This window comes from Corvus moneduloides, chromosome W, assembly GCF_009650955.1.
Source record: "Corvus moneduloides isolate bCorMon1 chromosome W, bCorMon1.pri, whole genome shotgun sequence".
Taxonomy (NCBI): domain Eukaryota; kingdom Metazoa; phylum Chordata; class Aves; order Passeriformes; family Corvidae; genus Corvus; species Corvus moneduloides.
This window is the reverse complement of record NC_045510.1, coordinates 8,165,825-8,237,913: the sequence shown is the minus strand read 5'-3', so window position 1 is coordinate 8,237,913 and position 72,089 is coordinate 8,165,825. Positions and strand designations below refer to the sequence as shown.

Sequence of the window (72,089 nt, the reverse complement as noted above, 5' to 3'; positions counted from 1 at the left end):
GTCTCCCTGTGGATAACAGCGACAGGAGGGCTACAGGGGTGGCTTCTGTGAAAAGCTGCTAGAAGCTTCCCCCATGACTGACAGGGTCAGTTCCAACCATCTCCAAGATGGACTCACAGCTAGCCAAAGCTGAGACAATCAGTGACATTGGTAGCACCTCTGTGGCAACCTATTTAAGAAGGAGGGGAAACTGATTTACATGATGATTTTTTGCATTTTCTTTTATACCCCTGTTATACCTTTTTACAACTTCTGCATTCCTTGTGCTTTTTGCCTACATTCTTGGACTTGTTTGTCAAGCTGAGAGACTAAACATTTTAGAAGCTTCGTAGTTAGGGATCAGTGTGCCCCAGACCCCAAGGTCCTCTCCAGAACACATTCTGTAAACTAAGATAGAACCATCCAGGGGAAGGCTCCTTGGGGAGAGGGGCTCATTCAAGCCTCTCATTGGGGAATTTTTAATAGATATGCTAATTAGTAAGGCCTATAATGTTATACCAGATCTTTTGGGGGTGCATTGCGGTGTGCATTTCAGTGCATTTGACCTGGATGTGTGCACCTAAAGATCCTTAAAATAAATACCAAGGTAAAATCCCTTTTCCCTTTCTAACTGTGTTTGACTCTTGATTTTAAGACCAAGAAAAGGAATCAAAACTGTCTGCGACATCAGCTGTGTGAGCTCTCTTCAGCTAATTCTGTATGAAACAGTGCCAAAATAAAAATTAGTATTTTATAGTTTCAAAATATTAACTGGTTAATTGGTTCATTATCCTATACTAAGAAATTAATCTTCCACTTCCTTTAGTCTACAGGAGCTTGAACAGGGAAGACATTTATTGGTAAAATAAATTTTGTATAGAAGAAAAGCTAGTGGTGCATGGAAGCAGATACCAGGGAGGGACAGGACCATTGGACTGACTTTGAATAGAGGATGGAATTTTGAGAGATTTGAGTTCTGATAAATACATACCTTAGGTGAAAGTGGAAAAATAAGAAAGGGAGAACAGGATCAAAATCCTCAGAAAAGGGGTAGGTGAAGGAGGGTATGAGAAATGTTAATTCTATGTACTATAGAGGGATTATTATCAAATATAGCAATTCTTTGTTTTTGACTAAAATGTTACTAAATAATTTTTAATGATGTTTCTTCCTTCAAAACTGTGGGTTTTTTAACCTTTTTCCTGCTTTTCCTTTCTTTTTCTGTTCTTCCTTTTTTGAAATTGTCATGATGTACAGTAGTGTATTTTGTATGGTTCTCTCTAGTGTTTCTCACTTTTAATTTGAAAGGAAAGTCCAGAAATGAGGGTGTTAATCTGGAGACCTATGCTAAATTCCCTGCTGTGTTACAGATTGTGTGTGGTCTGGTCTGAAGCAAATTATTCTAATATTTCTAGGTATCTAATATTTCTACCTCATCTCTAAGGGCAACCTGTTCCAGTGTTTCACCACCCTTACTGTAAAAACTTTTCCTCATATCTAGTCTAAATCTACCCTCTTGTAATTTAAAACCATTGCCCCTTTTCCTATAGCCACAGGCACTCCTAAAAAGTCTGTCCCCATGCCTCATATAAGCCCCCTTTAATTACTGTAAAAAAGAAGAAGAAATGTGTGAGTTGAATTAGCTAGAAATATGAGACTCATATGGGTATTTCCGACTGTTAGTTTCTAATCTATATCTGATAAATTATTAAACTCAAATACTAACAGAAATTGTCATAGTTATAGGTCTCTTAAATGTCACATAAATCTTTATCCAAATTTTATATTCTTAATCTGTTGTCCTCTAGCAGGTTCTCAAAAGTGCTTCTTGAACCAACTTTTCCCAGAGAATTAGACCACATTTCCCTTTTATTTATGCAACACTTGATTATGGAATTAAAATTTCTCTTAATAGCACTGGTGAAATGTTTAGTATCTTTATTGTTGCTTTGTGAGAAAAGCTATTTAAAAAAATATAAAATTTTCAGTTATGATGGCTATGCTATTATATTTCAATTCTGATATTAGGTTTCAGTAATTTAACCAAAGTAGTTTTCTTCCTTCTGTCCTTTGGTCCCAAATCCTTGATGCTTTTTACTCAAATATTTCATTTATTATCACCAACCAGATTGGAGATAGTCCTTTGATTACCTGTAATTTTTCTGAATTCTATTCTCAATAATACTTTACTACTCTCCTGTTCACCTGATTTTATTTACTTAAAATCAGAAGTGGAGATTACATGAATGTCTCCCAACCTTCTTGCCTCAGTTTAGAGCTCTTAAGAACATTGGACTAAATAGTGAAACACTGTTTTTCACATATTTGGTCCATAATTTAAAAAGAGTGATCACAGAACCAGTCCCGAAGCTATTATTTTACCATGCTTTTGTCCTTCCACTGCAAAAACAAGAAAGGTTCACTTCTGTATCCACCTGGTAGCCTAGAACAGGGGCCTCCAAATTTTTTTATTGTGCACCCCTATCAGTACAAGTTTTTTGAGCATGCACCCCCACTATATGTCTATGTATTTATCTATAAATCATATATACACATTACTGTGCTAATATATTATGCACATTATAAAACATGCACAAAAATAAAGAAAGATGAAAGGAACGCTATTTTAAACTATTTTTATTTCATTTAGTAATGCTACAAAAATAACTCTTGGTCTTGCTAAAAAAATACTAACTTTTAGTGAGAGCAATGTGATTAAATAGGCTTCATTTTAAAAAAAAATCTTGGTTTAACACTTTGGGATACAGTGATTTAAAGGCCTGGTTCTAAGTTCAGTTTATTTTGATACTTGGTTTGAATGGCAGTCATAGCTGCAACAAGACCTCACAAAGATACACAGATCCAAATGGATGGCTTGCACTTACTAAATCATGATAATAATTTTTCAATCCTGTCCAACAACTGCGCAAAATTCTTTGTTGAAATTCATTGCTGCAGTTTAACCCTGGAAGGCAGCTAAGCACTACACAGCTGCTCCGTCACTCCCACTCCAGTGAGATGGGGGAGAGAATCAGAAGGGTAAAAGTAAAAAATTGATGGGTTAAAGGAGGGTTTAATGGGTAAAACAAAACCTGCACATGCAAGCAAAGCAAAACAAAGAATTCATTCACTGCTTCTCATCAACAGTCAGGTGTTTAGCCATTTTCCAGGAAAGGAGAGCTCCATCGTGCATAATGGCTACTTGGGAAGACAAGTGCCATAACTCTGATGGTCCCCCCTTCCTCCCTGCAGCTTTTAGTGCTGAGCATGATGTCATATGGTATGGGATATCTCTTTGGTCAGTTTGTTGTCCCAAACACCAGCTCGTTACCCAGTGTGCAATACCAATTCACACACTGAGGCAAGATATTTCTGTTTCGTTATTCTAGTTTGTGCAAAGTAGGGAGCTGGGTGGTAACCCCTGAAAGGCTGGCTCCCCGATCATCAAAACGTTAAACTGTTGTAGCAGGTTCCGTTCGTAAACTGGGCAGAAACACCAATTAAGTGTAGTGGTTTGGTTCCAAATATCTGTTACTTATTTTCCTTCTGTGAGATAAGAATTAGGAGGAAAGCAAAGCAGGCACAAAACTTGAAAGAATATAAAGAAGTTTATTAACAGACCTAAAAGAAAGAAAAAAGTCAGACTAAACCTTCAGAACACTTTCCTTCCCCCATCTTTCTCCCTTCTCCCACTGACAACGTAAAAAGACAACCCTTGAGATTTTCAATCAGTTTGCCACCTCTATAATAATCTTTTTTCAGTTCACTTAGGGAGAGGAGTCTCTCTTGCTCATGCTATGGAGACATCTCCACAAGAAACAGTTCTCTCATGGCTTCAATGTCACAGCGAGACAGCCACCTGGGTTGGTTCTCTGCTCGCATGTGAGAGTCCCTTCCCTCAACTTACAGCTTTCCCCACAACTGTTTTCGAGGGTCCAATCTTGAGCTAATGGGGTACCCTTTTAAGGATGAGCTGTTCAGAAACAAAGGTTCTCTTCACCTATCTCTGAGAGCATCTTCAGCCCCAGGAACAGAGGTCTTCTTCTTCCCTGGGAGCAAGGGTCCTCATCACTTTCATTTCTCTCTGTTCAAGCTTCTCATCAAATTACAGCTGCTTCAACATTTGCTCATTTCAGCACAGATACTTTTGCTCACACTTACAGTCATTTGCTTATTTCAGCACAGATACTTTTGCTCACAATTGCAATTTGAACGCTCCCCCCCCCCCCCCCCCCCCCCACTTCATGAAATTACAACGGGTACTCTGATGTATCATAGTCCATCACCATAGCTTTACAACAGAATTTCAGCTTCTAAGCTTGAAGCATCTCCTCTTTCTCCTCTCTCAGGGTTTCAGCTCTTCCTTCTTCACTGACTTTGGTGTCTTTATGGCGTTTTCTTCACTTGCCTTCATCTTTCCCTTTCCTCTGACCTGGGATGTCTGCAGGCTTCATCTGTTCTGGAGAATCTTACAGCACTAAAAGGGTTAATCTCACCCGGGCCTTGCAGCCTCTTGCTGTTGGTCACATGATCTTTGCCGGGCAGGGCAGCGGCCTCAGATGAATTTAAGCCGCACTGGGTGAGGGCCGGCCTGTACGGAGCAGGGGAGGCTGCCTGCACAGAGCAGGGCCGCGGGAGGGCCCGGCCCGGCCCGGCCCCACTGGGCCGCCTGCAGGCCACCCCCCACTTACCTGTCCGAAAGTCAGAAGCAAGAGAGCGTTCCCGGGCTCTGTTTGTTCTTAAATGTGGATCACAGAGGCGTGTCAAGCTTCTTAAGTGGCTTAAAAAAGTTGCCAATATTCAAACTAGCCAGTTGATTGGGTCTATCGAGTCATAGAGGAAGCTGTAAGCACCTCTTTGCAAAAAATCACTTCCGTGGCTGGAGCCCTCTTTAACTATGCTAAACCATGACAACTGTTTGTACATTTTAATAAACAAAGGCATCAGCATTCATTTGAAGCTGAGTCAGGGGAGGTTTAGGTTGGATATCATGAAAAAGATTTTCACCCAGAGGGTGGTTGGGCATTGGAACAGGCTCCCCAGGGAAGTGGTCACAGGATGAACCCTGTCTGACTTCAAGAAGCATTTGGATAATACTCTCAGGCACATGGCGTGATTCTTGGGATGTCCTGTGTGGGGCCAGGCATTGGACTCAATGATCCTGATAGGTCCATTCAAACTCAGCATATTCTATAATTCTTTGATTCTATGATTGGTTACAGATTACAGAACTTTTTCATTAATTAGTACTCAAACCCTCACTTGCTAGTTATATCTCTCACTTCTAACGCCAATTATATATCTTGCTTCTTATGCTAGTTAGTTTGCATGTGCAGTTCTTCCCTCCATTTGAGCCGAGGATCCATTTTGAGTAGGCGGTCAATGGGTCAGTGGTTGTGATCTCCCTTGCTGAAATTACCTTTCCCCCAGTTACTGCTCAGTCCACCTGACTTCACTCCTGGTGGCTCTTGTCCAGACAAGCCATTTGTAGTGGGTTGACCCTGGCTGGGTGCCGGGTGCCAACTAAGTCGCTCCATCACTCCCTTTCCCACTGGGACAGGGGAGAGAATAAGATGGAGAACAACCAGCAAGGTGAGATAAGGCAATTTTATTACAGTAAAAGAAAAGAAATAAGCAGAGATCTGCACGCGCAAAAGCCAAAGAGAAAAAAATTATCTCCTGTCCTTTCACATCCCTCCAGGTGGTCTTCATTCCAGCAGGATGTGGGGTCAGGACAGGAGAAATAGTACACTTGATGGTTGATGGTTGGGCACCGTCACTGTCGCTGTTCATCATCGCTTTTTTCTTGCTCCTCGCCAAAATTCATTCTTCGTCAATTCATGTTCCTCCTACTTTACCTCCTGTAACATACAACTTACACTATAGGTTATTCTTACCCCAAGGTTAAATCTCCTTGAGGTACACACTAAATCTCCCCATCCTCCCACATCACCCACCAAGTACACCCAGGTCTTTGGGTAAAGACAATTCCACGAATGGGTTTGCCTTTTCCCATGGGGGAAGAAATCCAGAGTGACTTGCCCAGCTACTTCCCTATGTGTAATGCAGGAACCTTGTCTTCTTCCACAATGTCTAAGGGCTTAGTTTGAGGGGGACCAGGGCAGTTAGCAGATCCCCTAGTGGTGACTAGCCAAGTGGCTTCTGCCAAGTTCGCATCTCAGTGCTTCCATGTCCCATTACCTAATGCCCTTACCATAGTTTTTAGCAGCCCATTATATCTTTCAATCTTCCCAGAGGCCTGTGGATGATAGGGAATGTGATATATCCACTTAATGCCATGCCTCTTTGCCCAGGAGTTTATAAGATTATTTTGAAAATGAGTTCCATTGTCTGACTCAATTCTATCTGGGGTTCCATGTTGTTGGGGAAGATGAAATAGGAAAGCCTTATAAATATGATTGCCTGACAAAAGATTTTAGGAATATGAAAACTACAGGCAACATCGAAATGAAAGCCACTTTTGAAATACCAAGTCTTAGTTACTGAACAACTGGAAAACAATGGTATGGCCGACTGAAGGTAATCCCCTCTTGATTGAACAATACCCTCTGCTTGCAGGCAGGTCCAAGGGTCAGAGCAGACCCTACTAGCTCAGCAGAAGGGGTCCAAAGAGTAGTTTTTAGAAGTTAAGATGTAACACTCTATGGTAATATAAGAACTCTTATAGGCTGTATGTAAATGCTATAGGATTTGTATCTTGTATTAGATTGGTTAGTGACAATTAGAATATTCAGTACAGAAGATGATTTATTGTATTGTAACCAGGACTTCATCACTACTTCTTCTTCTTCATTCTCATTCCTTTCTCGCTCTCTCTCTCTCTCTTTACTTACCCGCTTACTCTCTTGCTCTCCTGGGCCTGCTCCGAGCTGAGTCTGGCAGCTCTAAGCAGTGCCCCTATACCCACGCCCTTTGCAATAAACCGCATATTCCAAGATCTGACTTCAGAGATCTCTCGTCTCCGTCCGTCTACGCCCGGTCCAGACTGAACCCCAAAGATCCCGCACATGTCACCACAAAATGTGTCTTTTGAGACCTGAAATCGTGTTCTGGGCAGTGGCATGGTTTACTGGGTACATTTCCAGCCAGCCAGTTGTGGCCTCTACCATGGTGAGGATATAACTCTTGCTTTGGCGTGTTCGTGGCAATGGCCCAATGTAATCAATTTGCCAGGCTTCAACATACTGGAAACCCAGCCACTGCCCTCCGCTCCAGAGAGGCTTCACTCATGTGGCTCGCTTGGTGGCAGTGCATGTTTCACACTGATGAATAGATAACCTGTGTGATGGCCTCCATGGTCAGGTCCACCCCTCAATCATGAGCCCATCTGTATGTTGCATCCCTTCCAAGATGCCCTGATGCTTTGTGGGCCCATCGGGCTATAAATAGCTCACTCTTCCTTTCCCAATCTAGGTCCACCTGAGCTATTCCAATTTTGGCAGCCTTATCTACCTGTTCATTGTTTTGATGCTCCTCAGTGGCACGACTTCTGGGCACATGGGCATCTACATGACTGTTGTGGTTTGACACTGGTTAGGCGTGGAGCACCAATGAAAACTATTCACTTGGCACCCAGCATGCGGCCCGGAGGAAAGTAAAAAACTATGATAATTACATTTTTGTTTTTAATTACTTTGGATTGGGGTAAAGTAGTCACCATGTTGGTTGAGTTCATAATGTCTCTCTGGTTTGAGGTACTAATATCTTTCTGGTCCCTAGGCCTGTTTGCTTATCCACAGATTGCTCCGGTTTTGTCCCTGGTGGTCTAGTGGTTAGGATTCGGCGCTCTCACCGCCGTGGCCCGGGTTCAATTCCTGGTCACAGAAATTTTTCCAAACTGCTAAGCTACCACAATGACATACTTTCAGAGTCATGTTTTCTATCTGTGCAGCAATGTCCTGCCATAATGCAGCAGCCCAGATGGGTTTACCCCTGCGCTGCCAATTGCTTTTCTTCCACTGCTGCAGCCATCCCCATAGGGCATTAGCCACCATCCAGGAGTCAGTACAGAGCTAAAGTATGGGCCACTTTTCTCTCTCAGCAATCTCTAGGGCTAGTTGAATGGCTTTAACCTCTGCAAATTGGCTTGATTTGCCTTCCCCTTCAGCAGCCTCAATGACTTGTCGTGTGGGACTCCACACAGCAGCTTTGCACCTCCGATGGTTTCCTATCACTCGGCAGGATCCATCAGTGAATAAAGCATAGATTCTTTCATTTTCTGGTAACTCGGTATATGGTGGTGCTTCTTGGGCACGAGTCACCTTCTCAGGCAATGCTCCAAAATCTCTGGCTTCTGGCCAATCCAAAATCTCTTCTAGGATTCCTGGGAAGTTGGGTTTTCCCATTTGGGCGTGTTGTATAATTAATGCCACTTACTCCATGTAGCACTGGTTGCATGATGTGTTGAGGGAAGGTTTCCTTTGAACATCCAGCGTAGGACGGGCAATCATGGCGCCGAGAGGAGACACGCTTCTGTCCCAACAACTTCTGAGGTGGCTCAAACCCCCTCATAAGCCGCTAGTATCTCTTTCTCAGTTGGAGTACAGTGGGCTTCTGATCCTTGATAACTCCGGCTCCAAAACCCTAATGGTCAACCTCGGGTATCTCCTGCAGTCCTCTGCCAGAGGCTTCAGGTGGGGCCCTGCTCCTCAGCTGCAATGTAGAGTATATTTTGCACAGCTGGTCCTGTCCGAACAGGCCCAAGAGCTACTGCATGAGTTATTTCCTGTTTGATCTGCTCAAAGGCCTGTTGTTGCTCAGGGCCCTACTCGAAGTGGTTCTTCTTATGGGTCACTCGATAGAGGGGCCCACAAGCTGACTATAACCTGGAATGTGCATTCTCCAGAACCCCACAAGGCCCAGGAAAGCTTGTGTTTCCTTCTTATTAGCTGGCGGAGACATAGTTGCAATTTTGTCAACCACCTCTGTAGGCGCATGATGGCGTCCATCCTACCATTTTATTCCCAAGAACTGGATCTCCTGGGCAGGTCCCTTTACCTTACCTTGTTTTATGGAGAGACCAGCTTTCAGAAGAATTTGGATTATTTTCTTTCCTTTCTCAAAAACTTCTTTATCACGGTATCCCACAGTGGTAGGGAGGAGAAGAGAGATCCAGCAGGCAGGAATTGTGCAGCAAGATTGATTTATTTAATTATTTTACAACTCTTTTATAGACTTTTTTCTTCATAGTCTAATTGGTCAAAGGATCAGCCACCCCTTGGGGTGATTGGCTAAAATCCTAAGACATCCATTGTCAAAATATTTTTCTACTGTACTATGAACAAAGGTTTGCAAGGCCGCAGGTGTTCATAGTTTATAGAACTCTACTAATATCTTCTGTGAGAGAGAAAAATATCTCACGGGACTGGAAAGAAGCAAGAAAATTTCTTGCTAGCCACATATTTGTATCCACACTTCTGCTATATTGCCCCACACAATGATATTCTCAATATATTGAAGGTGTTCTGGAGCTCCACCCTGTCCCAGGGCAGTCTGGATCAGGCCATGGCAGATGGTGGGGCTGTGTTTCCACCCTAGGTGCAGTCAGTTCCAGGTGTATTGGACACCCCTCCAGGTGAAAGCAAATTTTGGTCTGCACTTTGCCGCCAGAGGGACTGAGAAAAATGCATTAGTGATGTCAATTGTGGCATACCATTTGGCTGCTTTTGACTCCAGCTCATATTGAAGTTCCAACGTCTGGCACGACAGTGCTTAGAAGAGGTGGCTTGACTTCATTCAAGCCCCAATAGTCTACTGTCAGCCTCCATTCCCCATTTGACTTCCGCACTGGCCATATGGGGCTGTTGAAGGGTGAGCGGATTCTGCTGATTACTCCTTGACTCTCCAGTCGACTAATTAGTTCATGGATAGGAGTTACAGAGTCTCGGTTTGTGTGATACTGCCGCCAGTGCACTGTCCTGCTAGCAATTGGTATTTGTTGGTCTTCCACATGCAGCAATCCTACAATGAAGGGATCTTCTGACAGGCCAGGCAGGGTGGATAACTGTTTGGTCTTCTCTGTATTCACTGTAGCCACACCAAAAGCCCATTGATACCCTTTTGGATCCTTGAAGTACCCTCTCCTGAGGTAGTCGATGCCAAGGATACAATGGGCCTCTGGGCCAGTCACAATGGGGTGCTTTTGCCATCTGTCCCCTGTTAAGCTCACCTCAGCCTCTATTACAGGCAAGTCCTGGCATCCCCCTGTCACTCCAGAGATCCAGATAGGTTCTGCACTCTTGTGGCTTGATGGCATCAGTGTACACTGTGCACCGATATCTACTAAAGCTTTATACTTCTGTGGATCCGATGTGCCAGGCCAGTCCAGTATACCCGGTCATCCCTTTCCTCCTCCTGGACGAAGTCAGGGACCCCCTATTCCTGTTCTTGGTCAGAGTATTCACTATCTGACCTTTGCGATGCCAGATAAGAAGTTCCCTCATCAGGGCTGTAGGAAATGTTTTTAGTTCTCTTATATCTGGGAGGTCGCTGATTGTGTTCTGGTCTCTCTGTGGCAACTACACTGACAGTCTTCTTGGGCGCCCCCTTCTTAACAGGTCTCTTCCCTCTCAGTTCACGGACACGGGCTTTTGTCGCTGTTGTACCAAGAAATGGCCAGAATCACGACACAAGTCCAAGGAGAAAATGGAATTCTTTTTATTAAATACAAGCTAGGTTATATACCTTTGTATGTAAGAGAGCATGATATGATTGGTCGTTTGACCAGCCACCCCCTAAAAGGATTGGCTGAGGTTCTCTAACACCCATTCACAATATTTTTTCCCAGAGTTCCAAAACAAGGCTGGAAAACAAACCCAGGTGCAGAGATAGAGAATTAGTTTACAAAACCATCTTTCACTGTTTCTCAGCTAAAGCATGAGAAAGAAAAACTTCACAAAATGCTTCAGCAGCTGGAAAATTTCTCTGCTCCTGCTTTTTAGCATCCACAGGCTTTCAGCTTAGAGGTGGGTTCACCATCTGACTTCCTCATGTCGTCCCCTTGCTCACGCAGAAAGAACCAGAGTTCATTGCGTGGCCTGTTCTTGGGGCTTCCCTTCCCTCTGACCAGGGTTGGAGAGGAGTGATTTCTTGGGCTGCCCCTAAAAGTTGGGGTACTGGCTCATAGGGGTGAGGGAGTACCCAGAGTTTCTTCTACATTTTGGAGCCAGGAGGACGCCACCTCTACAGTTGGTGTATCCATTTGAGGATAATACAGTGCTACCAAGCTGCTGGAATATGATGCAGGGATGCCTTGAACCACCTTCCTCCACATGGCAAGTGTACAGGGGACATCCTCTGGATCTTTAGAGACACTGTCATTCTTTAGATCACTATGGATGACTTCCAGCACTGCTAATTCTCTCAAGTACTGGATACCTTCATCTGCATTGGTCCACTTCCCTGGGGATTTCACAAGATCTTCCTTAAATGGATATCTTGCCCTCACGCTTGAGAGAAGCAATTTCCAAAGGCTGCAAATTGCTCCTTCCTTTCCAAGTCCTCTTTCAATTTCCCGATCTTTAGCAAGGGATCCCAGCTGTTGGGCTTCATGACCTTCTAACTGCTGACTGTCGGCCCCATTATCCCAGCATCAAAGCAGCCATGCAGAAATCCGCTCACCTGGCTGGCAGCTGTAATCTTTTTGCAAGTCTCGAAGTTCTGATGAGGTCAAGCACCAAGTAACTTCGGTTTCCTGTTTGACTTGCCTGACTCCCTTCAATTTCTTTGTTGAAAGGCCTGCCTCTTGATCTAACCCCTCCTTTCCTACTATTACTTCCTCTTCTTCTTCTTCCTCTTCTTCTTCTTACTAATCAGTGGTATGGGCCTGAGACTTGCCTTGTCCATTTTTTTGTTTTCACTACTGGGGCAATTACTGTAGTTGTTGTGGTTTGTGTCCCTGCCTCAGCCATAGTGTCCTCAAACACAGTTTGTGTTCCTGCCTCAACTACAGTCCTCTGAGAGTATTGAACAGAGGCTCGGTAGGCCCAGGCCAGGCCCCAGTGCAGGGCAAGAAGCTGCTCGAATTCCTGGGAGTAAACAAGACACCCTTCTATCAATTGATGGGCCAGTTTGTTAGGGTTGTTTACCTCTTCAGGAGTAAAATCCCAGGCAATGGGAGGTGATAACTGCCCTAGGAATCTGACCAAATCCCTCCATACACCTTTCCACCCAGGAACTGGGTGCTTCAGGGCAGATTTTAACAGCTCCTCACCCAAAGGTTGTTTCCTCTTATACCAGGATGATGACAAATTCCATGAATTCCATAGTGTAGCAACGGTATTGGCTAATACTATTAATGATATCAGGCAGCTTATATAAGGATTGGCAATGACCATGGGAGCCTGCAGTAAAAAGTTATCCATATTCAAATTCACCCCAGGCAGAGAGAAGGAGTTATATTCATTCATAGTCATTGTTTGTTTCAACATGTTCCCAAACTTAGCAAAATAAAGATAAGCAGTGTGGCTGCCGAAGGCCATGTGCCACACAGGAGCTTACTACTTGAGAATTGCTATTGATAATTACTACAGCATGCAATACATATATATGTATATATATATATATGTATATATATATAAAACTGCCTTTATCTCTCCCCACGTTCAGGCACCAAAATGACTGTAGCGGGTTGACCCTGGCTGGGTGCCGGGTGCCCACTAAGTCGCTCCATCACTTCCTTTTCCCACTGGGACAGGGGAGAGAATAAGATGGAGAACAACCAGCAAGGTGAGATAAGGCAATTTTATTACAGTAAAAGAAAAGAAATAAGCAGAGATCTGCATGCGCAAGAGCCAAAGAGAAAAAAAAAGAGTCAGTCTCTACTTCCCATCAGCAGTGATGTTCAGACACTTCCTGGGAAGCAGGGCTTCAGCACACATAAGAGTTCCTCCGGAAGGCAAACACTGAAAACTCACAAATGCCCCACCTTCCTCCTCTCTCCCTTAGCTTATATATCTGAGCTGACATCATATGGTATGGAATATCCCTTTGGTTAATTTGGGTCAGCTGTCCTGGTTGTGTCCCCTCCCAGGAGTGTGCCCACTCCCATCCCCTTTGGTGGGGGAAGGAATGTTAGAGGGACAGCGCTGCTCGGCAGTAGCCAAAACACTGGTCTGTTATCAACACCCTTCCAGCTACCAATGCAAAGCACAGCACTGTGAAGGCTGTGAACTTTACCTTGGTCAGACCCAATACAGACAGTCTAGGATGTTCCTGGAGTGTGTGGAAGAGAACTTCCTGATGGAGCTGGTGAGTTAGTCTACCAGGGGTGGGCCCCACTAGAGCTTTTGTTTACAAACAGAGAAGGGCTGGTGGGAGATGTGATGGTTGGAGCTCATCTTGGGCACTGACCACAAAATTAAAGTTTTCAGTTCTTGGTGAAGTAAGGAAAGGGGTCAAAAAAACCTCTACCTTGGACTTCCATAGGGCAGACTTTGGCCTCTTCATGACACTGGTTCAGAGAGTCCCTTGCAAAACAGTCCTTAATTACAAAGGGGTACAGGAAGGCTGGACATACTCTAAGAAGGAAATCCTAAAGGCACAGGAGCAGCCTGTCCCCGTGTGCTGAAAGATGAGCCAGTGGGGAAGAAGACTGGCCTGGCTAAACAGGGAGGTTTTGCTGGAATTCAGGGGAAAAAAAGAGAGTTTATGACCTTTGGAAGAAGGGGCAGGAAACTCAGGAAGGATACAAGGATGTTGTTAGGTCATGTAGAGAGAAAATTAGAAAGCTCAGATAAAACTCAACCTGGACACTGCTGTGAAAGATAATAAAAAGTGTTTTCATGAATAAATTATTAACAAAAAGAGGGCCAAGGAGAATCTCCATCCTTTTTGTGATGCAGAAGAGAATATTTTAACCAAGAATGAGGAAAAGGCTGCGGTACTTAATGCCTTCTTTGCCTCTGTCTTTAACAGTAAGACCAGTTGTCCTGAAGGCAACCAACCCACCTGAGCTGGTAGACAGGGACGGGGAACAGAATAGACCCTCTGCAATCCAGGAGGAGGTAGTTACTGACCTGCTGACCCACTTAAGACACTCACAAGTCTATGGGGTCAGATGGGATTTACTCAAGGACACAGAGGGAACTGGCAGAAGAGCTTGCCAACCTGCTCTCCATCTTAGCCAGTAGTCCTGGCTAACTGGGGAGGTCCCAGATGACTGAAGGTTGGCCAATGTGATGCCCATCTACAAGAAGGGTTGGAAGGAGGATCTGGGGAACTGCAGGCCTGTCAGCCTGACCTTGGTGCCCAGGAAGGTTATGGAACAGATCATTCTGAGTGCCATCATGCAGTGCATACAGGACAACCAGGGGATCAGGCCCAGTCAGCATGGCTTTACAAGAGGCAGGTCCTGCATGATGAACCTGATCTCCTTTTATGACCAGGTGACCTGCCTAGTGGATGAGGGAAAGGCTGTGGATGTGTCTACCTGGACTTCAGTAAAGCCTTCAATACTATCTCCCACATCATTCTCCTGGAAAAGTTGGCAGCCCACAGCTTAGACAGGTGTATTCTTTGCTGGATAAAAAACTGGCTGGATGGCCGGGCCTAGAGAGTGGTGATGAATGGTGCTGCATCCAGTTGGCAGCCAGTCACTAGTGGTGTTCCCCAGGGCTCAGTATTGGGGCCAGTCCTGTTTAATATCTTTATCAATGATCTGGACAAGGGGATCAAATGCACCCTCAGTAAGTTTGAAGATAACACCAAATTGGGTGTGAGTGCTGATCTGCTGGAGGGTAGGAAGGCTCTGAAGAGGGATCTGGACAGGTTGGACTGTAGGGCTGAGGCCAATTGTATAAGGTTCAATAAGGCCAAGTGCCAAGTTCTGCACTTCTGTCACAACAACCCCATGCAGCACTACAGGCTTGGGAAAATCTGTTCAGATTTCCCCAAGAAATCCCAGAGATTTACAGTGCCTGGAAATCTTCCTGGTGGAAAAGGACCTGGGGGTGCTGGTCAACAGCTGGCTGAACATGAGCCAGCGTGTGCCCAGGTAGCCAAGAAGGCCAATGGCATCCTGGCTTGTATCTGAAACAGTGTGGCCAGCAGGACTAAGGAAATGTTTGTCCCTCTGTACTTGGCACTAGTGAGGCCAGTCACGAGTACTGTGTTCAGTTCTGAGCCCCTCAATTTAGGAAGGACATTAAGGTCCTGGAGTGAGTCCAGAGAAGGGCAACAAAACTGGTGAAGGGTCTAAAGAGTAAGTCATATGAGGAATGGCTGAGGGAGCTGGGATTGTTAAGTCTGGAGAAAAGGAGGCTCAGGAGACCTTATTGCTCTCTACAACTACCTGAAAGAAGGTTTTAGTAAGATGGGGGTCAGCCTCTACTCCCAGGCAAATACTGATAGGACAAGAGGACGTAGCCTCAAGCTGTGCCAGGGGAGGTTCAGGTTGGAATTTTTTCACTGAAAGGGTGGTTAAGCATTGAAACGGGCTGCCCAGGGAAATGGTGGAGTCACCATCCCTGGAAGTGTTCAAGAAACATATGGACATGGCACTTAGTGCTATGGTTTAGTTGGCATGGTGTTGATTGGTCAAAGGTTGGACTCAATAACTTCGGAGTTCTTTTCCAACCTGAATGATTCTATGTTTCTATAATTAGAATTTCTTTCCATATGATCAAATTGAATGATAAAACCATTCAATCGAGAGACCCTGTGCCTTTCTGTTCTGAAAAGTGAATGTATAAATATATCCTTCTTACTCATATGTTTCTTTAGGGTACCCAGAAATTTAAGCATTATTGTGTTTAAAGAAAAACTTCAGAATGGTATTATGATGGGTTGTCCTGGTTTCAGCTGGAATAGAATTCATTTCTTCTCAGTAGCTGGTACAGTGCTGTGTTTTGGATTCAGTATGGGAATAATGCTGATAACACACGGATGTTTTGGTTGTTGCTGAGCAGTGCTTGTCCTGAGTCAAGGGTTTTTCAGTGTCTCATGCTCTGCCGGGGAGGAGCTGCACAAGAAGCTGGGAGGGAGCAGAGCTGGGACAGATGACCCGAACTGGCCAAAGGGATATTCTGTACCACAGAACATCATGCTCAGTATATAAACTGGGGAGAGTTAGCCAGAAGAAGCCGATTGCTGCTCAGAGACAGGCTGGGCATCGGTCAGTGGCTGATGAGTATCACTTGTTTGTTCTCGCATTTTATTCTCCTCTCTCTCCTTTTCATTACTATTATTATTATTGTTGTTATTATTAGCGTCAGCATTATTACTATTTATATTTTACTTTGTTTCAATTATTAAACTGTTTTTAACCCATAAGTTTTTACTTTTTTCTGATTTTCCTCCTCATCCCACAGGGGGAGAAGGGAGTGAGCGAATGGCTGCATAGTACTTAGTTGACAGCTGGGGTTAAACTATGACAGAGGTATGCATGGTTCAAACCAACATAGTGAGGGAAAGGGATACCAACAGGATTGCAGTAGGTAAGCCAAGTGTTGGTATGGCATCACCTGAGAGTGGTAATCCTAGTGGGAACTTAAGGACAGGGCTGCTGTTCAGAGAGACCTAGACAGGCTGGGGGAATGGGGTCATGGGAACCTCATATAATTCAACAAGAGTTGTTGAACTGCAATGCTACAGGCTTGAGGAAGAGTAGCTGGAAAGCTGCTTGGTGGAAAAGGACCTGGGGGTGCTAGTCAACAGTCAGCTGAACATGAACCAGCATGTGCCCAGGTGGCCAAGAAAGCCAATGGCATCCAGGCCTGTATCAGAAATACTGTGGCCAGCAGGACTAGGGAAGTGATCATCCCCATGTACTTGGCACTGCTGAGGATGCACCTTGAATCCTGTGTTCAGTTTTGGGGCCCTCACTCCAAGAAAGACATTGAAGTGCTGGAGTGAGTCCAGAGAAGGGCAATGAAGCTGGTGAAGGGTCTGGAGCACAAGTGTTATGAGGAGTGACTGAGGGAACCAGGGTTGTTTAGTCTGGAGAAAAGGAGGCTCAGGGGAGATCTTATTGGTTTCTACAACTACCTGAAAGGGGCTTCTAGTGAAGTGGGTGTCAGTCTCTTCTCTTAGGTAACAAGTGACAGGACCTAGCTTTAAGTTCTGCCAGGGAAGGTTTAGATTGGATATTAGGAAAAATTTCTTCACTTAAAGGGTGGTCAGGCATTGGAACAGGCTGCCCTAGAATTGTTAAAAAACCTGCACTTAAGGACATGGTTTAGTGCTGAAAATGGCAGTGATAGGTTAACGGTTGGATTCAATGACCTTGGAGATCTTTTCCAACCTTAATGATTCTATGATTCTATGATTGTAAGAACAAGCACCTAGTCTTGCACCTGGAAAGGAAGAACCCCTTACAAAGATACAGGCTGATGCCTGCCCAGCTGGGGAGCAGCTGTGCTGAAAAGGACTTGGGAACTCTTGATAGACAGTAAGCTTAACATTAGCCAGCAGCGTGCCCTGGCAGCAAAGGTGGTCAGTAGCATCCTTGGCTATATTAGCAGTAGCGTAGCCATTAGATAAAGGAAAGTGATTATCCCCCTTCACTTAGCACTCATTACACCATATCTGGAATACTGTTTTGGGCACAGTACAATGCAGGAAAAACATTGATCAGCTGGAGCATGTCTAGTGGAGGGCCACTGAGATTATCAGGGGCCAGGAGCACATGCTGTATGAGGAGACACTGAGGGATCTGATCTTTTTCAGCCTGAAGAAGAAAAGGCCTAACAGTAGTCTTTCAGTACCTACAAGGAGGCTATCAAGACAGAGCTAGGCCCTTCACAGTGGTGCATGGTAGAAGAATGGGAGACAACGGGCATAAGTGGAAACAAGAGAGGCCCTGACTGGATAGGAGAAACTTTTTCAGTGTGAGGATGGTCAAGCATGGGATCAAGGTGTCCAGAGAAGTTGTGCAGTCCCCATCCTTGGAGGCTTTTAACACCAGACTGGATAAAGTCCTGAGCAACCTGGTCTAACCCCTAGATGACCTTGCTTTGAGCAGGAGATTGGACTAAAGACCTCTTGAGGTCCCTTCCAACTGGAATTTTACTATGATCCTATAATAATGAAAGTTAAGCCCTGTTGTGTTCTCTTCCTTTCTGGAATGTCTGTGAAATATTTAACTGAGTTTAATAGTAGAGAAATATAGTTCATTATCTGCAGCTTGCAGCTGAGACAGCTGCTGCCTTAGCACATGTAGGGAAAACACATAAGATATTTGTTATCACAAGGACTTAGTGGTCTTGGACAAAGGTCTAGCAACATGTTTAATGCTAGTTTGCTCTGTATAAGGAAGGGACATAAAAACAGCACATGATGGAGTAAAAGTGGGGAAGCACCTATCAGCTTGTGTCTCGATACAGACAGGCCTATGCAGCATGCTGTATACCAGAAGAGAGATCTATCTGATGCCATCACCTTGGGGGTCCTGCTATCAGGAGTGTAAGAAAGGATCTAATTCAATTACTATAATTGGTTCCATATAGATTCTGGGTTTGTGTCTATAAACAACCTCTTTTGCTCACATCCTGGATGCAGTTTGTTGTTTCCTTGAGTCCTTTGTCTGCCCAATAGCTAAACCGAACAGCAAATAACCTGAGGATAAAACACAAGTCTTCTAGACAGTAGTACTAGGGCCAAGAAAGGGGCTTCCATCAGCTGATCTATTGCTCATTTTTTACTAATACTTATCCCACTGTATACTACAACAGACAGACTTCACTAAATCAAACTTAGAGTCTACAAGAAAAAAAGGCTAGTGTTGTATAACAGCTAGTTTGCCTGTGTCAACAACTGTGTGGAGGCTCTATAAGAACTAGCTAGTTATACCAATTCATTTACTTGGGTTAGTGAAACTATTACTCTAAAATGCATTCCAAACCCTGTGTGTGGTCAGAGCAATGCAGCAGAGGGCCAAGTAAACAATAGAAGATCTGGCTAAATTAACATACGAATAAGAGGCTCCTGTAAAAACACGTGAAGCAAACATTTACATTGACATTTGAGGTACAGACTCTCCCTTGAAATAGCTCAGCTACAGAGTACATGTTTATGGACAGAGTTGCTACAGAAGCAGCAAGTTTGAAAAGTTTGGTAGAAATTTTGAATTGCAGAGGCTCTGACACCAGACTTGTTCTGGGAATAGCATTTGGAAGTAAGATTCTAAAATGGAAGGCTTTTAAAGATCTTCCTGTTTCTCAGTACTTGGTAATTTCAGAAAACATTCACTTAATAAAAGAACTTTAGTTTAGCAGTGTATGAAATTCCTGCCAAAACCTGACTTACAAGTGCTTGGCTCCTGACTGTAATCAAGCTTTTTGTTGAAAGTAGAGTCTCATCCTACCCACTGTACCTGAAGGTCCCCTTTTGTTCTCTTTATCAAATGTTTTTCACTCCATTACAGATCTAGCTTTAAAAAAAAGTTTAAGAATTTAGTGAATTTAGACTAAAAAAAAAAAAAGTTTCTCAGTGACCATACAACCCAAAGATCATATGTAAGCAATTGTTGGGGGAGAACACCAAACAATGTTTTTATGAAAGCAAAATGTAACATTTAAATCCTCTTAGAAAAAGTAGACAGCTAGCGTTTTCATTGATGCCATCCAGATCTGCAGTACTGATGTCATACAAATTAATTGCTATTAATGATAAAAGCAGATTTAAGAGCTATACCAGGAATATAGCAGAAGTATAATTGTGATTTCCAATATTCATAGAATAAGACATAGCCATATCTAATAACAATAGCAGTTTCTACTGGAAATCTATCACTTATTGTAAACATTGTATTTGAGCAATTTCTTTTTCATACTTTAATTCCCAAAATCATAAAAGGTGAATTTAGTAGCATAAAACTCATCCAGTTTCATGTTTGGCAATGAGAACCTTCTTCATAGACAACCAAAAACCTAGCAGCACATTTTCAAACATTATTACAAGCATTTCTGGATTACTCTCCCTCCAAATCCCCTCCATGCTCAAAGCACCAAAAATAAAGTGCAATACCCATAAAAATGTGTCAAGAAAATAGCCACATTTTTTTCTTTGTAATAAAAAATGAGTACTTTGCCTCAGTCTTAACAGTGCTATACTGTGTCCATCATTTTGGGTTCTTCATCTTTTTGTAGCATTGAATTTAAATTGCAGAAACTTCTGTTTATGCAACCTTGTAGATCATTTGCATTCTGCAACAAATGAAGAATTGAAAGCTTAATCTCAATACATGCATACACTTACAGAGAATTAAGTCAAGCTATTTTGTCTGTGTTAAGATGAGATAATTTTGTAATAAAATATAATATCTTAAATAAAACCCTAGACAGTATTATCATGTGAACATCAGAAGCTTCTTTAAATTTAGCTAGCATACTATGACCTTATTGTGCATTTTCTCAGGGTTCTGTTACCAGATCTTACCAAACAGGTACCTTGAGCAAATTTATTTCAAAGTACTTTAAATTGTGTCTCCTTCCCTAACATCCAGCTTTTAAAAGCTTTTAAAATTTTCTTTTCAGCCCAAGATGTGAACATCACTAACACTGAAACCAAACACCCCAGTATTCCAAGATAAAGATAAAAACAAGGGGGAAATATCATAACAGTGTAAATTTTCCTTAGATTTAATTACCTGCATATTTCCATTAATGGGATTAGTAATTTGCAGTTGAAAGCTCATTTCACCTCCTGTGATACAAAGTATATTTAATTCTAGTACCTGAAGAGGTTAATGATGCAGTTTTCTATTTAGCACAATTATTCAAGGGCACTGAACTAATGTATGCCTTTTGACACTATAAATTGTGAGAGCTTTCAGAAACAATCTCTCTCCCATACTGATAATAGTGCACACTAGAACTAACAGTGCTCCAGGTATAGAGACCTATTCCTAGATATCAAAAAGTACATCTTCTCAAGAGTGTAGCAAAAATTTATTCCTAATACAGTTTTTATATTCATTTTTGGAAATAAAAAGTCTACCTGTGACAAAGACTCCAGTCCTTCTACAATACCAGTATAGACACTGGAATTCTCTACTGACATAGCTTGAAAGCCTTGAGACTGTGAACAGATTCTCACTCTTGATTTGAATGCTTCAAGTTCAGTTTTAAAAGCTTCCAAGTAGCCTTCTTCCCCTGCCTGTAAAGAGAGGAGTGAAATATTTTTCATCTTAGCCAGATTTACTTCTAGTTGTAAGCATACATACTGCTAAAAAGAAGTCCTGCAGTAATGCATATTATACTCATTGAAGGATAATGGTTTGGACAAATCAATAACAATATTAGCACCAGTCAGCTTAAAAAGAAGATTCAGGTATGATGGTTTTTGTTTGTTTGCTTTGTTTTAAAGAGAGACTTTGGCATTTGATTAGTATAGGAACTGAGTTATTCATTCATCTGAGAACATGCAAGAACAAAACAAATATAATTTTAACCCTTCCTTTATTCTACCTCAGAAGCCAATACCCTTAAGAGAAAAGGTACTCATGGCAGCACTCACTTCAAAAGCAAAGCATGAATCAAAGTGAGTGTCAACTTAAGTCCTTAGGGCAGCATTAAGATCAGCATGACTTGATTCTTCAGTCTTGTATAATTTAATATAGAACCTGAATCAAACCACAGCTTCAGTCTTCTCACATCTCTCCCTCTCTCAGCATTTCAGAGCTAACTATCACTGACTGAAGAGAAACAGACTCCAAATTGGGCCATGCCATGAACTGCATAGAGGCACAATGACAAGCAAAATAGGACACTCAGTCCTTAGACACATTCACATTTACCAATGTAATTTAGGTGGCGCTTCATTATTCCACACTCCTGTAGTTCCCACGCTGTGTTCTGCTTTCCCTCTGGCCTAACAATAATCCATGGAACTTCCATTCTCAAGATCAGAATTACACAAAACATTCATCCTAGAATGAACTGCCGACAAAACAACACTTCCCTATTTGCTTGATTCAGTCAGTAACATTTAACCTCCAACCTCCTTCAGAACATGGATCCCTTGTAAGGGTATCAAGAGTTTTTCTCAGTGATATACAAATTCTGACTTACTTTGGCTTTTTGGAAGAATAGACGAAAACAGCCTCTTGGATCCACATTACAACTTCTGGCCATTTCTATAATAAACTGCATCACAAGTGCTTGGTGTGCTATTTGTTCCATCAGAGCTCTTTTCTGAAGAGAAAGTACATAATTACAGAAAATATCTTTAAAAGTATAACTCTATCTAAAATTCAGCAACATCTTTGCATTTGATTCCTAAAGAGGAAAGAACTGATACTGACAGAAGCAAAGAGACTTAATTAGCTGAGACTAGATCTAATGTAGCAATGTGTTTTTGAGGCTTCCTTCATTTTGGGAAGACATGGAAAAGGGTAATTAAATTGGCTCATCAATCTGGACAGCTTTTCTGTAGTGTAAGTGGGAAGCTGCATACTTTTAAGCAGTTTAAAGTTCTTCCTAGTACCTGTTCAGCTTCTAGATGAAAACACCATAAGATGAGATATTTAGCTGTCTCTTCACATACAAGATATGGGTGGTCAGACAAAAATCTTTGACTGTCATCCCATCTGCCCAGCATACCTAATTAAAAAAAACAAACATCAACATGAATTAATACATTCAATATTTCAACAATTTAATGCAGTGAGGACATTATTGAAATTTACATACTACTACAATCTCCTTCACTCTTCATTGTTACCTCAGAAGAACTGCATACTAATCAAACTGAACTCATTTTTTTTGGTTTTTAAAACACCACACAATGCTGAAAGAGCATTGCCAATCAGGTATGCTCAAACTGTAAAGATATAATAAGAATAAGACCTTAACAGTAGCAGCTAAGTATATTTTAGTATCTCTGGCAGTGTTAAAAACAAGTTAATTGTAAATGGTTTTCAGACATTGTAACAAAGTAGTATCTACACATATTTGTTAAGAATTTGATAGCATACCTAAGTTGATGGATTTACACTCAGTGATTTTGACAGAAAAGTTCTCAAAGTGCTTGCAAGTAAGACAAATAGAAATGAAAGCATAATCATAGTCTAAAATTAATATGCTTCTGACATGGTTTGCCATCTTTTAGGAAATACAAAGCTATTTTTATAACCAAGTTCAAGCATTAAGGTCAAAACAGGAGACCCAACTCAGTGGTTGAAAGTTAACTGGAAGACTGAATTGTAGTAAGTAGCATGAAACTACCTTAATGGAAAGAGCTGCAGGTTGAAAGTTAGAATTCAAAATTCAAGCATTGAGATCACCTTTTTTTGCCCCCCTATTGTCCCTCACATGAGTTAATTGCCCTAAAATATATATTAGTGATATTTCACTGCTTGCCAGTACTAGATACAAAGTTTTACCCTTCTATCACTCATATAAATATATCTTTAAAATTAAAAGTGGTTGCATCTCTACATAGTCTTAACAGCTGTTTTGCAGATATTTACCTTTTATCATTCATCCTCCTCATGGATTATGAGACAGTAAAACTCCAGCTACTTATAGGAGGCAGGTAGACAATCCCAGGTACTTTTACATGCAGGAATTGCATCTCCACTAATGCCCCTATCATTTCCCATGGAACAGCAGAAGAAGTTGCTAGAATTTTAATTTTCATGACTTGAAAATTTTTTTCAGTTCTATATTGACACAAGAAGTTTTCATTGATCATAGGAACCAAAAGACTTCTGTGATTTAGTTTCCTTTACTTTGAAATGGTTGTTATAATACTACATCTCCTGTCCTGAGAAACGAGAATCTAGATACTCTACTCGACAGATGCTTCATTTGTAAACACCCATTTTGAATAATAAAAATAATTAAAAAAAAAAATAGACCTACACAAATTCTACAGGAGGTTAAACTGTGAAATATTGGAAGCAACATACTTACCAAAGTATCTAATCTTTTGTTCATGCTTCTGTATAAATGATTTAGATATATCTTCATCTTCTACTTCTTTTCTTTTATATTGACTAATAAAACTCTAAAGATGAGAAAAAACTATCATAGAATCTCCACATATACCTTTTTGAACTACAGGATTATTTTAATTCATTACTATCTAAAGTGTAATGTTCTAGTTTTAAGCATAGCCCAGCAAACACATATGTAGCCAACACTTAATTGTACCTATGAAGGTTATTTACCAAAACATAGCTTGTATAATTAATAATAGGGTGAAAAACTACTTATCATATTCTTCTTCTAAGCAATAATCTATCTCAAAGTTCTACACACTAGTAGGAACCTACTGATCTATAAATGATGAAAAACATCTATACTGTCTAGCCCCGATGAAGCTCAGTGGAATTATGAAAAATGATGCATTAATGGTTCATATTCAAATTAAGTGCTGAAAACAAAACTGGAATTTACCATGAAGACAGTCTGTGCTAAAATAATCTTTATTAAGAAATTCGTGTTCTCAGAGGTCAATTGTGCATGTTTCAAATGTGAGAATTTGGCATAACAAAGAAGCAAATTTCATGTGAAGAACAATTGTTCATCCTTGGTTTTGGCAGAAGTTGCTATAAGGGACAAATAAAATTTCTGATTCCCAATTAAAGGAGAAGTGTCACACATATTTGTGATATCAGTGCAGCATGTCGCCTTTAAAAGCGCAAAAAAAGAAAAACATTCAACACATTACAGTAAGCACTACACTAGATATAGAAAACACTCAAGATGAGAAATAAATGAAATATAAAAGGCTTATAATTGTGTTCATACACATTTATATGTCATACCTTATTAAATACCTCCTTACTAAAAGAATCTGTATTCCATAGATTCTGTCTTTCTCTCTCTATTAGGGCTTCTTCTTTTCTCCTCCATTCTTCTTCACTTTGTCTCAGTTCTGAAGCTTCAGTCTGTGCTTTGGCATATTCCTGATCCATGGATTCTGAATTATGCAGTGCTAAACTACCAAGTTTCTGCTGGGCTTCTGCTAGATTCAATTTGGATTCTATGGAGCTCCTCACAAACTCTTCTTGTTTTTGACAGATTAATTCAATCCCTTGATCATAGGTCTGTGTGGAAAACAAAACATGCTATTTAAGGAAGGAAAACTGATAGGATTTATGAAGCATATAGAAACAGAAGGCTTTGACTCCCAAATAGAACACTGAGATGGAAAGCATCTTAAAAGAAATATTATATTCATAACTGACTAAACATAATGTTACCAGATAATAAATTGTCAACACCTGGTGAGCTAACACAATGCTTGTTCTACCAAAGCCACTGGCCTATGGAGCTGCACAATGCCTGTTGTGTAACAAGGAGAACTGGAAGTTCACCAGCCCCAGTGCCCTGCCAACTCAGCCAGGTCGACTGGAGCATTGGGGTCCCAAACCACCCGGGACCACCAGAGAGACCCCCCAGGACAGAAGAATGCATGCGTAAAGGGGAGGGGAAATATGTTAGTGATTTTGAGGAAATGATTATCCTATGTATGTTTAGTCTCATACAATCAATGAATATGTATGTGGAATACAGTATATAAACAGAAACTTCCCTGTACTCAGCATGCACAGCTTTGGGAGGAGCTATCCCATCATGCATGCGGCCGAGTAAAGAATGCCTGCTTCTTAATGCTACATTGGTGTTAAGGAGTTTTTTTATTTTACTGAATTTTTGGTAACAGTTTTGGAGACCCAGATGGCACACACTCCTGAATTTTAACTTATCCGAGGGACTGCAGGACCTCCAGCTGACACCGAGGGATTCTTGGGGAGAACCTTTGATCCCCGCTCCGAAGAAAATAGTAGCAAGACCCCTGGCAAGATAAAGGCATTCTTTACTTTACTTTAAAGGTGTTAACTGTTAACCTGCCTGTAAGGCACAGCAAAAGCTATGCAGGATTTGGTTTAAGGGTACCTAAGGTGGGAAACAGGAAGGGTTAGAGTCCCTTCTAAGGAGCTCCTAAAAGGTAATTGGTTATAATGGGAAACAAAACCTCGAAAGGGGTATCACAGGTGTCACCACTGGGATGTATCTTGAAACACTGGAAACAAATTGGGAGTGATCCCCTCACACGTGAAAAGCTTATAGAATTTTGTAATCAATGGTGGTCACTTTACATGCTGGAAGATCAAGAGAAGTGGCCTAAGGATGGAACCTTACAGTATAATACCATATTGCAATTAATGTTGTTTTGTAGGAAGATTTTGGTCCATTTGCAGGATGCACTAGAAGGCAGCAAAGAGATTTTTGGGGAGAGATTGAGGAAGTTCTGATGGGTCCCCTCTGGCAGGCGGTCAGGAATTATGGTCCAGTAATCCTGTTTTTAATAATGTATTTAATGTCTTGGAGAAAGGTGGCAGAAGTTTATCAGGAAGATTCGGATAGAATTGCTAAAGTATTTGAAACCATAATTAGGACTCAGCCCTCCCCCCCAAAACAATTGGTTGAATGTTATAATAATTGGTGGCTAAAGTATACTTTGGTAACTTGTATTAATTAGTGGCTGAAGTGTATATATAGCAATTTGTATTGTGATAATTTGTGGCTGAAGTGTATTTTGCAATTTCTGTTGTGATAGTCATTAGCTGAAGTGTATTTGGCAATTTGTAAAGAAAGGGGCCATTGGAAAAGGGAGTGTCCCCAAGCTAGGGGAAATCGAACAAAGAACCTAAACCAGGCTCTTCAAGTCAGCAAGCTTAAGACCTTAAGTGAAAATGAAAAACCCCCCTGAAGGAACCAGGGGAATCATCCCAGCTGAGCCCTGGTTACATTATTGCTGGGAATGAAAAGGTAAATTTTTTAAATTGATACAGGAACAACTTATTCAATACTGAATACATGCAGAGGAAAACTTAGCTCGAAACCTGTAAACTTTGTGGGTGCAACAAACAGGAAAGAGAACTGGCCTCTTTTTACAACTACTACTATTTAAATTAATAAAACAGTGGAGGAAACACCAATTTGTATATGCCTGAATGCCCAATCCCCTTGTTGGGGAGAGATTTATTGGGAAAATTGGATGTTCAAATAACTTTCTGGGATGGAGAAATACAAATTCAAATACCAGAATCAAAAGCTGTCAAGGCAAAGATTTTTATGTTACAGGAATCAGAAGAGTTGGAAGAAATCCCAGAGGAGGCAAAGAATGCTGTAACCCTGTTGGTATGGGCAACTGAGAAGCCTGGATGATCAAAGGTGGGCAGACCGGTGAGGATGACTCTCAAACCTGAAGCCAGACTGGAAAAGCAAAAACAATATCCTATTAAGTGTGAGGCAAGAAAAAAGTTAGAAAAAACTTATAAAAATTTTTTAGCATATGGGTTATTGAAAGAATGTGATTCAGAGTATAACACATCAATATTACCAGTTATAGATTAGTACAAGATTTAAGGGCCATTAATAAAAAGTACCTGATATTCATCCAGTAGTAGCTAATCTGTACACACTCTTTGTCGCAGCGGGGATTACTGCAACAAGTATATTTCAAACCAGGAGTCCCGTGGAAACGAAGTATATATGGACAGATTCGTGGTAGATGTTTCAGAGATGTTTATTTCTCCAGCCGCATGGCCGGGGCTCAGCTCAGGAACTCCGCAGTCACGGGACCCGAGGGTCCTTGGCGTTATCAGGGAACCCAAACCAACCAATGGGGAATGAATCTGAGCAGGGGCAGGGAAACCCCGTGTCTCCCCCCCCAGGGCCCCTCTCCCAGGGCTCCATGGCAGGGGGAGGGACCCCAACAACTCTTGACAGCATATAAAAGGGAATACAAATGGTTCATGGTGCTCGATCCTAAGGATACCTTTTTCTGTAATACCTCTTCACTTAGATAATTTAAAAATTGTTTGCTTTTCAGTGGGGGAATCCAAACACTGGGTGGAAGGTGCAGCTAACATGAATTGTGAAAATAAAAAAAAATTTAAAAAAAAATTGGAAAGTATTCTGCCAGCATTCAAGACTGAAAGTAAGTGCCTCAATACTACTGCGTCTGTTAAATTTCTTGGGACAATCTGGATACAGGGTGTCAAAGAATATGGCACAAATAGACAAAGAAGCAGTAATATATCTTGGTTTTGAGATCTTGCAGGAAAAAAGAAGCTTGGGAAGAAGCTGAAAAGAAGCTGTTTCCAGACTCCGGAGCCAAGGACTACAAGCTGCCTTAGGTATGCCTGGATGGTGTCGGTTATGGATTGCCAGTTATGGGGTACTGGCAAAACCCTTCCATGGTCCTCCACCGAAAATACTTGGTATGGACTCCTGAGAGTCAGAGGGCCTTTGAAGCCCTAAAAGAACCTTAATAACAGCCCCTGCATTGGGACTCTCACACTTAACCAAACCATTTGAGTTATCTGTGCAAGAAAGGATGCACCTGGCACTAGGAATACTGGACAGTGTTTGAGGTCATGGAAGCAGCCTGTCCAAACAATTGGACAATACAAGTGAAGAATGACCCAAATACCTGAGAGCAGTGGTAGCTGCAGAGAAGCACAAAAGCTGATATGTACCCCACATGGTAATAGATGGTTTTTGGAACAAAAAAAGAAAACATTGCACCAGGTTGTTTAATTGGAGCAGGACAATGTTGAGCTTAAGGTAACCACTACTTTAAACCCCAGCCATGTTTCTCCAAGGTTCAGAAGAAGCCCAGAGACCTTTGTACCATGACTGCCTGGTAACCATTGAACAAGTGTGTTCTGGCAGACCAGATCTCAAGAGCAATCCCATCCAGGACTCGGAACTGGACCTGGACACAGGTGGGAGCAGCACCTTACAGGTAGCTGGGTATGCAGTGGGAACCTCGACTCAGGTAATATAAGCCCAGGCTTTACCTTTTAACACATCAGTACAAAAAGCAGCATGAATGACCTTACACTGAGTGCTAGAAATCACCGAAGGAAAAAAGGTGCACACCAATGAAACCATATGGAAGGAAATGGGATTGTTATCAGCACAGAGGTCTCCTATGAAGTACAAAGAAGAAATTAGTCATCTGCTACAGAGTGTGCAAAAGCTGAAAAAAAGTGGCTGTGATGCCCTTGTAAAGCCCAAAAGTTTGGAGGCTCCCCAGTCAATACAGGGAATCAATTAGCTGACAAAACAGCTAAAGAGGTTGCTGAAAAAGGTATCCTTGCACTAATACCTAATAAAAAGTTGAATGTCCTAGAACAAAAACCAAATCAGGACAGGCAGTCAGCTCCATCATTGGAAGCTATGGAAAATCCCAACAGTTGACTGGTAAACTCATGTGGGCAGGTAATTGCACCTCCAAATTAATGTATAAGATAACAGAACTAAAACATCAGGAAACACATTAAGAAATACAGAATATGGTAATTAGTTTACAAAGGAATATAGCAAGCATGAAGATGACAGAAATTAATAGATCGGTTATTGTTGAAATAGTGTGCTCCATTCGTCGGATTAATTAATTAGGAGAGATGGTACTATGCGACTAATTGGATTTATTGCTTAAAATAACAAAATGCATCAGTCTCGAAGTGTAAGATTTGCAATACCTCCGAATAATGGCGGATAGTCACAAGATTTAGAGTTACATTGTAATTTATAACTTTCTAATCCAATAGGCACTTAAAACGACACTTTGTTTTGGATTTATGACCTATCACCTGTGCTACTTTTCACTGCAGTGCGGTTGTGTCTTAACCAATAGCTTGTCATGTCACATCCACACAGAGACTTCTATTATAACATCTGAATTCTTAACTTAAACTATATAAAATCACATTATTATATTTAAAACCCTTCACCAAAAACACCCATTTACCTATAACTATAGAAACACAGGCTTGTGATCCTTTTGCTTAAGATCTATAAATCTCTGTCAATTAAGCCAGACCTAGCCTCTTCCAGGGTTGTAAATCAAAACCTCCTTTAATTGCAGGAGTTTCTACTCCTCTGTCTCCCACAGGTTATTGAAAAATAAGTAATTTGTTTTGCAAAATAATCTCAAGGAAGGAAGGAGGCCACCTCCAAGACTAGTAAAACAGAAAAATTCACCAGGTGATTATTAGCAAATTGATTTTGCAGAACTGCCCGGGCAGAATGGGGACTGGCATATTTTGGTATTTTGGTACTTTACTGGATGGCCAGAAGCTTTCCCATGTCGCACCAACAAGGCAAAGGAAGCCTCAAACTTTTGCTGAAATTCATATAATAGTACTAAAATTTAACCTTTTAAGTTTTAAAAGGTACATTGTTATCAACAAATCATTGGGACTAGACTTGCATGTACATCCTTTCAAACCAGAAGATATGGTGTGCATCAGAACCTGGAGTTTTGGACCAATCCAGGAGAAGTGAAAGGGACCATATCAAGTCCCCCTGGTAACCTACATTGCACTCAAAGTGGAAGGAATTGAACCCTGAGTTCATTACACGTGGGTAAAACACATTAAACACAGCAGGAACAAGACTGACTAACACCAATCATATATATATATATATGTATGTATATATATAAATCCTATTGTTTTAGGTAGAGAATATGATTTTTCTAGGGGAATATTTTTTATTTGATCTAGATGAAAATTATAAATCATTGCATATTTATAATAATAATAGAAACTATATTCTTAATTTCTAAGGGAATATAAAGTTAGTGCAAGATCTTGACAAATTACAGAATGTAACTTCTATAACAGGTTGTTTGCCAACACCAATCTCTGCAGAAAATCCAGTTCTGCGTGGAACTTTAGTCAACAATTTGACCAAAATTTGGGAACACACGTGGGACCTTACAAAACAGATTAGCTTTAGACCTATTACTGTTACATGAATGTGGAGTATGTGGTTAGTTGAATTTAAACAATAATACTTGTGTGAACATTCCAAATGTGACTGCTAAATTGGATGATCAGATAGGATAAAAATTGGTTGCTGCACCTAGCAGAGAATTAAGGACAGAATTAGAAAATACCTAGTTAAATAAAATATTTAAAGAATTTGGATTTTCTTTAACTGATTGGTTGGCCTCACTTCTGCAAAGTATAATTGTAATCATAGTAATAATTGCGATTATGATACTTGCCTTAAAAAGGTATATGATGCTAGTAAAAAAAAGGTGAGGCTTATGAAGGCTTAAAAAGAAGACAAGCTTCACAAGCCTCAAAGGGGGGATGTTACCAGATAATAAATTGTCAACACCTGGTGAGCTAACACAATGCTTGTTCTACCAAAACCACTGGCCTATGGAACTGCACAATGCCCGTTGTGTAACAAGGAGAACTGGAAGTTCACCAGCCCCAGTGCCCTGCCAACTCAGCCAGGTCGACTGGAGCATTGGGGTCCCAAACCACCCGGGACCACCAGAGAGACCCCCAGGACAGAAGAATGCATGCGTAAAGGGGAGGGGAAATATGTTAGTGATTTTGAGGAAATGATTATCCTATGTATGTTTAGTCTCATACAATCAATGAATATGTATGTGGAATACAGTATATAAACAGAAACTTCCCTGTACTCAGCATGCACAGCTTTGGGAGGAGCTATCCCCTCATGCATCTGGCCAAGTAAAGAATGCCTGCTTCTTAATGCTACATTGGTATTGTAAGAGACGGTCCGAAGATCCCTCATCTGCCTCACGATCATCGCCAAGGACAGAGACTGAACACAGGAGTCCTGGCCTGGCTGAGGTGGGGTGTCTGTCAAGTGTTGCCTGCAGGTGTGCCCGCTGGGAACTGGTACGCATTCCTGAAACTAGTGCAGGTCACAATGGACTGCACCGTTCTTGCTGCCCAGGCGGGAAGGACTGCGCTGAAGTGAAAAGGAATGACCTGTCCTGTATCTGTTTCCCAAAGCAACGGGCCTCATAACAATGGCTGTAGATTTCCCCACCTCTTGGGGAAGAAAGAGGGAGATATGAAGATACAGCTAGAAAGCAGAAGTGAGAGCACTGCTAAACTCATGTCAGAAGTAAACGCGCTAACGCTGCTAGGCCACAAACCATGGCAGGCAGTACGGCCTATAAAAGGAATGCTTGGTATGCACCTGTGATAGTGCTAGCTTCTAGTTTTGTAATGTTATTACGAAACATAGATATGGTCTTGGCCAGTTGCCCCTCGCTTCTGAAAAGGACTATAAAGGGACTTTCTGAGATAACTGAGATGAGATCTCCCCATGGAAAGAAGGCGAATCTATTGGCAGAAGGCCACGAGGACTTCATCTCATCCGTTGGTAGCTATCCCCCCCCCCTTCTTCCTCTCTACTCTTTTACTTTGTTTTCTTTATCTCTCTCTTTCTCTCCTCTATCTCATTACTGTGTTGTGGGCACTTAATAAAGGTGCACTGTTCTGATTAAAACTGAAATCCCTTGTGTCCTTTTGCACTCTGAGATCTATAAACGAACCATCACGACCCTCACTTGTATTAGCGGATCGTGACATTAAACTGGCGTCACGGACAGGATCTCTGACAGACAGAAGGGGTTGCAAGGTTGTGTGTAGTCTGTAATAGGGGAAGGACATTTCGCTCCAGCCGCACCTAGCCTGACACCCCGAAAAGGGTGAGCGGTGTCTAGAACGCAAGGGGGGGTGACTCGAATTTCCCGCAAACTGCACACGCCTGGGTGAAAAGCACCCCATACTCAACTGAGGGCTCTGTCTTCAGATTTTCACAAAAGATCTCTTAGTGTAAAAGGGGGAACCATTTTGGGGTGTGTGTGTGTGAATTTGGACTGCTTGGTGTAGCGAAGAGACAACCATAAGTAACTTAAGGAGTACCTCCCAGGCAGATTTTGGTCTCTTCACCCACCCAGGGAAGCGAAGGGAGACACAGCGAAGCTGTGTGTGTCGCAGTGTGTAATTAAGTTTTACCTCCCTGTCGTGGTTTTGATCCCTTCATAAAATGACTGAAAACCCTAGTGCAAAAGATAAAGCTGCATTTTATGCTCTGCTAGCAAAATATAATGCCCGGCCCTCTCCGGGAGGGGAAGAATGGGCTCAAAATAACTGGTTTAATTTGGATAATGTGACTGATAGAGTATGTTCTTTACAACATGAGACAAAATTCAAATTTGGCCAAAATAAAACCATAATCTGCTCTGTTTTAGGAGCATGCCTTATGGCAGCTATAGATCACCACTTTAAGCGGTGTAGTGAAGAGAAAGCAATCATAGATTCCCTTCAAAACCTAGTGGAAATTTTACAGAAACAATTAGATGAAGAAAGGAATGAAAATCATTTGCTTCAGGCTGCTTTAAAAGAGGAACATTTTAAGAATTCAAAGAATGATGACTCACCAAAAGAGACAGAGGGAAAGGAAACTCCTCACATTAACCAAATATACCCCCAGAAAGAACTAGTGCTAGTGAAAAATTGTGGGGAAAACTGCTGCTCTCGTATGAGACCTCTGATTAAAGCAGAATATAATTATATCAATGATGAAGATTTTGAACCGCATATCACCACTAAACAAATACCATACACTGCTACTGAATTGGCTAAGTTAAAAAAAGAGTATGGGCGGCTCCCCCATGAATCTGAGATGGAATATGTCTTCCGAGTGTCTCTCACTGGAGGAGACCAAATTCAATTAACTGAACAGGAGGCCAGTGGATACTGGGGACATGGAGTTTTCTTAACAACAGGAGACAAACGTAACACATGGTCCCTGACTCAGCGCGCAGCTTTCTGGGCCAGGGGACTCAATCCTTTAGAAAGGGGAGACCCTTTAGCTATAGTTGGTACCCCTGAACAACTTCTAGAAAGCATCCACAAAGCCGCCTGCCTGCAAATGATACATGAAAGGAAATTGACTCCTGGATATGAATCCCCGATGCAATTACCTGTGAAGCCTGAACTGATGACCCCTTTAATTCGAGGCCTTCCAGAATCACTCAAACCTACAGCAATTGTCCTTCAAAAAACCATAGCAGCTGTAGGTCCCGTAGAGAGGCTGGATAGATTCCTTGGAAATTCGAGAGACCAAACTGGATCTACCGATCCTGGGTTTACACCATATTCAACCCCCTCTCAGCCGTCAGGTTCACAATCGAATTCACCTGCCGGTGATCTCAAAGTTTGGACATGGAGTGAGGTTGCAGAAGATCGGATTAATTACAGTAGAAAATATGGACCTATAAAAATCCCAGACGAAAAATCAGAAAAAACAAAAGATGTCAGGTACATTAGGGCTCCTCATAGCGAAAAGCCAGAGAATGTAAAACAGATCTCTAACCATCAGCATTGGTGGTTATTAGGTATCAAAAAGGGGGTCCCCAGAGATGTGATGGATGGCTTACCCCTTGATAAATTAAGGTAGTGTCTAACTGGCACTGCCGAAAACCCGTTCTACTGAATCTGTCAATTCAACCCAGTGCACCCCTCCTCCTTCAGAATCTGGGCAGTGAGCCAAAGCAACCTCTCCCTCAAAGTCCAGGCAATGAGCCAAAACAGCTTCTTCCTCAAAACCAGGGAAACTAGACCCTCCGTCTCTTGTCAGTGGGCGAAGAAATGGAGCATGGGTATACCTGAGAATGCTCACTAAAAATAAAACAGGAGATATAATGATCACAGCTATTACAGGCCCTAAACGGGCACCTGTAACTTTTCTGATTGACACTGGGGCACAGATTTCTGTGCTGATAAAGAAAGATGCCTAGAGGTGTGGAATTGTTCCAACAAAGAACTGATATTGTGTTTTAAATGCCTTGGGAACAACAGAATCTATGAATGCGTCCTTTTGCACTCTGAGATCTATAAACAAACCATCATGACCCTCGCTTGTATTAGCGGATCGTGACAGGTGTTAAGGAGTTTTTTTATTTTACTGAATTTTTGGTAATATGTTGTGGTTTGACACTGGCCCAACTCCAGGCACCCACGAGAGCCACTCGCTCACCCTCTCCTGCCACAGCTGGGCAGAGGAGGGAAAAGGAAAAAAGAAAAAATTAACAAACGCTTCATGAGTGAGATAAGGACCAGGAGAAACACTTCAAGGGTGAAACGGCTCAAGTTGCAAAGTGAATTTATTACTAACAGAATCAGAGGAGGATAATGAGAAGTAAAACAAGCCCTTAGAACACCTTAACCCTCCAGCCCCTCCCTCCTTCCCACCGACAGCACGGGGAGACAGGGCATGGGGGTTTGGTCAGTTCATCACCGAGATTTCCTTCTGCTGCTCTGGGAGAGGAGTCTTCCCCTGTGAGGCCGTGGGGTCCCTCCTATGGGAGACAGTTCTCCGTGAACTTCCCCGGCGTGGGTCCACTCTCACGAACAGCAGCCACACCGCACCTGCTGAAGCGTGAGCCCCTCCCACGGGCAAACAGTCCTCCCAAAACTGCTGCATTGTGGGTCTCTCTTTCCATGGGGTGCAGTCCTCCAAGGACAGGCTGCTCCAGCCTGGAAGCAAGGGCTCTCTCTCTCCACTGGATCACAGCCTCCTCCAGGCATCCACCTGCTCCGGCATGGGCACCTCCCCCGCAGGCTGCGGGTGGATCTCTGCATCCCATGTGGACCCATGGGCTGCAGGGGGACAGCCTGCTTCACCATGGTCTTCACCACGGCCTGGAGAGGAATCTCAGCTCTGGCGTCTGGAGCACCTCCTCCCCCTCCTTCTTCACTGACCTTGGTGTCACCATGTTGTTTTCCCTCACATGTTCTCGTCTCCTCCTCTTCTCTGACTAGAATCCAAAATCTTGAGACTTTGTTTTGATTTCTTCTTAAATATGTCATCACAGAGGCATTACCAACCTCTCTCATTGGCCCAGTTTTGCCCAGCAACATGTCCATCTTCAGAGCCATCAGCCATTGGCTCTGCTGGACATGGTGGAAAGCTTCCAGCAGCTTCCTCACAGGAGCCATCTTTGTGGCCCCCCCTGCTACCTAAAACCAGGCCATTCCAAGCCAATACACAATAATACTGTGTTGCTAGATGATTTTTAAAGGAAACTTCTACTTCATGCTTCCTAACCCTAATTGAAAGATATTTATATAATCATGGATCAAGTATTGCCACCAGTAATACAATCTCCAGATGCATATCATAAAATTCTTTTGTAGATGAAAGGATTTTCCTCACTCCCCTCTGGTTATCCTTACTCTGCAAAATTAACAATAGTCAAAATAGCACAATACAAGACATACTTCTGAGAAGAAAGCATTTGCTTTATGATGGCAAATTGTAACACTAGAGTAACTATTACTACCTGCCTTCCAGCATGGACTAATATTACATGGTGGGTTAACCTTGTGTCATGGTTTAGCATAGTTTGGTTTTTTAGTAAAGAAGGCTCCATCAGTCACGGAAGTGATTCTCTTGCAAAGAGGTGCTTACAGCTTCCTCTATGACCTGACAGAACCTATCAACTGGCTAGTTTGAATATTGGCAACTTTTTTAAGCCACTTAAGAAGCTTGACACGCATCTGTGATCCACATTTAAGAATGAACAGAGCCCAGGAAAGCTCTCTTGTCTTCCGGCTTTCGGACAGGTAGCGGGGGGGGCCTGCAGGCGGCCCAGAGGGGCCGGGCCGGGCCTTGCTCGGCCCGGCCAGGTCGGCCATGGCACGGCCCTGTTACATCCGCGGCCCCCCCCCCCCCCCAGCCCTGCTCCGTGCAGGGGCTCCCCACCCCCTCCCCCTAGTTCGGCCAAAGATGCCCCGCTGTCCGGCAAAGATCATGTGACCAACAGCGATAAGTGAACTCCAGCTGCAAGTCCCGGGTGAGATTAACCCTTTTTTAGTGCTGTAAGTTTCCTCCAGAACAGATGAAGCCTGCAGATATCAATCCTCTCCTGAGTCAGAGGAAGAGGGAAGGTGAAGGCACGTGAAGAAAACGCCATAAAGACACCAAAGTCAGTGAAGAAGGAAGAGCTGAAACCCTGAGGAAGGAGAAAGAGGAGATGCTTCAAGCTTAGAAGCTGAAATTCTGTTGTAAAGCTATGGTGATGGACTATGATATATCAGAGTACGCGTTATAATTTCATGAAAACATGGGGGGTTGGAGCATTCAAACTGTAATTATGAGCAAAAGTACTTGTGCTGAAATAAGCAAATGACAGTAGCTGTAATTTGATGAGGACCCTTGCTCCCAAGGAAGGAGAAGACCTCTATTCCTAGAGATGAAAGTGCTCCCAGAGATAGGTGAAGAGAACCTTTGTTTCTGAACAGCTCATCCTTAAAATGGTACCCCAGTAGCTCAAGATTGGACCCTCGAAAACAGTTGTGGGGAAGCTGTACGTCAAGGGAAGGGGCTTTCACGTGCGAGCAGAGAATCAACCCAGGCGGCTGTCTCGCTGTGACATTGAAGCCATGAGAGAACTGTTTCTTGTGGAGATGTCTCCATAGCATGAGCAAGAGAGACTCCTCTCCCTAAGTGAACTGAAAAAGAATATTATAGAGGTGGTAAACTGATTGAAAATCTCAAGGGTTGTCTTTTTACGTTGTCAGTGGGGGAAGGGAGAAAGGTGGGGGGAGGAAAGTGTTCTGAAGGTTTAGTCTGATTTTTTTTTTCTTTCTTTTAAGTCTGTTAATAAACTTCTTTATATTCTTTTAAGTTTTGTGCCTGCTTTGCTTTCTCCTAATTTTTACCTCACAGAAGCAAAATAAATAATGGATATTTTGAAACAAACCACTACACTCAATTGGTGTTTCTGCCTGGTTATGAACTAAACCCACTACACCATGGCTGGCTGTCAGGTGTTCACTAAGTTACTTCTATCACTACCCCTCCTCAGCAGGAGAGGGGAAGGAAATAAGAAAAAGCTCATGGGTCGAGATAAAAGCACAAAGATCACTCATCAATTACTGCAATGGGCAAAACAAACTCAACTCAGAGAAGATTAATTTAATTTATTGCCAATTGAAAATAGAGTAGGATGGTGAAAAACAGACAAAACTGAAAGCACTTTCCCCTCTCCCTTCCCAAGCTCAACTTCATTCCATTGTTCCTGACTCTTCTGTCTCCTCCTCTGTAGCAGGGCATCTCACCCCCCCAACAAGAGCTTATCTGTTGATTGTTAACCCGTCAGATAATTCAAACAGGACAAGCTGTCTTGTAGTGAGTTATTTTGGCAACATGGAGTTAATACTGGCCTGGCATCTCTCAACTGCCAATAAACATCTTACTGTTGAAGTGAGATCTGGAATATAAGCTGGATTTCTGACTGACAGTCACCTTACTTTACAAACTATAAAAGCCACACCAAACTTTCCCAAAGCAGAAATCTTCCATACATTTTCCTGGAAATGTGTGGAGTTTCTCCCCTGAGCGGGGACGCCTGCTTCGTGGTTACTCCCCAGGGGTTAAGTGAAGGAATCTGTGTACATTATTATCATTTCAGTAGTAAGTTACATTTGACTCCTAATCAATACTATTTCTTTTGCTAGCTTTAATATAGGTACCTTGATATAGTGCATTATTTTATTTTATGCTGTAATCTACTAGTAGTTCTTTAGTTTTATACTGTGTAGTAACTCTGATTAAGATCTTTCATCTGTTATTGCTTGTCTGTTTAATAAATAATTCATTTTTATAAATAGACCCGATTTGCCTCTGTTAGAACTTGCAGACCCGAGTGATTCCTTAAATTTAAACTGTTGACAAAATCTGAGGCTAAGGCAGGGCTTGTCTGAAAGCTTCCATTTGCCCCAAGACATCCTTCCTGTCCTGAGCACCACTGGAGGGATGGGGAATGGGTATTGTGGTCAGTTTGCCTCTCTGGCATTCCTTTCTCCTCACTTTTCCCCAGCTCCAGCATGGGTTTCTTCCCACAGGCTGCATTTCTTCAAGAACTGCTCCAGTATGATTCCATTCCATGAGGTCCAGTCCTTCAGGAAAATACTGCTCAAATGTGCATCCCCCATGAGCTGCAGCTCCTGTCAGGACTCTGCTCCAGAATGGGCTCTCCACTGGCTGTAACTTCCTTCAGGGCACATCCACCTGCTCCACTGCAATGCCCTCCGCAGGCTGCAGTGCCCTCCACAGGCTGCAGTGTGGATATCTGCTCTAGCATGGTCCTCTCCACAAGCTGTAGAGAATACCTGCTCTGCATGTGGTCCTCTCCTTGAGTTGCTAGGGGACAACCTGCTTCACTATGGTCTTCTCCATGGGCTGCAGGGGAACCTCTGCTCCTGTGCCTGGAGCACGTCCTTATTTTTTTTCCTCTTACCTTGATGTCTTCAGGGTTGTTTCTCTCACATTTTTTTTCCTCACTCCTCTCTTTCACAATTGCTACACAGTATTTTTTTCCCTTTCTTAAATGTTTTTACAGAGGTGCCACCAGCTTCACTGATTGGCTCAGCTTTAGCCTGCAGTGGGTCCATTTTGGACCTGAATGGAACATGAGGGCAGCCCCTGGTGTCTTCTCACAGAGGCCACTCTTACAGCCTCTCCACTACCCAAACGTTGCCACATAAACACAATACAATTACTCAAGGCATGTCCTTGCATCTTAGCCTGGACTATCAGTGAAAGTGGAATTTAATCTATGCATTAGCTAAGGCACAACAATAGTATCCCTTTCCTTATATCAAATATATTGAGAGGGCTAGGAGATAGAAGTGATTTCTTAAACCTAAGTATTTATATTGCCTACAGATGTACACTAGAAACTCAGCAATTTAAGAATCTTTTCTTTCTCTAAACCATCTACAGGCTACGAAGAGGTGACAGACTTCTCAAGTAGCCACGTGGACAAGACAAGGGGCTATGGGTACAACTTACACCTGGTAGAGGTTTCATCACAATATAAGAAAGAAATTTTTTACAGTGAGAAAAATCAATCACTGGTACAACCACCCCAGTGATGTAGTAGAGTCCCCATCACTGGGGGTTTTCAAGATGTTATTGGACAGAGTGCTAAATAATCTCATCTAGGCTCCTTTTCCCATTATAGGTTGGGCCTCATGATCTTTCAAGGTCCCTTCCAACCTGGGCTGTTCTATAATTCTATGATCTGTTATGCCCTCCCACCAGAAGTGAGAAATAAAATGTGTGCATAAGCTTCTCAGCTTTCCAGTGCAATATTCTGAAGTTAGTGATGGCGACCATCTTTGGCAGAGGGATAGGAAGGACACTGTAAATTGTGAGAGTTTATCTGGAGGAAACTTCAGTGCAGATTAATCAGAGTGCTCATGCAAACTTTGTTTCAGAATCACAGCAAATGTCTTTTTAAAGAACAATTGACTACTTGCAGTGTGGAAAAAAATTACAACTTCTTATTGATGCTGATTTTTGTTTTTTTCTTTTATATATTCTCTATATTCTTTACACACATATTTGTAGCTCTGCAGCTGTTGGGGTTTTAGGAGTTCTAGTTTTTTCTGTTAAAGGAATTTTCCCCCATACTGTTGCTAGGAGGACAAATTGCTGGGTACTTAAGGAAAACAAAGAGCTACCCACTGAAGGTGGGGTGCACCTGGCTACTCTTTTGTTTCATCTGGGTGTGTGGGCAGTTCGGCCCCCAAACGCTGGAGAGGGAAGCTGTTTTTCGTCTGCTGTTTTTTTCCTTCTGCAGAGAAAGACCCCAGGATCCCAGGCCCACCTTCCCTGCCCCGCTGGAGGCCCGGCTGTGGCCGCCCTGCCCCGCCACTGCTTCGAGCCTTCGCTACGTTGTAGCCCTGCTCGCCCTGCCTGCCCTGACCTCTGGGGGGTTCTCCGTTTCGATACACCTCGTCTGCCATCCGGGATTTGTGCTCGTCCCGCCTGCTGTTCCAGCCTGCCGTTCCCGAGGGTCCGGCCAGACACCAGGATCAGCTGCCCAGGGGTTTGTGAAGCTTCTTTGTTCCATCCCTTCCTGGAATCCCAGGCCACCAGTGCCACATGCTCCCTGAGCTCTCTCTGGAGCGCCCCCTGCAGCCGCGGGGGAACCATCGCACCTGCCCTGCTCACCGGGAGCCGCCAGCGCCCCTGCCGGCTGCGACTGGAACTGCACCCAAGGGGAAAGGGCCTGACAGACGAGAAGGCTGGGACTGGGTTTGTGATTGTTTGCTGTTACTGCCATAGTTATTGTTGTTTGTTTGATTGGTTATACACATATAGATATATAATAGTAAAGAACTATTATTCCTATTTCCCACATCTTTGCCTAAAAGCCCCTTGATTTCAAAATTATAATAACTCGGAGGGAAGGGGGGTTGCATCTGCCATTCCAAGGGAGGCTTCTGCCTTCCTTAGCAGACACCTGTCTTTCAAACCAAGACAGCAGCCTATTGCATTTGTAACTAGTTTTCCCAGTACTTTTCCCTACTTTTTCCCCAGGCAGAAAGACAAAACACATTCCAGAGCTCCAAGCGCCGGGGGGTACAAGGCCCCTATCCTATCTTGGTTCTTCCTGGGAACCAAGGTCAAAACCAGCTCTTTGAGAAACATTTTTGTAAACAAAGTTTAGTCCCATCTGGGGGGGGGGGGGGGGGGGGGGGGCAGGATTCAGAGACAGTTGAACCAGGGGAGGAATTACCTCACCTCTTATGTATCTAATTGGTGATTTTTGTCAATTATGCTAATTTGCTAAACTTATGAAACTTTATTCACCCCATATGGGGGTGGGCATTTTGTGGACATTTTCCATATCTGCCCCTGGAGGCCTCCAATAAAGACCAGCCTTTATATTACCTCCCATACTAATATTATCTCGAAAGTGTGATGTTTTATTTCCAGGTTCTTTAAGGCATCATTATAAACAATGCAGTCTTTCTGATGCCATGATGATTTTTTGCCTTTTTTTTATACCCCTGTTATACCTTTTTACAACTTCTGTATTCCTAGTGCTTTTTGCCTACATTCTTGGACTTGTTTGTTCAGCTAGGAGACTAAACATTTTAGAAGCTTCGTAGTTAGGGATCAGTGTGCCCCAGACCCCAAGGTCCTCTCCAGAACACATTCTGTAAACTAAGATAGAACCATCCAGGGGAAGGTTCCTTGGGGAGGGGGGGGGCTCATTCAAGCTTCTCATTGGGGAATTTTTGATATATATGCTAATTAGTAAGACCTATTGTGGGGTATGCCCAGCCCCTGACCTGGAGGGATCTGTGCTAAGAGATTTTGCAATTGCCCAGCAGGACTCCCTGGAAAGGCAACCACTTTGGTCACGGCGAGGAAAGGCAGACCCACAATCCTTTGGGAGACTATGCAGCTCATTCTGTAACCCATTGGTCTGTTCCCATCCCAGATCCTCTGTAACCCATTGGCCTTTACTGATCCCCTGTATCCCTATAAAAGCAAGCTCTCTGGGCCCCTAGAGAGAGAGGGTTCTCATCCCTGGCTCACCCCTTCGCTGGAGGGGACCCACAATAAAGCTACCTTCTGTGAGGAACCAGCCACACAAGCCTTCTCGTCTCTCTCTCTGGTCTGGCTTGGCCTGGAGGCTGCCCTGCAGAGCTGAGCTGGAATCACGAGCTGATAATCACTAAAGAGCTGACAGTCTCTGCAAGGGCCCTCCTGCCAGCAGCTGAGGGAAGACACCGGGCCTCAGGAAGGCGATTCCTTTCGGGACCATCTCCCCGGACCGATCACCTCTTCCTGGGTCAGAGCCGCTGACCCCCGTCACCAGCTGTAATAACCTATAATGTTATACCAGATCTTTTGGGGGTGGGCATTGTGGTGTGCATTGAGGTGCATTCGACCTGGACGTAGTGCACCTAAGGATCCTTAAAATAAATACCAAGGTAAAATCCCTTTTTCCCTTCTAACTGTGTTTGACTCTTGATTTTAAGACCAGGAAAAGGCATCATTTCTAATGACCTATCTATGCTATTTATAGCTATATAGAAAGAGGGACAGCTATAGGCAATGTTCAAATGAGTGCTGGATGGATACTCCCAAGACTGGGAAAAAAGGAAGCTTCTGACTCCTGGCAATGTGAGAAAGGCTCTTTCTCTGCCCACAGATTTGAATTTATAGAATACATACAGTACCCTAGTAAGAGGTGAGAAGGAAAAAACTTCTGAGTCTCCAAGGTGAACTGCTCCAGTAGACATACTCTGAGTGGAGGATTGAACTGGGAGACCCCGGGGATCTTCTTGAAAACTGGCAAAACTGCAAAGCTAGAGCAGAGAGAGAAAAAGAGAGAGAGACTCAGTGTGGGCGAGGCCAGGAGTGAAGGCAGCCAAACCCCACCCATACAAAAGCCACCCCCAGGGAGCAGTGACCAGGAGAGAGGCGAACAGTGGGCAAACAACACATAGAATGTTAACCAGGGTGGATGAGGCAGTTTGCACAAGAAGGGCGTGCAGGGACCACGCAGTCCCCCTACTGACTCGAGGCGAGACCAAATAGTGGTCATCACCCTCCCAGATGAAACCTAGCCATGGTTTCCACTTGCCAGAAAGCCATTGCCAGAAGGCATGTGGTGACCCAGACAGAGCTCCTGCACAAACATGAGGCTATCCAGGACTCAGGCTGCAGGCAGTGCCACAGCCTGTCACTGGTATCAGAGGGCAGCAGAGTTAGCACCTGTGTGAGGGGCAACCAGGTGGATGATCTGCTCAGCCTGGTGGCAAAGCTGAAAGAGGAAGTAGAAAGGTTAAAGAGTATCAGGGAGTGTGAGGGGGAGATAGACTGGTGGAGCTAGTCTACCATCCCTGAGACAGATGGACACACCACAAGAAGCAGAGGATCCCCTACCCTCTCACCACAAGGCAGAAGGAGGTGACCTAAGAGACAAGGAGGAATAGAAACAGGTTTCTGCTTGGGCAGCAGGTGAATCCCCTCCTGGCTTCCCTCACCTTCCCAGGTGCCCTTACACACTAGGTTTGAGGCTCTGGAACTTGAGGGCCAGGCAAATGATGATGCAGATAAAGGTCCATCCAGGGGGTTGTCTAGGGCAAGTCAGTAAACCTCATGCATTACAACTCCCTCGGTGAAGAAAGAAAGAAAGAAGGGTAATTGTTGTAGGTGACTCCCTTCTGAGGGGAACAGATAGCCCGATATGCTGGCTAGACCCATCCTACAGGGAAGTCTACTGCCTCCCTGGAGCTCAGGTAAGAGACATTACTAGGAAACTCACATGTCTGGTACAGCCCTCTGATTATTACCCACTATTGGTTGTCCAGGTCAGTAGTGATGATGTTGAAGAGAGAAGTCCAAGGGCGATCAAAAGGGACTTCAGGGCATTGGGGCGATTGGTTGAAGGGACAAGTAGCACAGGTGGTGTTTTCCTAGATCCCTTCAGTAGGAGGGAAGAATACTGAAAGGAACGGGAGAAGCCACCTGATTAATGTGGCTCAGAGGTGTCGCTGTTGGGGCGGCCACGACACACATGGACAGTGCCTCGGACAAAGGGCAAAAAGCCGTTTATTAAAGAAAGCAGCCTCTTTTATACACCCTTTGTATGTTATCACTCGTGTTACATATTCATTGGCTGCTAAACTACTACAATAGACTCATTGGCTATTATTAACTACAATATACTACCATTGGCTACCTATAGCATAAGCATTCAAGCATTCAGAAAAATAACAGGTGCAGATATGTTGCTGTTTTCTCCTTCTATTTAACTTTCTTGCTTCTGTTGATACTACATTTTCATGGGTAAAAACGAATTGTTTTTCTTCTCACGGACTTTTCTCACAGTCCTTCTCTAGCCGAAGTAACAGGCCTGAACCATGATTTTACAAAGGCAACAAGGCCTTCATTTTATAAGGTTTTACCTGTATGCAACACAGAGGCTGGTGCCATTGCTGGAATTCTGGGTCTGTATGTTAGGGACTGTTTCGATTGTATGGAGCTCAAGGATAGTGATGATAAGGTTGGGTGTCTATGGGTGAGAATCAGGGGGAAGGCCAACAAGGCAGATTTCCTGGTGGGAGTCTGTTATAGACCACCCAACCAGGATGAAGAGACAGATGAAGCATTCTACAAGTGGCTGACAGATGTCTCACATCTGCTGGAAATTCAGCACAGTGGAGAGAAAACAGTCTAGGAAGTTCTTGGAGTGTGTAGAAGAGAACTTCCTGACACAGCTGGTAAGGGAGCATACCAGGGGTGGGGCCCCTCTAGACCTGCTGTTTATGAATAGAGAAGGGTTGGAGGCCGTCTTGGGCACAGCAACCACGAAATTGTAGTTTTCAATTCTCAGTGAAGTAAGGAAGGGGGTCAACAAAACTTCTACCTTGGACTTCCGTAGGGCAGACTTTGGCCTCTTCACGACACTGGTTCAGAGAGTCCCTTGCAAAACAGTCATTAATAAAAAAGGGGTCCATGAAGGCTGGACATTCTTCAAGAAGGAAATCTTAAAGGTGCTGGAACAGCCTGTCCCTATGTGCTGAAAGATGAGCCGGCAGGGAAGAAGACCGGCCTGGCTGAACAGGGAGCTTTCACTGAGACTCAGGAAAAAAACCCAGAGTTTACTACCTTTGGAAGGATTGGCAGGCAACTCAGGAAGGGTACAAGGATGTTGCTACGTCATATAGAGAGAAAATTAGAAAGGTGAAAGCCCAGATAAAACTCAATCTGGCCACTGCTGTGAAAGATAATAGAAAGTGTTTTCATTAATAAATTATTAACAAAAAGAGGGCCAAGGAGAATCTCCATTCCTTATTGGATGTGGGGAGGAACATTGTCACCAAGGATGAGGAAAAGGCTGAGGTAAATACCTTCGCTGCCTCAGTCTTCAACAGAAAGACCAGTTATACTCAGGGCAACCAGGCCCCTGAGCTGACAGATGGGGACAGGGAGCAGAATAAACCCCTCATAATTCAGGAGGAGGTAGTTACTGACCTGCTGTGCCACCAAGATACTCACAAGTCTATGGGGCTGGATGGGATCCACTTGAGGGTACTGAGGGAACTGGCAGAAGAGCTTGCCAAGCCACTGTCCATCATCTCCATCTCCATTTATCAGCAGTCCTGGCTAATTGGGGAGGTCCCAGGCAAGTGGTGGTTGACCAGTATGACACCCATTCACAAGAAGGGTTGGAAGGAGGATCTGGGGAACTACAGGCCTGTTGGCCTGACCTCGGTGCTAGGCAAGGTCATGGAGCAGATCATCTTGAGTGCCATCATGCAACAAGTACAGGACAACCAGAGGATCAGACCCAGCCAGCATGGGTTTAAGAAAGGCAGGTCCTGCATGACCAGCCTGATCTTTTATGACCAGGTGACCTGCCTAGTGGATGAGGGAAAGGCTGTAGATGTTGTCTACCTCAAATTTAGTAAAGCCTTTAACACTGTTTCCCACAGTATTATCCTGGTAAAACTGGCCTTCTATGGTGTGGATGGGTATACTCTTTGCTGGGGAAAAACTGGCTGGATGGCTGGACCCAAAGAGTGGTAGTGAATAGAGTTAAATCCAGTTGGCAACCGCTCACTAGTGGTGTTCCCCAGGACTCAGTTTTGGGGCCAGTCCTGTTTAATATCTTTATCAACAATCTGGATGAGGGGATCGAGTGCACCTTCAGTAAGTTTGCAGATGACACCAAATTGGGTGGGACTTCTGGAAGTATTCAGAAAATGTATGGATGTGGCACTTGGGGACATGGTTTAGTGGTGAACACGGTGGTGCTTGGCTAATGCTTGGACTCAATGATCTTAGAGTTTTTCCAACCTTAGTAATTCTATGATTCTATTCTATGTGACATATGAGTAGATGATGATAGAGCTGGGTTTCTTCAGCCTTCACAAGAGAAGACCCAAAAGGAATCCTGTTGTTGTCAACAACTGCTTAATAGGAGAATGTGGAGAAGATAGAGTCCTCTTCTAGGAGGTGCACAGGGACAGGATGAGAGGCAGTGGACACAACCTGCAACAAGGGCAATTCCACTTAGTTCTTTTCCAGTACGGTTCTCAAACCCTGGGACAAGGGCCCAAAGAAGTTGTGAAAACTATTTGTGGAGATATTCAGAACTCAAAAGAACAAGGCCTCAAGCAACCTGCTTTGAGCAGGGGGTTGGACTTAATACCTCCCAACATCCCTTCCAACCTAGTTTGTTCTATGACTATAATTTAGTTATTTAGAGATTTCTCACCTATGGAGAAATGCACTGTATCAGTGTTTATTTTTTAATCATAAGAATGTTTAACTCCTCCACTCCAGCTCTTGTAAAATGCTCACTTTTTACTGTGGGTGTATTAGGTATAAATTTCAGGGTTTCAGTAGCAGTGGGTTGCAGGGGTGATCTATATGGGAGGAAGCCATGAATTGCCTTGTGCCAGTCAGCCAGTTCCAGCCAGCTCTGAAACTGATGTAAACAACCCATTGCATGCCAAAACTTCAGCCAGTCAGAGAAGCACGTGGCACTGTCTGCTCAACCATATTAAAGATATGAGCAGCAGTTGCTGGAGGAAGAAAAATGGATGGGACACATGGAAAAAGACATTGCTAAGGACATGGCTGGAGATGCACCCTTGGAAGGAGGTGCCCCATGCCAGAACAGGTACATCCCCAAAGGGACTGCAGCCTGTGGAAGAACCCAGAGTAAGAAGCAAGGAACAGTAGAAAGAAATTATTACACAACCTCCCTAACCTTCTGTCACCGCATCAAAGGAATTGTTAGGAACTCAGGGTAACCTGATAAACCAAGTTGACACTTAGAAGAAGGGAGGAGAGTTATTTGACTGAAGCTGAGTCTGGGGAAGGGAGATTGTGGATACAAAAATGCTGTTAGCAAGAAACTTTCCTGCTTCTTTCTAGGCCCGTGAGATAATTTTCTCACTCACGGAAGATATTGCAGAAATTCCGTAAACTATGAACACCTGCAACCTTGTAGAACTATGTTTATGGTACAGTAGAAAAATATTTTGACAATGGATGTTTAGGATTTTAGCCAATCACCCCAGGGGGTGACTGATCCTTTGTCCAATTAGACTATGAAGAAAAAAGTCTATAAAAGAGTTTGTAAAATAATTAAATAAATCAATCTTGCTGCACAATTCCTGCCTGCTGGATCTCTCTCCTCTCCTCCCTACGGCTGCGGGATACAGTAATATTTGGTGCACGCCGACGTGATCTGCACGCTGTGACGTGTCCTGCACGCTGCGAGCCAAGCCGAATTTCTCTAGAGGTAAGCTGTTTCCTTCCCCCCCCCCCCCCCCCCCCCCCCCCCGGACCAGGATGTCCGACGGGACTGAGAAAATGGCAAACAGCGGTTTAAAAACCGACGCTGTGCTATCAGTCTGGAAAGGTGTTATCAGTTCAATGAATGCCTCCATCTCTGAGAACTCACTTTGTGAGTTATTAGACTGGGCCGCCCTACATGGCGTCTCCCTGAACGCAGACACCACCCTGGATTTTGGGCTGTGGCAGGAGATAGGCTGTGCTAACCGATGCGAGCTCCCATCTGGGGATTCAGCAGTGCTAGAATTATTATGCACTTGGCGGTCTATGTTCATTCTGCTGATAGACCTTGACTGTAACAATAAAGCTGGCTCGCCTGCCTCAGTGGAATGTGAAGGAGAGAGATCCAAAAAATCCGCCCCAGCTCCACGGGCAGAGCATGCCCCGGACCCTGCACCGGGTCACCTTGCGCTGCCGCAGGACCCCATGCCACCCGAGGGCACCACGCCAGCAGAGCAACTGGCGGGGGTGTGTGGGCAGCGAGGTGGCGTGCAGCCCGCCTTGCCGTTTGGCTCAGCGGCGGCCACCGCTTTTTCGGGGCCGAGGTTCGGGGGTTTCATGTCTTGGACAGCCATGGCGGCTCCTAGCCCGGCTGCGCAGGCGCCTGCCGCACCGAGGATGCCCGGATGGACGCCTTTGGCTGGCATAGTGCCAGATAGTACTGTGGAAAAGCAGAATGAAGCAATCGACCTTCTAATACAGCATCTGCCTTTGTTGACAGAGCTGCCGAACATATCACGGCAGCTATCGGAACTGCTCAGCTTGCAAAAGCAGCTGTTGCACCTGCCAGAGGTGCCCCACAGTGCGGGGCGCACTATGCCTGTGCCTTCCGCGCCGCCTGAGCCCCCCGCGACAGAAGCGGCGAACCAGGAAGTGGCACGGCCAGCAGCTCCAAACCCAGAACCTGCGGTGGCGGTGGCAGACCTCTCGGCGTTATCCACCGGCGCAGCGCCAGCGCTCCAACCACCAACAGGGCCGAGACCAGCGACAGAAGCGATGGACGCGGCGGCCGCGCCCTGGCCGGCGGTGGCGCCGGGCGCGACCACAGCACAAGGGCCGGCGGCGGCTCTGAACAGTGCTGCGGCGCAGGAGACGGCTGCAGCACCGGAGACGGCAGCAGCAGCTTCAGCGCCAGATCGGTTGAGACTGGCCGAGGTAGCGTCCCGGAAAGAGGCTGCAGTTCAAACCACAGTGCAGCCGACTGCAGCCTGTGCTGCCAGTTTCTCTTCTGGTCAGTCCGTTCCTCCCTGCCCACGTTTGTTTGTTCACGGCACCTCGAAGTTGCCTTTAACCAACGATTCATCGTCGGGCAGTGAGGCAGAGGAGGCTTTGGCCCTGGGGCATAAAGCCGCTGTAGCCAGGAGGCGAAAGAAAAGGCTGCTCCAGTCTCACCCCTGGACCTTCCCGGACTGCACTGTGACAGTGCTCCCGACCCACAACAACCGTTTCTGGGAGTCGCTTAAGATGCAGGCTCTGGAGGAGGGCGATTGGGATTTATTGGAAACACTGGGAATGCCAAGCAGATTTGAGGATCCTGAGAGTACTCAGGAAGCTGTTACACTGCATCCACAGGCTGTGCCAGTAGTTCAGGATGGTAGTGACACCCTGAAAGGGGAGATCCAAGCTTTCCCAGTGTATAAGGCTCTCCCAAATTCAGGCCAGCATGATAAGTATGAGGTAATTGCCTGGAAGGTTGCACAGGATCTGCAATCCAAGGTTGCACAACATGGTTCTGCTGAGGTTATGCAAATAATAAGGGTGATAAATACAGATTTGCTTGCTCCATTTGATATCAGACACTTAGGTCAAATCCTATTTCAACCTGTACAATGTGCAGTTTTCGAGAATACCTGGAGAAAGCTGGCTGACAAGGCTGCATTAGGGAATATGCAGCTCCCTGCTGACAACCCTAGATGTGCAGTGGGAACAGATGCTCTTATGGGGACTGGTCCCTTCTCTGATCCCAGTATCCAGGGTACCTTTCCCTCTAGCGTCCTGCAGCAAGACCAACAGGTCGGCATGGCTGCCCTGTTGAAAACCATAGAGCTGTCTGCTCCTAGAAAGCGATATACTGAAATAATTCAAGGGAGATCAGAATCATAGCTCTCTTTCGTAGAGAAAGTTGCTGCTTCTCTCAAGAAGCAGGTTGATGATAACGGGTTAAGGCTGTTGTTGTTAAGGCAGTTAGTGAGAGATAACGCAAACGAGGAGTGCAGAAAAATCATAGATGCCTTGCCAGGAGAACCTGAGGTAACAGACATGGTCGAGGCCTGCTCTAAGGTGGGATCTGGGAACCAGAAAAGGTCTGCTTTGGCTGTGTTCCTGGAGACTGTTCATGCATCTTCTGGTCGTGAACCAAAGCAACCCAAACATGAGAAAAAATGGAAGCAGCCTAAGCCGAGCCAAAAAGAGAACACACCGATCCCCCAGTGCAAGAGGTGTGGCAGGCCAGGGCATTGCTCAGACTATTGTAGATCTCTGACTCATGCCGATGGTCGGCCTTTGTCGGGAAACTTCCACTGGGATGCAAGGAGGGGGAATTGCTCTCCGATGCAGTCGCTCCCCCAGAGAGTGGCACAGGTACAGGCAGAGGCCTACTCAGCCACCCTAGAGACAGCACCCAGGGATTAGATGGCTTTGACGTCCACACCTCAGCAGCAGTTGTCTTAGACTCTAGCGGTATTTATAAGGTTCCCCTGGATGCATATGGACCCTTAGCCCAGGGATCCAGTGCGATGCTGGTGGGAAAACCTGATGTTACCCATCAGGGAATCTTAGTGCACTCAGGAGGTATTGACGCGGACTTTAAAGGTCAGATTCATGCTATGGTCTCCACGCAAAAACCCCCTGTAACTATTCCTGAAAAGACCTGCCTTGCTAAATTAGTGCCTTTTAAGTCTTGTGTCCCCAGGATAGAACAAGAAACTCACGGAGATAGCGGCAGTGGATCTACAGGACTTCCACAGGCCTTCTGGACTGCAGACATCTCTGACCAAAGGCCACAGATGACATGTACCCTGATCCTGCCGAACGCCCGTCTGCCCCAGATTCAGCTTTGAGGTTTGATTGATACGGGTGCTGATGTAACTATCATCTCCTTCTCTGCGTGGCCTCCCTCATGGCCTTTAGCCCCAGTGGGATTGGCCATCGCAGGAGTAGGAGGAACCACACAGAGCTATTTAAGCGAACAGCCTGTGGTGGTGAAGGACTCAGAGGGACACACAGCTACAATTAGGCCTTATATCACTACCACTTCCCTTAACCTTTGGGGATGGGACGTGTTAGCAGCTTGGGGGGTACGGATTGGGACAAATTTTTAGCAGGGGTCACTGTGCGTAAGGGCTCACAGTATCCTACACTGCCTTTGTGGTGGTTGACTAACACACCAAGTCAGGCTCTGCTCAGTTAGTTGAATTAAGGGCTGTTATCATGGCTTTTCAACGATTCTCACAGGAACCTTTGAATTTGGTTACTGAAGCCGACTAGAAAAAGCTTTGTATACAATTAATCACCTTACAGTACCACAAAATTCAAATAATCCTGTTATTCTGAATCATTTTCTCTCATTGCAGTCTGCAGGCGAGACACAACTGCCTCGGGCAAAAGTCTGGGTATGGAATTTACTTACTAACCAGTGGGAAGGCCCTCATGAGCTTATCGTTTGGGGTCGTGGGTATGCTTGCATTTCCACAGATACTGGGGTATGGTGGCTACCTGCAAAATGCGTTCGCCCTGACCTGCGGCACCAGAGGCAGAACAGGCAACCTCCAAATGATGACCAGAACGCCAACCATCCAAATGGCGACCAGAATGTAGATCATCAGCCTAATGACTCTTCTGATGATGACCAGGATGCCAACCATCAGGCAGATGGTCCTTCCACAAGCAGAGACTGAACTTTAAAATTCTTGTTATGGAGTCAGATAGTTAAAGCCTTAAGCACATATTTAGAATTATTAACTGATGTAAATTTCTATTTAGGATTAATAGTAGAATTGTTATCTTAAAAAACAAAAAGTGGGAATTGTGGATACAATATTGCTGCTAGCAAGAATTTTCTTGCTTCTTTCTAAGCCCGTGGGATACTTTTCTCTCTCACGAAGAAACTAGCAGAAGTTCTATAAACTATGAACACCTGCAACCTTGTAGAACTATGTTTATGGTACAGTAGAAAAATATTTTGACAATGGATGTTTAGGATTTCTAGCCAATCCTCCCAGGGGGTGGATGATCCTTTGTCCAACTAGACTATGAAGAAAAAAGTCTATAAAAGAGTTTGTAAAATAATTAAATAAATCAATCTTGCTGCACAATTCCTGCCTGTTAGATCTTCTCTCCTACGGCTGCGGGGTACAGTAATAGGGGAGTGCAGAACTGGACACAGGTGTGACCTCACCAATGCTGAGCAGAGGGGAAGGATCACCTTCTTTGACCTGTTGGCAATGCTTTGTCTAATGGAGACCAGGATACCATTAGCTTTCTTTGCAGCAAGGGCACATTGCCCAATCATGTTCAATTTGGTGTCCACCTGTTGGGGTCCCTCCCCCTGCCATGGAGCCCTGGGAGAGGGGCCCTGGGGGGGAGGCACGGGGTTTCCCTGCCCCTGCTCAGCCTTGTTCCCCATTGGTTGGTTTGTGTTCCCCAGTGTGGCCAAGGACCCTTGGGTCCCGTGTCTGCGGAGTTCCTGAGAGAGCCCCGGCCATGCGGCTGGAGAAATAAACATCTCTGAAACATCTACCACGAATCTTTCCATATATACTTTGCTTTCCACGAGACTCCTGGTTTGATACATGCTTGTTGCAGTAATCCCCACTGCGGCAAACTGGTGGAGGAATGCGAGCAAGATACCGATCCCTGAGGAAGATTCGTGAGTAAAATAACCACTCTAGACCTCTCTCTTCTCATCTTGGTTTGGATATTCTCTCTGGACTATGGAAGAATCGTGGGAAATAGGGCTCTCTGAGCCACAGAAAGAAATGTACCTAGAAGTTAAAGGAATCCTTGAACAACAAAACAAAAAAGTTATGGAACCGGGAGATCTAGAACTTTTTTTTAACTGGCTTTTCAAAAATTTCTCCTATATTTCTCGAGACTTACTTCTTGATATTGAACCCCCTGGATCTTGTCAGGGGTGTTTTTGGGATGAGATCTTGTGGGAGATGTAAGATCAAACAGAACATGCATTAGTGATTGAACCCTTGCGTGGATCCATGGTAGTCAGTGAAGCTATTCAGGAGCATTTATATGGTCCAATTAAAGCAAAGGATGGCCATAGTCCCACGGCCGAGGCCGCGTGGCCGCCATCCCTGTGGCACATGCCGGCGGAGGTGCCTGTGCTGGATGCGCCCGGCCCCCTCGGGAACGCGCGCCTTATGGCGGACCCCATCCCTGTCTCGGGGTCCCCGGCCACGCGACCGCGAGTGAGGGAGCGATGCCGCAGGCGCCGCGGGTGCCGTGGGCCACGAGCAGCCAGGAACCGGGCATCGGCGTGGAAGCCCGCTCTGAGCACACGGCTCGGAGAGCCCTGCGGAGGGAGAAGCGGCGGTTTCCACAGCGACACGAGAAGCCGCGCAGAGCAGCGCCAAGCCGAAACGGGGCCGCGCTCAAAGCAGCGTGGAGTTGGCGGAGCAGAACCACTCACAGGGCACGGAGCCAGCGGCGATGGCAACGTGGGGCCGCGCAGAGCCCAGACACGTGCCGGAGCAGCGCCGCTCGGAGAGCGCGGAGCAGCCGCAACGCGGGGGCCCGGCCGAGACGTCGGAGTCAGCGAGGCGGCGGCCACGCGGGACCAGCAGCCACGACGAACATGCAAGCACGTGATAGGAGGAGTTGTAGCCACGAAAGTTACAGGAACTGTGAAATGGTACAATGTCAAAAACAACTATGGGTTTATAACACGAGATGATACAGGGGAAGATCTATTCATCCATAGAACTGCCATTAAAAGGAATAACCCTAAAAATTACCTGCAAAGTGTAGGAGATGGAGAAGTTGTACAATTTGATATAGTGCAAGGAAAGAAGGGTTTACAAGCAGCGAATGTTACTGGGCCTGGAGGTATTCCAGTCAAAGGCAGCCGTTATGCACAAAATTATAAACACTATCCATCCCAGCAACTTCCCTACCCACAACCTACTTTCCCCTTTTACCCTATACCCAATATGAACCCCTTCCTAAGTTTACCCTATCCCCAGTTTATTCCTAATCCGTTTTTCACCCCATGGCTTCCCTATACAATTCCATTTCCCTACAATTCCTCTCCGATGCCGAGGGGGGGATGAAAAGGGGGAGGGAAGAAATTAAACTCTCTCCTGCCTCAGTTTCCCCACAAAGCATGCCCGGAGAGTTTTGTCTCCCTTCTGTCAGCCCTAAGATGTTCCACAGAATCTGATTGGACATGTAAAGACTCAGGAGGGTGGCTTGTTTTGTCTTGAAACTGTTCTTGTTATGTTTATCCAGTTGTTTTCATTCTCCTTTTATTAAAATAAAACGGGTGAGATGTTGGGGTCCCTCCCCCTGCCATGGAGCCCTGGGAGAGGGGCCCTGGGGGGGAGGCACGGGGTTTCCCTGCCCCTGCTCAGCCTTGTTCCCCATTGGTTGGTTTGTGTTCCCCGGTGTGGCCAAGGACCCTTGGGTCCCGTGACTGGGGAGTTCCTGAGAGAGCCCCGGCCATGCGGCTGGAGAAATAAACATCTCTGAAACATCTACCACGAATCTTTCCATATATACTTTGCTTTCCACGAGACTCCTGGTTTGATATATGCTTGTTGCAGTAATCCCTGCTGCAACATCCACCTGTGGTGCTGCATCCCCCCCTTCCCCCCAACCAGGCCCGCTCTACAGTCTCAGGAGCTCCTGACAAGCCTTAACCAAACTAGTTGAGTGGTGAAGTGCCCCTTTACCATACCAGTTGGGCAGTGAAACATCCCTGACCATACCAGGCACGATCAAGGTGGGAACAACACTGACCATAGAAGAAACATCAGCTGCGCAACCAAGGTGGGGAACAAAGGATAATCAGTCATCCCCTGACAGCCTTGGAACATTCTCTACCTGAATCATAGCCCAAGTGGAATGGTACCATTGCTGCTGGAGTTTTGGAAACTCCAGTATCACTGTTGCTGGAGTTTTGGGAACAATTTTCAAATGTTTTGGAAACTGCAGTAATTACTGACCCAAAGATGGATATTTTGTGGATGACTAAAGTCATCTTGTGACCCTATAAACAGCAGTGCTGAGGCCCTTTGAGCTCTCCTGGACCACAGTGGGCTGTGCCAGCACCTCCCTCTGAGTGGGATGCCTCTCAGAGCTCGCAAACCTTCAAGTTTGCAATACTCAAGACTGTCACTGATGACGAAACCTAGGCTGATATCTCCCCCCTCCACTCCTTGAGGTGCAACCCATGTCTGTTGAGAAACATAAATGGATTTGACGTATTTCACTGGACTTCAGGGGGAATTTTTGATAGGTACCTATACACACATAGATATAGATGTATACATCTCTGCCTGTGTGGATGTGTGTAAATTGATTATGGTATGAATGGTGTTATCATGAATCTATAATTAACTCACTGTTATAATTGTAGTAAATCCCAGTGAATCACTTTTTAAAAAATGTTAAATTAGTCAATGATTGTTCTGCTAAATCCTTTTGCCCCCTTTTCTTTTGTATCTGTATCCTTTGTACCCTTACCATTTGCATCCCCAGTCTCTGTGTAAATCATTCTGAATTGATTCTAATCCGATTTTCCTATGTATACTTCATCTATGTAGTAAAGTAATAGAATGAACCTTGCCATCAAACTCTGTTGTCATACTTTCACAAATTTATATTAAAACCTGCTTTTTGCCAATGCCTTTAATAGTGATTGTTAAAGTGGCCCAAACCACTGATTCAGACCCAACAGAACCAGTTTACAGAATCAATTTACAGAGAGACAAATCTGGTTTTCTGATCTTGAGTTCCCTTTGCATTTGGGACATGAGCATTATCATGTTTTAAAGTGGGTTTTTCTTCAAATAGCCTTTTTATTACTTTCTACTCTTCTCCTGCCCAAACTGGGTTTTGTCAACTCTGCCATTTATCACAATTCCATTCTTTGAGCCATTCCACACTGCATAAACCACCATTCAGGAGTCTGTATATACAAATATTTTGTCCCTGCAGACTAGACAAAAGGGGTTAACATAACAATTGAAATTCCACCACCTGCCCCTGAAAAGCTGATTACAGGGGCTAAAATAAAAATCTGAATTTGTATGATGTTAAAATCTGTAATCTGGTTCTTGGGGCAAGGGATAGGGGTTTACTAAGTGTATATCCAGGACAAAAGGTAGCTTATAATGTATGTATATTAAGATTGGGATAACACTGAAAGTAGAGTTTATAATGGATATATGTTCAAACAGTTCTTAAATATGTCTTTCACAGAGATAAAGGGTGCAATGTATTGGGCATGAAGTACAGGGGTTTGGTAGCAAGGGGGCTGCAGGAGTGACCTGTGCAGGAAGAGGCCATGTACTCCTATCTGCTAGTCATAGCTGTTCCAGCCAGCTCTGAAATGATCTAAATAATCCACTGCACGCCAAAACTTGGTGCATCTGGTTCCTCTGCTCAAGCATATTTAAGAAAGAGTAGCAGCTGGTAGGAGGAGAAGTGAAAGGAGACAATGTAGATACCAGCTGGAGATGCAATCTTGAAAAGAATTACTCCACACCAGAGCAGCTACACCCTGAAGAGACTGCACCCTGTGGTTAAGCCATGCTGAAGAAGGCACACTCTCAAATGGCCTGCAACCCATGGAAGAATCCATGCTAAAGCAGAGGAAAATGAGTAAGAAGCAAGGAGTGGTGTATAGGAGAAAGTTTCACGAAGAATGTCTGGACTTCAGGCGGCTCTCTTGAAAGCTGTTTATTGCATAGGCGAAGTTACAGCATTTCAGGGAGTGGGTATCCAGAGCCAGCCCTACAGCTGCCAGCTCCAGCTGTAGGCATACCTGAAGCTGCTTTCTGTTCAAGTTACAAAGCATTATATACTTTTCTTTGCAGAGTATCTTAACACATAACAACCAATAAGCACCATACACAATACCTTTACATTTGCCTATAGCCTATCATAACTACTACCATCACCATATTACAGTCATTATTATCCAATCACAAGAGTAAGTAAGTTACAATTTAAGCTTACAGTGGAAAATTCTCAGACCTTTCTTCTTCTTGCTACATCAACATTTCTTGTTTGCCTGCCATATCTCTCTTTTTGGTAAAGACATGTTTTCTATTTACTTATGCTCTTCTTGAGACTTATTTACTTGGTGAAAAACATGTTTTTGTTTGTAATCACATACCTTTGTCCTGCTCCTAAAAATCTCCTTCCAACTCATCTCCAACCTTTGCCTTCTCAGTTACTCAGCAATCACTGTTTCAGCAAAACATCTTTTATTCTATATCAAAACTTGCTTTCATTTCTACCTCATCCCCAGCTTCTACATTCACAGACCTTTCTGCCAAGCCTACATACCTTACCAAACTTTCATCCTCCCCAACAGTGGTGAAAGAAAATGAGAAAGCAGCAAGGAGCTGCAGAAAGAAATCATTATGCAGATCATAGAATCATAGAATGGCTGAGGTTGAAAGGGACCTTAAAGATCATCTAGTTCCAACCCCCTGCTGTGGACAGGGACATCTTCCAATGGACCAGGTTGCTCAGAGCCCCATCCAGTCTGGCCTTGAACACTGCCAGGGATGGGGCATCCACAGCTTCTCTGGGAAACCTGTGCCAATGCTTCACCACCCTCACAGTAAAGAATTTCTTCCTAATATCTTCCAATCTAAATTGGCCCTCTTTCAGCTTAAAGCCATTCTCCCTTGTCCTGTCACTACATGCTCTTGTAAGTAGCCTCTCTCTTTCTTGTAGACTTCCTTCAGGTACTGCAAGGCTGCAATTAGGTCACCCCCAAGCCTTCTCTTCCAGGCTGAACAAGCCCAATTCTCTCATCCTTTCCTTGTAGGAGAGGTGCTCCGTCCCTCTAATCATCTTGGTGGCCTCTGGACTCCCTCCAACAGGTCCATGTCCTTCCTGTGCTGGGACCCCAGAGCTGGATGCAGTACTCCAGGTGGGGTCTCATGAGAGCAGAGGGGCAGAAACACTTGCATCACCCTGCTGCCCACGCTGCTTTGGATGCAGCTCAGGACACATTTGGCTTTCTGGGCTGAGTGCATATTGCCAGTTCATGTCCAGCCTCTCCTTCACCAGCATCCTCAAGTCCTTCTCAGTAGGGCTACTCTCAATCTGTTCATCCCCCAGCCAGGATTGATAGCAGTGGTTGCCCGGACCCAGGTGCAGCATCAGCACTTGGTCTTGTTAAACCTCATGAGATTCCCATGGGCCCACTTCTCTAACTTGTCCAAGTCCCTCTGGATGGCCCATCCTTCAGGTGTGTCAACTGCACCACTCAGCTTGGTGTCATCTGCAAGCTTGCTGAGGGTGCACTTGATCCCTTTGTCTGTCATTGATGAAGATATTAAATAACACTGGTCCCAATACGGACCCCTGAGAGACACCACTTGTCACTGATGTCCATCAGGACTCTGAGCTGTTGACCACTACCCTGTCTTGGTTTGAAAGACAGATGTCTGCTAAGGAAGGCAGGAGCCTCCCTTGGAATGGAAAATATGACCCCCTTCCCTCCAAATTATTATAATTTTGAAATTAAGGGGCTTTCAGGCAAAGATATGGGAAAAGGAAAAAGAGCTCTTTACTATTATGTATAACAAGGCAAACAAAACAACAATAGTGGCAGCGACAACAAACAAAACCAGAAACCCAGTAGCAGCCTTCTTGACTGCAGGCACTTTCCCCTTTGGTGTAGTTACGGTCGCAGCCGGCAGGGGTGCTGGTGGCTCCCAGTTGGGCAGGGCAGGTGTGATGATTCCCCTGCGGCTACAGGGGGCGCTGTGGCGCGAGTTTCAGCTGTCTCCCTCCACACGGTAATGGCGGATGCAGGCGGCAGAAATGGATGGAGAAAAGGCTTCCTTTACAAACTCACAGGGGGAGCCGATCCTGATGCCTCCTCTGGATATCGAAAGGAGCTGTAGCAGGAACCTCGGAGTAGCAAGCTGGGAAGGCAGGGATGAGCAAAGTCCCAGAGTGGTAGATGAGATCTATCAGAAACTCGGCAGCTGTAGCTGAAACCGCGGGTTGTCCCGGCAGGGCGGGGGTGCGAGTTACAGTGTAGCAAAGAAACCTCAGAGCAGTGACAAAAAACAGCGGGGGTGGGGCAGTGGAAGTCCGGCTCCCGAGCAGGGCAAGGGAAAGGCTCCCTGGGAGCGAAAAGGGGTCAGGATCCCAGGGTTTTTCCCTGAGGTGCCCGAGCAGATGGTGAAAGTTCTTTTTTTAGTGAGGTAGGGTGTTAATAAGGTCCCAGTGCAACGGCCGCTCTTACGAGCAGAGCTCCACTCACGGTAGGAGAAGGCAGCAGAAGACAGAACCCCGCAGTGGTGGTGAATTCTTCCCACAGCGACTGCAGCCTCCTTCCCCTCTGAATGCCAAGAGTTCAAGAGAGCTAGCAGCTGCCCCAGTCCCTTCTTTCCCAGCCCAATTCTCGAGGTATCTCTGCCCCTCTGAGAGAAACCCTCAGATAAGAGAAGTGCAGCCAGATGCTCTCCTCCCCTGAGCTTGGCCACTTCTTTTGTCTCTCTTAAGTACCCGGTCGTTATGGATCCCTATCGACAGATGGGACAAAATTCCAAAGGAGAAAGGAACAAAAGGACAAATCCTAAACTTCAACATACCCTCTGGATGGGACTGTCCAACCACTTTCTTATCCATCTAACAGTCCACTAGTCAAATCCATCTCTCCAATTTAGAGAGAAGGATGTTTGTGGGAGAGCGTGTCAAAGGCTTTACAGAAGTCCAGATAAATGACATCTGTAGCCCTTCCCTTGCCCGCTGATGGAGTCATTACATAATAGAAGGACACTGGGTTGGCCAGGCAGGACTTGCCCTTGGTGAAGCCATGCTGGCTGTCCCGAATCACCTCCCTGTCCTCCATGTGCCTTAGGACAGCCTCTAGGAGGATCTGTTCCATTACCTTCCCAGGCACAGAGGTGAGGCTGACAGGTCAATAGTTCCCAGGGATCTCTTTTCTACCCTTTTTAAAGATGGGTACAATGTTTCCCTTTTCCCAGTCACCTGGGACTCACTCTGGGATACATCTCATCGGGTCCCATAGACTTATGTGTATTCAGGTTCCTCAAGTGTCCCCATTCTGCTCTCCATCCACATGGAAGACCGAGGCAAAAAAGTTGAATACCTTAGCCTTCTCCTCATCTGTTGTTACTAGTTTCCCAGCATTGTTTATCAGGGGGGTACACCTTCTTTGACCTTCCTTTTCTGGCTGACATACCTGTAGAAGCCTGTAGATACAAAAATGCTGCTAGCAAGGATTTTCTTGCTATTTTCTAAGTCCGTGAGAGACTTTTCTCTCTCACAGAAGAGGTAGCAGGGAATGTAAACAACCAAGCCACCTGCAACCTTGGAAAGCCTTGTTTATGGTATAGTGGAAGAATATTTTGACAATGGATGTTTTAGGATTTTAGCCAATCACCCCAAGGGGTGGCTGATCCTTTGTCCAATTAGACTATGAAGAAAAAAGTCTATAAAGAGTTTGTAAAATAATTAAATAAATCAATCTTGTTGCACAATTCCTGCCTGCTGGATCTTCTCTCCTCCTCCTCCCTATGGCTGCGGGACACGGTGATATACCGTAGGAACCAGGCCTGTGGTAATATTTGGTGCTGCCCGACGTGATCTGCACTCTCTGATGTGTCCTGCACGCTGCGAGCCAAGCCGAATTCCTCTAGAGGTACGCTGTTCCCTTGCCCCCTGGGACCGGGAGGTCCGACAGGACTGAGAAATGGTGAACAGCAGCTCACAAACCGACGCTGTGGTACTGGTCTGGAAAGGTGTGTTTAGCATATTGCACACCTCCATTCCTGAAAACTCAGTTCGGGAATTATTAGACTGGGCTACTTTAAAAGGGATTTCCATGGACAGAGATACTGCCCTGGACTTTGCCTTATGGCAGGAACTCAGCTGTGCTGTCCGACACGAGCTCCCAACTGGGGACCCAGCAGCGTTAGAATTATACAAAACCTGGCGTTCGTTATTTATTCTGCTGACAGACCTTGACTGTGATAGCAGAGCTGGATCGCCTATTTCGGTGATGAGTGACGGAGGAATATCTGAGGGCGGCCCCACTGACTGGGCTTCCAGGGCAAATGATGGTGGATTCGGAAAAACCCCCCCGGCTCCACAGGCAGAGCCTGCGCCGCCCCACCCTGCACAATCGCAGGACTCTGCGGCCCCCAGGGACCCCGCGCCGGCAGAGGCGGGGGGATCGGGGCAGCGAGAAGGCACACCAGCCTGCCTTGCCGCTCAGCTCGGCGGCGGCCACGGCTTATCCAGGGCCACAAATCAGCGGCTTAACAACATGGATGCCCAGAGCGGCTCCTAGCCCAGTTGCATATGCACCTGGATCCAACTTCTTAGCCGGCGTAGCACCGAGCGTGCCTGCCCCTAGACTGCCTGGGTGTGGTCCGCTGCCCTCCTCGGCGCTGGACTGTTCTGCGCAGTCGCAGAACCGAGCCATCGACCTTTTAATACAGCATCTGCCTTTGCTGACAGAGTTACCGAACCTATCCCGAGGGATGGAGGACCTGCTCAGCTTGCTACTGCAGCGGATGCCAGAGCCACCCTGCCGTGCGGGGCGCGCCGAGCCCGCGCTGCCTGCGCCGCCCGCGTTGCCTGCGCCGCCAGCACCGCCTGCGCCGGCCGCGGGAGACGCGGCTCCGAGCTAGGAAACGGTGTGGCCAGCGGCGAACCCGGAAGCAGTGCTGCCGCGGGAAAACCCGGAAGCAGTGGCGGCTGCGGAGATGCGGCCGGGGGGCGGCGGCGCCGGGCACGGCCAGGGAGCGCGAAACAGCAGTGGGGGCAGCGGCGCCGAACGCGGCCGGGGAGAGCGAAACAGCAGTGGAAGCAGCGACCGCGCCGAACACGGCTGCTGTGCAAGAGACAAGCGCGGCGCCGAGCGCGGCTGTAGCCCCAGAGACGGCGGCAGCAGCTTCAGCACCGGCTCGGTCGGGACCAGCCGAGACAGCATCCCGTAAAGAAACTGCTGTTCAAACTGCAGCACAGCCAACTGCAATCTGTGCTGTCTGTTCTGCCTCTAGCAAACTTAGCCAAAGTGCCCCTCCCCGTCCATTTCTGTTCACTCCCAGCACGTCAGAGTTGCCTTTGCCTGATGATTCCTTGTCAGGAAGTGAGGCAGATGAGGTTCTGGCCCCAGGTCGTCAGGCGGCTGTACCCGCGCGGCGAAGAAAAAGGCTGCGCCGGTCTCGCCCCTGGACCTTTCAGGACTGCACGGTAACAGTGCATCCGACCCACTACAGTCGCTTCTTAGAGTCAGTTAAAATGCGAGCATTGGAGGAGGGTGACTGGAGGTTATTAGAAACCCTTGGAATGCCAAATAGATCTGAGGATTCTGGGGGTAACCAGGGAGCTCTTACACTTCACCCACAGGCTGTTCCAGAAGTTCAGGATGGTAGTGACTCCCCAAAAGGGGAGATCCGAGCTTTCCCAGTGTATAAGGCTCTCCCAGATTCTGGCGAGCGTGATAAGCATGAGGTAATTGCTTGGAAGGTTGCCCAGGACCTGCAATCCAAGGTGTCACAATATGGGCTAGGTTCTGCTGAGGTTATGCAGATAATAAGGGTGATAAATACAGACTTGCTTGCTCCATTTGATATCAGACACTTAGGTCAAATTCTATTTCAACCTGTACAATTTACAGTTTTTGAGACAACCTGGAGAAAGCTGGCCAAGAAGACTGCATTAGCAAATTTGCAGCTCCCTGCTGCCGATCCTAGACAGACAGCAGGAGTGGATGCTTTGATGGGGACTGGTCCCTTCTCTGATCCCAGTCTACAGGGTACCTTGTCCTCTAGCGTCCTGCAGCCAGCTCAACAGGTCGGCATGGCTGCCCTGTTGAAAACCATAGAGTTGTCAGCACCCAGAAAGCGATAAACATGAAATAGTTCAAGGGAAATCAGAGTCATTCCTCTCTTTTGTGGAGAAAGTCGCTGCTTCTCTTGAGAAGCAGGTTGAGGATGACAGGTTAAGACAGCTGTTGTTAAGGCAGTTAGTGAGAGATAACGCAAACGAGGAGTGCAGAAAAATCATAGATGCCTTACCAGGGGATCCTGAGGTAACAGACATGGTCGAAGCCTGTGCTAAGGTGGGATCTGGGAACCAGAATAGGTCTGCTTTGGCTGCGTTCCTGCAGACTGTTCACACATCTTCTGGTCGTGAACCAAAGACACCAAAACACGCGAAAACTGGAAGCGGCCTAAGCCGAGCCAAAAAGAGAACACACCGATCCCCCAGTGCAAGAGGTGTGGCAGGCCAGGGCATTGCTCAGACTATTGTAGATCCCAGACTCATGCCGATGGTTGGCCTTTGTCGGGAAACTTCCGCCGGGGTGCAAGGAGGGGGAATTGCTCTCCGATGCAGTCGCTCCCCCAGAGAGTGGCACAGGTACAGGCACAGGCCTACCCAGCCACCCTAGCGACAGCACCCAGGGATCAGACGGCACCCAGGGATCAGACGGGTTTGACGTCCACACCGCAGCCGCAGTCGTCTTAAGACACTAGCTGTATTTATAAGGTTCCCTTGGACGCATATGGACCCTTAGCACAGGGATCCAGTGCAATGCTGGTGGGAAAACCTGACGTTGCCCATCAAGGAATCTTAGTGCACTCAGGAGTTATTGATGCTGACTTTAAAGGTCAGATTTGCGCTATGGTCTCCACGCAAAAACCCCCTGTCACTATTCCTGAAAAGACCTGCCTTGCTAAATTAGTGCCTTTTAAGTCTTGTGTCCCCAGGATAGAACAAGAAACTCACGGAGATAGCGGCAGTGGATCTACAGGACTTCCACAGGCCTTCTGGACTGCAGACATCTCTGACCAAAGGCCACAGATGACATGTACCCTGATCCTGCCGAACGCCCAACCACCCCAGACTCAGCTTCGAGGTTTGATTGATACGGGTGCTGATGTAACTATCATCTCCTTCTCTGCGTGGCCTCCCTCATGGCCTTTAGCCCCAGTGGGATTGGCCATCGCAGGAGTAGGAGGAACCACACAGAGCTATTTAAGCGAACAGCCTGTGGTGGTGAAGGACTCAGAGGGGCACACAGCTATGATTAGACCTTATGTTGCTACCACTTCCCTTAACCTTTGGGGACGGGACGTGTTGGCAGCTTGTGGGGTACGGATTGGGACAAATTTTTAGCAGGGGTCACTGTGCGTAAGGGCGCACAGTATCCTACACTGCCTTTGCGGTGGTTGATTAACACACCAATCCGAGTCAGACTCTGCTCAGTTAGTTGAATTAAGAGCTGTTATCATGGCTTTTCAATGATTCTCACAGGAACCTTTGAATTTGGTTACTGAGGCTGACTAGAAAAACTTTGTATACAATTAATTACCTTACAGTACCACAAAATTCAAATAATCCTGTTATTCTGAATCATTTTCTCTCATTGCAGTCTGCAGGCGAGAGAACTGCCCCGGGCAAAAGTCTGGGTGCAGAATTTACTCACTAACCAGTGGGAAGGCCCTCATGAGCTTATCGTTTGGGGTCATGGATATGCTTGTGTTTCCACAGATACTGGGGTACGGTGGCTACCTTCAAAATGCGTTCGCCCTGACCTACAGCACCAGAGGCAGAACAGGCAACCTCCAAATGATGACCAGAACGCCAACCATCCAAATGGCGACCAGAATGTAGATCATCAGCCTAATGAGTCTTCTGATGATGACCAGGATGTCAACCATCAGGAAGATGGTCCTTCCACAAGCAGAGACTGGGATGGTCCTTCCACAAGCAGAGACTGAACTTTAAATTTCTTGTTATGGAGTCAGATAGTTAAAGCCTTAAGGACATATTTAGAATTAATAACTGATGTAGATTTCTATTTAGGATTAATAGTAGAGTTTTTCTCTTATCAAACAAAAAGGGGGAATTGTAGATACAAAAATGCTGCTAGCAAGGATTTTCTTGCTATTTTCTAAGTCCGTGAGAGACTTTTCTCTCTCACAGAAGAGGTAGCAGGGAATATAAACAACCAAGCCACCTGCAACCTTGAAAAGTCTTGTTTATTGTATAGTGGAAGAATATTTTGACAATGGATGTTTTAGGATTTTAGCCAATCACCCCCAAGGGGTGGCTGATCCTTTGTCCAATTAGACTATGAAGAAAAAAGTCTATAAAAGAGTTTGTAAAATAATTAAATAAATCAATCTTGCTGCACAATTCCTGCCTGCTGGATCTTCTCTCCTCCTCCTCCCTATGGCTGTGGGACACGGTGATATACTGTAGGAACCAGGCCTGCGGTAATAGAAGCCCTTCCTATTAATCTTTGCATTCCTTGCCAGGTTCAGTTCCAGCTTCACCTTGGCGTTTCTCACTCTCTCCCTACACTATCAAACTTCATCTCTATATTCTTCCCAGGATACCCATCCTAGCTTAAACTGCCTATGCATTTGCTTCTTTCCCTTTAGTTTGACCAGCAGATCCCTACTCAGCCATGCTGATCTCTTGCCTTCCTTGCCCAATTTCTTGATCCTGGGGTTTGTTAGCTCTTGCGCTCTATGGAAAACTTCCTTAAAGATCTGCCAGCTCTGTTCCACTCCCTTGACCCTGAGGGCAGTCTCCCAGGGGATCCGACTATCTCCCTGAAGACCTGAAAGTCTGCTTTCCTAAAATTCAGGGGCCTGACTTCTTACCTGACCCACATCCCTCAGGACTGCGAACTCCACCAGTGCATGATCACTGCAGCCCAGGCTGCCTCCAATCTTGATGTCCCCAATTAGTTCACTTGTGTTGGTGACCAACACATCCAGTAACACATCCCCTCTGGTAGGGCTGTCTATTACCTGGCTCAAGAAGTTATCCTCCATGCATTCCAGGAGTCTCCTGGATTGCCTACAGCTCGTCGTGCTACTTTCCCAGCAGATGTCAGGGTGGTTGAAGTCCCTCAGCAGTATGAGAGCCTGTGAATGCAATGCCTCCTGCAGCTGGAGCAAGAAGGCTTCATCAATAGGCTCCCGTTGATCAGGCAACCTGTAGTAGACACCGACCACAAGGTTCCCTTTCTTGCCTCAGTCTCTGAATCTTACCCATAAGCTTTCGACCTGCTCGTGGCTGTTCTTCAGAGACAACTCTTCACACTCAATCCACCTCCTGATGTAGAGGGAAACCCCTCCACCTTGTGGGAACCTAGAATGCAGAGAATATTTCTCTGCCTGTTTTGAAAGGTTTTACGCCCCTGGACAATACTGTTTTTGACCTTTGTCCATGGGAAAATTTGCCTAGCCTCTGGGAAGAATTAGAATCTACAGTGGTGTGAATTAGGTGATAGAATACTATGTGAGATTATCACAGGGTGAAAAATTTAGAGTTTTTAGGTCTATTTGCATAGTAAATAGATAGAAGTAGAAAACCTCAAAAGGGAGGATAAGTTGTAGTCAAAAGCTTCTTTCTCCTTCTTCACTAACTCCATATTTTGCAGCAATAGTGGTTTGGGATGATTGGATAAAGAATTCCGCAGTTCCTGTCTACATGATTTAGGAACTTGTTGTGATGCCATGAAGATTTTTGCCTTTTCTTTTATACCCCTGTTATACCTTTTTACAACTTCTGTATTCCTAGTGCTTTTTGCCTACATTCTTGGACTTGTTTGTCAAGCTAAGAGACTAAACATTTTAGAAGCTTCGTAGCTAGGGATCAGTGTGCCCCAGACCCCAAGGTCCTCTCCAGAACATAGTCTATAAACCAAGATAGAACCATCCAGGGGAAGGTTCCTTGGGGAGGGGGGCTCACTTGAGCCTCTCATTGGGGAATCTTTGATAGATATGCTAATTAGTAAAACCTATAATGTTATACCCGATGTTGGGGAGAAGACACACACTCACACTTACACTGGCTGGGGTGCATCTCGATGCATTCGACCTGGACGTGTGCACCTAAGGATCCTTAAAATAAATACCAAGGTAAAATCCCTTTTCCCCTTCTAACCGTGTATGACTCTTGATTTTAAGACCAGGAAAAGGCATCAGTTGCTGGCGACCACGAAGGGACCCTAAAGACCTTGAAACTCGCAGTCTTGGGTTGGAACACATCTTGCTTTGCCCCTCTCTTTGCCAGCAAATTACAGAGGGGCCGGAGCAACAATCTAAGACTGTGACCAGGACTTTAAGACCCAGCACAGAAAGGCAGAAGCACGGAAACAGGTGAGTGAAAAAGGGATCAATACTACCGAGACTGTGCTAGCACTAGAGAAGGAGATCTCCGAGGGGGTTGGAAAGGTTGGGGGCATAGAAGCCCACGAAAGGGGAAAGCTTAAACTTTTCCCCTGCAAATTGTGGAAAGGAGGGGACGCCCTCCGTGGAGTCCACAGGAGCCCAGAGGCTGCACCCCACGCAGCCGGAGTGGCTCAGAGGTTGGTTGGTTGGGACATCGGGAAGTTGTGGGTTCGAATCCTGTTGAGACCAGATTTTTGCGCACGCGCATTTACTGCTTGCTAAAACTAGTTGCTTTTTAGCATTTTAAAGTGCTGTTTTGAAGTGTTTGTGTAGTAACCTAGATAAACTGCCTGGGAAATCAGAATTCCAAGGCCAGATTGCAGGCTGAATTCTGGAGATAAGAGCTTCCCTCTGGGAGAGTTTTTCTGTCTGTGAGCAAACATGGGTGGTGTGAATGAAAAAATCCCTCCTAACAGCCCGTTGGAGCTGATAATAAAACACTGGAAATGGCTGACAGGGCGAAAAACTACTTTGGACACCCGAGAATTGATCAGACTGTCCACACGGGTCTGGCTGACTTTAAAATTAAGTCAAGGAAATTGGCCTCGCTATGGGAGTTTGGAAAGTAACATCATTAATGACCTGATGGTAGAATTGAGATCATTATGTAGGTTTGATGAACTAAGATATGCAGAACTTTTTACTATGTATCTGAACAGGGAAGAAGCATATGTAATAGACAAAAGTAATATGGAAATGACTTTGAGGAGGAGAAAGAGAAAGAAAAAGCTGCAGCAAGCTGACTCGTATACTAATACGGACAGAGAAATTGATACAACAGATACAGATATGGTAGCACCAGCTTTGCGCAATGGCGGGGGGTCTCCCCCCCCGTTCAATCGCCGGGGCAGCCGGCACGGGGGGCGGTGGGGGAGCGGTGGCTCCGCCTCCGCCGGCGGGGCAGCCCGCACAAGTGGGGGTGGGGGAGCGGTGGCTCCGCCACTGCCACCGCCGCCTCCACCGGCGGGGCAGCCCGCACAGGTGGGGGCGGGGGATGGGGGAGCAGTGGCTCCCCCGCCGCCGCCACCGACTCCGCTGTCGAGGCAGCCCGCACAAGTGGGGGCAGGGGATGGGGGAGCGGTGGCTCCCCCACCGCCGCCGCCACCGACTCCGCCGCCGAGGCAGCCCGCACAAGTGGGGATGGGGGCGGCTCTGCCGCCTCTACCGCCATTGCCGCCGCCGCCCCCGCCTCCGCCGTCCCCGCCGCTTTTCGAGCGGGGACAGGGGAGGGGGCGAGCGGCCGGCTCCAAGCCAGAGGAGCGGCGCAGGGCCCCCCCGCCCCCAGCCTCGTCAGGGGCGGAGGGCGGGCGCGGAGGTAGGGGAGATGCGGATTGGCCACCGCCCCCTGACCGCCCCAGAGGCAGAGAAGAGGCAGGTATGCCACCGCCCCCTGACTTTTCCAGAGGCAGAGAAGGTGCAGACTGGCCGCCGCCCCCTGACCTTTCCAGAGGCAGAGACGGGGAAGGGGGAGGGGAAGGGGCAGGCTGGCCACCTTTCCCCGAGTACCCTGAACATGGAAGTGAAGGCAGAAATAGACACAGGCAATTGCAGCGGCATTCCCCAATACAGAGAAACGCAAGTTTCCGAGCCAGAGACAGGAAGAGCCGCTCTCTCTCCCCACCCTGCGGCGTGGCCAATGTTAAAGCTGAGGGCAGATGGGATGGCCCCAACCCAGGCGGCTCTTGCAGAGCTAGGGACAGGAGAAGCTGCTTGCAGCCCCTGCCTCCCTACCCCTCCACTGCTACAAAGAGCAAGGCAGTTCCTGATCAACATTCGCCTGGAACAAGTTTTAAAACCAATGAACTAATTTCAATTAAAAGCGAATGGGATCATTTTGATACAGATGGTTCTCACGGGGAGGTAGAAAAAGGGGCAGGATAACCCGAGAAGCTATGAGAGCAGTCAGTCCTGTCGCTAAACACACAAGGTCCAAAGCAGGTAAAGGGGGGGAGGAAGAACTTGCATTAGAAGCACCTCTGAGACAGGCTGTGGGAAATCAAGGAGTCATTTATATAAAAGGCACCATTTTCCCTCGGAGAATTACAGCAGTGGAAAAACTCAATTGGGAAGTTCAGGGACAACCCAGAGAGAGTAGCTATGCGTGTAGAAATGGCCATAAAATCCCAAAACCCAGATTAGGGCGATCTAAATGTTATGCTAGATGAATTATTGAATAAAACAGAGAGAGAAATAGTCAACAAAACTGCTATATCTGCTATAGAAACTCAAATTGCAACTGGGAGTCTTCAAGGGTCAGTTAATGATATCTATCCCCTAGCGAACCCTAACGGGGATCCTAATGTCCTAGAACAGATGGAAAAGCTGAAGCGATACCAAAAATAGGTGGTTGTTGAGTTAAAATGTGCCGTTCCTAAAGCAGTGAATTGGGCTAGGTTGTATGAGATCAAACAAAATCCAAATGAGACCCCCACAGAGTTTCTAAATAGGCTTAAAGAGGCTGCACAAAAATACACTACCTTAGACCATGACTCACCTGAGCAGCAGATCCACCTGGCTTACCTGTTTATAAATCAATCTGCTAATGACGTAAAGAAAAAGCTGCAAAAGATAGATGGGCCACCGGACATAAGTAAATTGTTGAATGTAGCCTGGAAGGTATACCAGAACAGAGACTTAGCAGACAAAAATAAACATCATAAACCCCACTACAAGAAGTATGATAAGGAAAAGTCATCTGAGACATCAAAAAGGGGTCCCCCTTTTCCCCTATCTGAGGACCAATATGCAATTTGCAAAAAACGGGGGCACTAGAAAAATGAGTGTCCATCACGAGCAGAAAAGAAGCCCCCAGTTTCAGAACTAACTGTAAATACGGACTGACAGGGACTGAAGATAACTACCCCAGCAGAGCCTTCGGTTGTAGCTAAGCTGGGGAATGATGATGTTGAATTTCTGGTTGATACAGGGACAACATATTCTGTGTTAAATACTTTAAAAGGTAAACTGAGTCAAGACACTGTGGATGTGATTGGAGCTACAGGGGTAAGTGAAACAAGGCCTTTTTTCCAACCTTTAAAATTTAAATTAGGAAAACACTGGGTCACTCACCAGTTCCTGTATATGCCAAATTCCCCAATGCCATTATTGGGCAGAGATTTATTGGAAAAATTGGAAGCAGAAATTAAGTTTTCAAAGGAAGGAAGAATGAAAGTTATAATCCCAGAATCTAAAATTATCGAAGCAGCTGCTATACTTGTACAGGAATGCCATGGAAAAATTCCCAAAGAAGTTGAAGAGGCTGTCATTCAAATAGTGTAGGCCAATGATTCTCCTGGGAAATCCAAAAAAGCTGAACCTGTGAGTATCACACTCAAAGCAAGGGCTACACCAGTAAAGCAAAAACAATATCCTCTGAAATTAGAAGCTCGTAAGGGATTAGTACCTGTGATTGAAAAGTTTCTCAAATTTGGGTTGTTAGTGGAATGTGAATCCAGGTACAACACACCAATCTTGCCAGTAAAGAAAGCTGATGGTAAAAGCTACAGGTTGGTACAGGATTTGAGGGAAATCAACAAGATTACAGAGGACATACACCCAGGGGTAGCAAATCCTTACACACTTTTGACAACACTAACAAATGAATTAGGGTGGTTCACTGTTTCAGATCTCAAGGATGCCTTTTTCTGCATTCCTGTGCATAAGAATAGCCAAGAACTCTTTGCTTTTGAGTGGGAAAATCCAGAAACAGGAAAGAAGACCCAGCTCACCTGGACAGTTTTACCACAAGGATTCAAAAACAGCCCAACCATATTCGGAAACCAGCTGGCAAAGGAGCTAGAGGACTGGAGGAAACAAGAACCAGGAGGAGCAGTTCTCCAGTATGTTGATGACATCTTGATAGCGGCCAAGACACGAGATGACTGCATAGAGCTCACTGTAAGTCTGCTGAACTTTTTAAGCCAAAGTGTGTATTGCGTCTCGAAAGAGAAGGCACAAGTTGCCAGGGAAACAGTAGTATACCTGGGCCTGGAAATTTTCCGTGGACATCGCCAACTCAGCAGAGAACGGAAAGAAGCCATCTGTCGACTTCCAGAGCCCCATACCATAAGGGAGATGCAGGCCTTCCTGGGAATAGTAGGTTGGTGTCGCCTGTGGATATCAAACTACAGTATACTGGTGAGACCTTTATATGAGGTCCTTAAAACAGCTGAAAAGGGGACAATTATGTGGACAGAGAATGCCAGGGCTGCATTTAAACAGCTGAAACATTCCTTGATGTCAGCCCCAGCTCTGGGGCTGCCGGACTTGACTAAACCTTTTGAACTCTTTACACATGAGCAACTGAATGTTGCTCTGGGGGTACTGGCACAGCACCTTGGAGACCAGCGAAAAGCTGTGGCCTATTTCTCAAAACAACTAGACAATGTAGCCCAGGGTTGGCCAGGATGCTTGAAAGCTGTGGCAGCAACAGTCCTTCTGATACAGGAGGCCCATAAATTCACCCTTGGGCAGCACATTGTCGTGTATGTACCCCATGCAGTGATAAATGTGCTGGAGGAAAAGGGGAGACACTGGCTCTCCCCTAGCAGGATGCTCAAATACCAATCTGTGTTGTTAGAACAAGATGATGTTACTCTAAAGACAACTTCTGTGGTAAACCCTGCAATGTTTTTATCATCCACATTACTTAACAGTGTGCCTGAGCATGATTGTTTGCAGACAATAGAGGAAACTTATTCCAGCAGACCAGACCTGAAAGATG

General features: G+C 45.3%; 1 protein-coding gene and 1 non-coding gene across 2 annotated transcripts; one reads left to right on the top strand and one right to left on the bottom strand.

Moving 5' to 3' along the window:
• The first annotated feature begins 7,754 nt into the window (after positions 1 to 7,754).
• On the top strand, positions 7,755 to 7,826 carry TRNAE-CUC. The gene has a single exon. It is a non-coding gene; the product is annotated as a tRNA-Glu (tRNA).
• Positions 7,827 to 20,042: 12,216 nt separating this feature from the next.
• LOC116437364 (hsp90 co-chaperone Cdc37-like 1) lies at positions 20,043 to 48,508 on the bottom strand. Its single transcript, XM_032095034.1, has 8 exons — positions 48,339 to 48,508; positions 42,862 to 42,925; positions 24,710 to 24,991; positions 23,853 to 23,946; positions 22,423 to 22,538; positions 22,008 to 22,130; positions 20,935 to 21,093; positions 20,043 to 20,141 (listed from the first exon to the last, which is right to left on the bottom strand). The coding sequence occupies exons 1-8, from the start codon at positions 48,506 to 48,508 to the stop codon at positions 20,043 to 20,045; spliced, it is 1,107 nt and encodes a 368-aa protein (XP_031950925.1).
• Positions 48,509 to 72,089: the final 23,581 nt, after the last annotated feature.

What these genes read in the sequence shown, in the direction of transcription:
- LOC116437364 (XM_032095034.1), bottom strand. Translation starts at nt 48,508, where the DNA reads ATGGCTGTCCAAGACATGAAACCCCCGAACCTCGGCCCCGAAAAAGCG. An exon ending in GGGTCCTGCGGCAGCGCAAG is followed by an intron (nt 42,926 to 48,338) that starts GTGACCCGGTGC and finishes TCTCTGCTCTAG; the next exon opens with CTTTGCAGTTTTGCCAGTTT. An exon ending in GACTGGAGTCTTTGTCACAG is followed by an intron (nt 20,142 to 20,934) that starts GTAGACTTTTTA and finishes CATTTGTTGCAG; the next exon opens with AATGCAAATGATCTACAAGG.